The sequence below is a fragment of the Solanum dulcamara genome, chromosome 8 (genome assembly GCF_947179165.1).
Source record: "Solanum dulcamara chromosome 8, daSolDulc1.2, whole genome shotgun sequence".
In the NCBI taxonomy this organism is placed as follows: domain Eukaryota; kingdom Viridiplantae; phylum Streptophyta; class Magnoliopsida; order Solanales; family Solanaceae; genus Solanum; species Solanum dulcamara.
In genome coordinates, this window is record NC_077244.1 from 2,059,086 (window position 1) to 2,130,782 (window position 71,697).

The window sequence follows — 71,697 nt, forward strand, 5'->3', positions numbered from 1 at the left end:
TAGCATTTAGAGGGTATTTAATAGGAATTAGACAATTTTCTAATTTTTTTTTGTGTGAGTTAGTCAATCAATTTTTTGGTGATACGATTTTCGGGTAATTTTTTTCCAAAACTTTTACAAGGTCCTCAGTAATGACCTATAGTCTCACCATGATCCACACCATTATTTAGCAGTTAGGGGCCGCTCAATAGGAATTAGGCAATTTTCTCAGTTTTTTGTATTTGTAAGTCAATGAATATTTTTGTGATACGATTTTCAGACACTTTTTTCCAAAATCTTTTAAGGACCCTCTATGACAATATTGGGAAATAGTACATATGGTCTCTCCATGATCCCCACTATTTTTTAGTATTTAGGGATCACTCAATAGAAATTATGTGATTCTTTCAATTTTTCTTATATGTTAGTCAATGAATTTTTTGGTGAAACCGTTTTCTAACACTTTTTTTTTTCAAAATCTTTACAAGACTCTCCATAATGACTTGGGGGAACAATACTTATAGCCTTTTCATGATCTATGCCATTTTTTAGCATTAAGAGGTACTCAATAGGAATAAATTAATTTTCTCAATTTTTCGTGTGTGTTTGTCAATGAATTTTTGGTGACATGATTTTTGGGCACTTTTTTGCCAAACCCTTTACAGGACTCTTTGTAATGACCTAAGGGAACAATACATATAGTCTCGCCATGATACACGCCATTTTGTTTAGCATTATGGGTCACTTAACAGAAATTAGGTGATTTTCTCAATTTTTGTGTGTGTTAGTCAATGAATATTTTGGTGATACGATTTTCGGACACTTTTTTTTCAAAACTTTTACAGGACCCTCTGTAATGACTTGGGGGAAAAATAAGTATACACTCGCCATGATTCACGTCATTTATTTAGCAGCACTTGTGACATATAAAAAGTTAATTACACAAAATGTCTCTAATTATATACAACATAGGTTTTATTACTTGTTGATGCTAATGTGTATAATTGATAAGGTGATGTTTTAAGTGAGTAACTTATTTACAAGATGACGTTTGAGAACATGTGATAAGTTTTTTCAAATATTTTATTATATGCTCATGTGCTTAATTAAAACAAGTTATAGTTTGAATGCAAATAAAATTTATTGATAGAATGCTGGCTCTTATGAAAACAAAAGATGCACCAGGAAACATGTCATAAAGCAAGAAATATTACATGCAGCCCTCCCGTCTTCCAAAATTTAAAAGCCTTTCTTTATTTCATAAACTTCATGTCTAATTAAACCAGTAATGTTTGAGTTTGAATACATGTAACTCCATTGTCATTGAGTTTGAATACATGTAACTCCATTGTCATTGTTATCCAATTGAACATTTTCTTATTCTCCTTGCTAGTAATTGGGAGTTTTACAATAACTCCTTCCTTATTTTAAATTGTGTAATTACATGAAATTACTAAGGACATAATTTTATGTATGAAGGTACAAACGAAGGTTGAAAATTAGAATAGAAATTAACATATTTATTTATGAAGGTTGAAAATTAGAATAGAAAATTAACATGTAGTCGAGTGTTGTTGCACTTAAGGTAGGAAAGGGAGCTAGTCTCCTCTCCTCTCCTCCTTATTAGTAATAGCATTTAGTAGTCATGTAGAATTTCTTATTCTCCAATGTATATTATTATTTGTTATTTTATTTGCTATATCTTGCATCGGTAATTCAATAATTTCTCTTACGAGCCAAGAATTTATAAAAAAAAGGCTTTCTAAGCCACCCCAACCCCACCACCACAATCTCCAAAACAACCCTAGCCGTCACCTATCTTCTCTCTCAGCAGAGATGATCCCACAAAATAGCCACTGGCCGGAATGGCCGAACCAACCGGGGGACGACCTCCTCCGGTAACCCATAACACAACCAACAATTTAAACACACAACCCACAATACTACTTACAACCTCAAAGACTAATATTCAGAATCAAACATATGCCAATCTCTTCAAACCCACAAGTTTGGATACAGATACTGTCAAAATCCCAGCAAAACAAATCTCATACAGCAATGGGGAGCCTTTTATTGCCTGGAAATCAAATGAGATACAACAAATGATTGAAAAGGAGAAACTACAATATGCAGTGGTAGGTAAGTTTTCATATGACAACATTGATATTAAAGAACTAAGGAGAGTAATTCCAATACAGTGTGGAATTAAAGGAGTACCAATCATAGGAGTACTTGATGAAAGACATATTCTGATTCGTCTAAACTTTCTAGAAGACTATGTTAAAATGATGTCTACCCCTGTCTACTATCTAAAAGTACATGATAGATATTGCCAAATGAGATCTTTCACATGGAATCCATGGTTCAATCCAAAGGAAGAGACCTCATGTGGATAAGCTTTCCTGAACTGTCTTCAAATTTCTTTGTTAAAGAGGCTGTTTTTTCCATTGCAACAGCAGTTGGAAAACCGCTAACAGTAGATCTGGACACAGCAAACAAGACAAGGCCAAGCTGCGTAAAAATCAAAGTGGAGGTCGATTTATTATCAACTTTACCAAAAAGGATAAACATTGCCGAAGAGGATGAATCGGGGATAATAAACTCAAAATGGGTAAGGATAAATTATGATTACTTACCAAGATATTGCAAACACTGTAGACTTCAAGGTCATGAGGAAAAGGAATGTCGAATTCTCCATCCTGAATTGGCTAAACATTTTAGAGAAGATTTCCGAAAAGAATATACAGAAGATATTGCCACAGAAACCCAAAATAAAGAAGCCAACCAAGGGAGAAGGGGATGGTACAATACTGGTAAACAAGAATGGATGCAAAGAAGGAGCAAATATAAAAAGGATAAATCAGGGATTATAATTGGAGAAGTGACCCCAGTACCAAAGAACAAGGAGGGAGTCATGGCAAATACCAATACTTTTGCAGTACTAGAAGAGATCTCAGAAAATCATGATAAAACGAATAAAGAACCTATGCCACAAGAAGATACTAGAACATGGATTGAGAAGAGCTTCTATACTAATAAAAAGAAAACAGAAGACACAGACAATAACACAACTGGTACAGCACAACCACAAGGAGACAGCAGCATAGCCGAAGATGAGAACCACAACAACAATATAAGAACTAGAATGGAAGGCATCTTACCTGAGGAACCTCACATACACACACCATGCAGTAAGCTCCAATCAAAATCCGTAACATCAAATCTTCAAGAACAGGAGGATATCCAGAAGAACAAGAGCACAAACCATTCCAGCATAAACAGCAGCAAGACAACATCCACAAGCAGAGGGGGACAAACAGAATCTGAAGCACAAGATAACATAGTGAAATTTCAGACTCCAGATTTAAATCAAATAGGGCAAGGAAGGGAAAATAATAGCCATAGCAAAGACTTGATTTCACAAGAAAATCAAACCTGGTGGGAAGTAGAGAGACAGATAGAATATCAGCAAGAAGGAAATATTAATACAAACAACATGGAAAATGAGGAGAGAAATCAAGAAAATAAAGAAAGAACAGAACAGGAGAAGGAAAATCAAGAGCTCAATATGGTGCAACAGGAATATGGCATATCAATAATATCGAAATTGAATATGGAAAGGAGAAACATAGACCTTGATGAACACACCTTAGAGCATAATTTTGAAGCAGCCATTAGAGCAAGAGACATCTCTCCAAAGCATCTACAAAAAAGAGGAGGAAAAGAAAAAAGAAAGATATCAAGAGATACAAGTGTTCCACCTGGGAGTGGAGTCCATACTAGAAGGCAGATTAATAAACTCAATAAACCATGATGAATGCTCTTATATGGAATATTAGGTCAGTCAATACCAAGGAAGCTTTTATAAGGTTGATAAAAATGAATCAAAGACACCAGTTTGAATTTATAGGTTTAATGGAGCCTTTTCAAGATTCAAACAAGATAGAGGAATATAAGAGAAGACTGGGTATGGAACATGCCATGGCTAACATATCTGGTAAGATTTGGATTTTTGTGGAAGATATTTTTGATTATCATATAATAATGGATCATCAACAACATTTAACCATAAATTTAAAGATTAGAGGAAGTCAAGAGGAGATGCTAGTAACAATAGTTTGTGCAAAGTGTACTCAAAATGAAAGATTGGATTTATGGGACTCATTGGAGGATTTATCTACCTCAGTTAATATTCCATGGATGATTGGGGGTGACTTTAATGCAATAACTTCAGAAGAGGAGAAATATGGAGGCCTTCCAGTAACCATCAATGAAATTATGAATTTCAGGGTCTGCATTCAAAACTGTGAAATATCAGATTTGGGGTTTAGAGGCAGCAAATTTACTTGGTGGATTGGCCAAAATGGTGAGGATTGCATTTTCAAAAGATTGGATAGATGTTTGGGTAATCAACTGTTACAAACAAAATACTCTAGTGTTGATATCAAACATCTGATCAGGAGTGGTTCAGATCATGCTCCTATGTTAATCTCTTACACAGGAGACAATAGAAGCATCAAAAAACCTTTTAAGTTCTTGAATTTTTGGGTAAAACAGGAAGGTTTTATGGAGATAATTAGACAAAATTGAACAACTGAATTTATGGCAAATCCTTTCATACTTTTTCATCATAAACTGAAAAAAGTGAAAGCAGCTTTGGTACAATGGAGTAAAGCAACTTTTGGCAACATTTTTCATGAAATTGAAACTCTTGAAGAGATTATAAAAACAAAGGAAAATCAGTTTCAAAATTTTCCAACTTCGACTAATAGACAGGAATTGCATAAAGTGCAGGCTGATTTAAATAAATATTTACATCTAGAGGAAGAATTCTGGAAACAGAAAGCTGGGATGCAGTGATTTCAGGATGGGGATAGAAATACAAAATTCTTCCATGCTCATGTACATGGGAGAAGGAAAAGAATGCAAATAAGAAGAATTCAAGGGGAAGATGGGAACTGGATAGAAGAAGAAGGGGGAATAATTGCTGAAGCTATCAAATTTTACACGGATCAGTTTACAAAGGAAGAAGATCCAAAAAATTATGAAATTCTAAATCATTTACCCATAATGATCTCTGAAGAAGACAACTTGAGTTTTGAAGCAGAACCTACTAAAGAAGAGGTGAAGAGAGTGGTTTTCCAACTAAATAGTGAAAGTACAGGAGGACCTGATGGTTTTACAGGTGTGTTTTATCAAGCTTGCTGGGAAATCATTAGAGATGATGTTATCAATATGATGAAGGCTTTCTTTTGCGGTGCAGAACTGCCCAGATTTGTCACTCATACTAATTTGGTCTTAATACCAAAGAAAGAAAGGGTTAACACCTTCTCTGATATGAGACCAATTAGTTTGAGCAATTTCGTAAACAAAATCTTTTCTAGACTGATACATGAGAGATTGATTTCTAAACTATCTAATATAATATCTCTCAATCAAGCTGGTTTTGTCAAAAATAGAAGTATTGTGGAGAATATACTATTGACTCAAGAAATTGTTTCAGATATAAGATTGAGAACAAAAGATGCAAATGTGATATTAAAGCTGGATATGGAAAAAGCCTATGACAGGGTATCTTGGGTGTTGTTAACTAAGGTACTTAGACAGATGGGATTTTCAGAAAAGATTATAGACATGGTCTATAGGATTGTTAGTAATAACTGGTACTCTGTTTTGGTTAATGGGCAACAACAAGGATTTTTCCAATCTACCAGAGGAGTAAAGCAAGGGGACCCTCTTTCCCCTACCTTATTCATAATGGCAGCGGAAGTCCTAACAAGGAGTTTAAATGCACTTCATCAAAATATTCAGTTTAAAGGTTTTGGTATGCCTAAGTGGAGTCCAAAAATAAATCATCTTGCATATGCTGATGACATGATCATCTTTACTTCAGCAGATGTGGTGTCTTTGCAAAAAATAATGAGGATCTTGAGAAATTATGAGCAGACTTCTGGTCAGAAGATTAATATGGACAAAAGTGTTGTTTATATGCATAAGAAAGTTTCAGGAGACATCAGTATCACAGTTGAGATTGTAACTGGCATTAAGAGAAAAGATTTTCCTTTCATGTACTTGGGCTGTCCTATCTATCATTGTAGGAGAAAGAAGGAATTCTTTTATACTTTGACTCTTAAAATCATGAATAGATTACAAGGATGGAAGGGTAAAATGTTATCTTTTGGAGGAAGGGCAATTCTTATTAAACATGTACTTCAAAGCATGCCAATACACATGTTATCAGCGGTTAACCCCCTATTGGAATCATCAGACATATACATAAGATGTTTGCCCAGTTTTTTTGGAGCAATACTATTGGGCGAAAGAGTAGACACTGGGTGGCTTGGAAGAAGGTGTGTGTTCCTACTACAGAAGGAGGTCTAGGTTTTAGATCATTACATGATGTGGCATTAGCACTCTTTTGCAAACTCTGGTGGAACTTCAGGACAAAACCTACCTTGTGGAGTGAATATATGACCAACAAGTATTGTAGAAAAGAAAATGCTATAGTGGTGCAATGGAAACAAGGGTCACAAACTTGGAAAAGAATGCTAGAAGCCAGGGACTTAATAGAACATCAACTTTGGTGGCAAGTTAGGAAAGGGGACTCACTTTTCTGGTTTGATAATTGGACTGGATTGGGAGCTTTATACTATGTAAATCCAGGAAATACTTATGATGCAATAATTCACAATGTCAAAGAAATGGTAGTACAGGGGAGGTGGAATAAGAAAAAATTGATGGAAGTACTTTCTAAAGACATTGTTGACCATATAACACAGAATGTAACCATACCCAAGAAAGAAAGAGACTTTGATAGACCATGGTGGATACTAGACACAAGTGGAGAATTTACTATTAAATCAACTTGGGATTTTGTTAGGTTAAGGGGACCACAACTGGACATTTATAAGTTCATGTGGATAAAAGGGTTGCCTTTTAAAATTTCCTTCTTTCTGTGGAGATGTTGGAAATGCAAAATTCCTACTGATGATGTTTTAAAGAAGATGAACTTTAATTTAGGATCAAAGTGTTGGTGTTGTATAAATCCTAGAGAGGAGACTATACATCATCTTTTCCTAACATCAGATACGGCTAAAAGAACTTGGTCCTCTTTTTGCAAGGCTGCAGGAATAAGCATGGAGGGGGTACAACTACAACAGTTAATTGTGAAATGGTGGAAGGCACCAGTAACAAATAGATTGAAACAAGTATATGCTGCAGTGCCATCAATTATAATGTGGGAACTTTGGAAGAGAAGAAATGGTATTAAGCATGGGCATAGAAAGATTAATAGTCCAGTTATTTATCTAGTCTTAATCTCTATTCAATGACTAGTACTATATAGAAATCCATCAATTAAAACTATCCCTGCTGAATGGAAAAATCTGATACAAATGCTAGAGGAAGGCAAGGCAAGAGTGAAGGTAACACAAGTTAGATGGAATTTACCCCCAATTGGTTGGTATACTTGCAACACAGATGGTGCTTCTAGAGGTAACCCAGGGAGGAGTGCCTATGATTTTTGTCTGAGAAATGCAGAAGGGAATCTAATATATGCTAAGGCTGAGGAAATTGGGTATGCCACCAATATAGAAGCAGAAATCGTGGCTCTGTTGGAAGCCTTGAAATACTGTAAGCAACAGGAATTAAATAACATTATTTTTCAGACAGATTCCCAAACTATTCAAAAAAATTTGATTGGAGAATGGAAACCTCCATGGAATATTGCAGTTTGGGTAGCAGAGGTGGAGGAATATAAAAAGGATTTGGATGTTATTTCAAACATACACTAAGGGAAGCTAATAAATTAGCTGATGCACTAGCAAATTATGCCTTAGATGAAGGTCCCCTACAATGTCACATGTTCGAGGAGCTGAAAGTGAAAATGAGAAGAATTCTAAATAGTGACAAGATTCAAATTCCTTATCTAAGAATTAAGAAATGCTAAAGGAGAGGGACGAAAAAGAAAAAAGGGACACTAGAAGAAAAACAAATCGAGGAGGAGGAGAATGAGTGGTGTCTTCACTAACTGTTTGTTTATTTTGCAGGTACACACAAAAGTCCAAACAACACAGAAAAAGGGAAACAAAACACATGAACAACAACAAATCAGTTACTGGTACAAAAAAAACAACAATGACGGAGAACAAATGGAGATAGGGTGGGTCTACTTTGTGGTATTAGTATCAAGGGTACTCAATCAAAGGGATACACACTATACCTATTTGTATCAATGTCAAAGAAGGCATTTTTGAATCAGAAATCACCAGGTCTCTTCATCATTCAACAGGATGAGGAGAAGAGCACAAACACAGAAAGGGAAAAAAAAGGAGAAGAGGAACGTTGCATCTCAACAATAAAATTCAAGACAACAAACACACATGCAGATCAAAGATTCATAAAATTTCAGTTTGATCAGGTCTGAATCAAAATGAAACCACCAAATCACATGGTCTCTTCATCATTTTCAACAAAAAGAGGAGAAAAATACAAAGACAGAAAAGGAAAGAAGACGAAGGGTCATCTTCTAACTAAAATTTCAGGACACACATGCAAAGCAAAGAAGCACAAAATCAGTTAGAAAAGGGGAGAATCAGAAAGAGACCATCATTTTATGGCCTCTTCATCATCTTCACAAGGACGAAGAAGACATAGAAGAAGACACAGAACAAGGAGGGTTTCAATTAGTAAAGTAGTGGGTAGGTGAACTACTTTATTTTTTATCCTTTTATTTTACCTACTTGTACCTCTGTTATACAGAATAATAAAAAGCCTATGAGCACAATTAACCAAAAAAAAAAAAAAAAAAAAACCACCACCACAGAAGGTATAAGCTTGGGTGGATGGCTTGTAGAAGAAAAACATGCATACATTATATCATCTCGAGACTTATTACAAAAACAAATTCACTCTCCCAATATTAGTTTGGGAAAATTCGTAACATGAAAGTAACAAATTTAAACATCTACTAGTTTAGGATATAACTTGTATAGCACGACTAGTGAATTGTGAGACTGATGTGGGACCCCGGAAAAAAAATTGAAATCAAATTATGTTGTTTGATATAGTGGTAATATTAATATTAATATATACCCAGATTCCCAACACAAATTGATGAAATGTATAAATAAATAAACAAATATAAACACCCATATGCACCCTTCACAGTAGCTCGGTGATTTAGACTTGAGACTTCCATGTTGGAGAAATCTTATAAAAGCTAGTGTTTCAATTAATTTTGAAACAAATTCATCCGATAAAAGTTTTGAAAAGATACAAAATACATGAATGTGAATTATAACAACCATCTTTGTTTTAATTTTACGTTATAAATTTTTTGAAAGATACATGTTTTCGTTTTTCAATTCATGAACCTTATTTACTATAATAAATAAAAGAAAATATATATTAACAACCATGTGCTGAACTGCCGCTTCAAATTTTGTCGAGGCAGATACTTCCCCCCTTGCATTAACATGCAAAAATGGAAAATGGGGCCCTATCAATAAATTGGACTTCTTCAGACATTATAGTGTGCTCAAATCATCACTATCTTTGATTCAAAATTTAAAATTTATGTAGACTGCTTTTATAAAAGTTATCACTAGTAATTAATAAAGTGTCTGAGAGTTTTAAGATTTTAGATATTATTTTTAATAGAACAAAAATGTTAAGTAATATTTTTAATAGAACAAAAATGTTAAGTAATTTCTTTCCTTTCTTATAAATTTTGATGAACAGAACTATTCTATAACTATTCTATATCACTATCAGATGCCCGTTAAATTAGACTATGTGGTTAGTGAGAGATACCAAAAAATGAAATAATGTGCATGTAACACCATAACTATAAATATATGATCTAGGAAAACAAAATATGAATTAATTTATAGCCAACTGAATTTTACCAAAAAGAATTTAAATAAAAAAATAAATATCACTCGTGCACTCTGTCAAATAATTTTTTTGTCAGGTGCATGTATATACACACACTTAGATATAACCTTTTTTTTTTCTTCTTCAATTTTCACCCGACATTTGTTATTTAATTTGAGATCTTAATTTGAATCGGTAGTTAGAAATTTCACTTTTGTAAAATGCTCATTATTATAAGTGATTTCATTTTCAAGTTCAAAACCTGAAATCTTAAATTAAAATGGGACAAATATTTACCACCTCAATCATAATCTTTGATAGTAACCCTATTTGTAAAGTCTCTATTCTTGTAGATGACCCCATATCTAATTTGTCTTTTTTTGCGTAACAAAAATAAAGAATTATGTGAGTGATATGGCCAAATTCAATTTATAGAAGGAAAAAAAAATTAATGTGAAGGTACATTTTGTAAAATATATTCAGTGTAATTTTAGAAAATAAAGTCTAAAGTTATGTAAATCTCATTCCTATCTCAGAGATAGAAAAATTAATTTTTTGATAGACTCTTGATTCAAGAAAAAAAAAATCAAACCATCCAGAAAAAGAAATAATTAGCAGAAATATAAAAAACAACAAACAATAACAAAAACTACAACAAAACAATATGATAATTGTAATATAAAAAACAATATATAGTAATAAAAATCGAAAAATAAAAAACTACAAGAGTAATACCACGACTACTAACATTAACAAACACCAACACAACACATTGGTATCTACAATTTTTTTTTATCCTTTTCTATGTCCTCCACGCCCTTGTATTCTTATATTAGAGATAATGATATTAAGCACATGTCTAATCATTAGCTTTATTTTTTAAGATTGAACTAATTAACTTAGATTTTCTTTTTAAAATAATAAGAATAGGTACGAAGATATTCTAATGATGTCCTAATTGGCACTTGTTATACTGTATTGTCCCAATCATTAGTAACATAAAATACTTAATATGGAAATCACACATTTATCCAAATATGGGGTTATTATTATTTAAATACTATTGAATTATTCAGATATATGGATAGATAGATACCAATATTCTTGTCTCCTTAAGGCCCTACAAAAAGAATTTCAAACAAAATTTTGTAAATGATAAAGCAAATGATTAGGCACTGAGATCTGGATATGCACCTTATCATGTATACATAAAACAGTTCTGACCTAACTATAAATGGCATAAAAAAGTCATATGTAAAATCAAAGACTTTTACAGTTTAATAATAAGGAAAATTGCGAAATAGACTAAATATATGTCATGTATTTATTAAAATAATAAAAAAATTTAAAAAATTATAATACATAACAAGAATTTGAATTTTATTTGTTTTGTTCTATATCTGTTCGTTTAGAACTATATCAATTTATTTTGTATTAATTCGTTATTTGTTTTGCTCTGATACAAGAAGAATTTATACAGAACGAACAGATACAAAGCAAACTAATACTTCGAACTATTATTACGTTAGATAATTAGTTAAATTATCACTGTGAATAGTAATTAGGATTCAAAGTACTGTTATTTTTAAAAAAAAATGCCTCGAAATAATACTAGTAATATTAGATTCCTTAGTGTTTGAAATTGAAACATTTTAGTTTCATTTTTTTGCTTAATAACCTGTCTAATATTTAGATTTTATTGATACGACTAATTTGTTAAATTTATAATCTCACCCAAAAAACGCTCCTTAATAAAAACAATCATTTTTAAGATTTGGACATCGAAAGTCTATTTCTTAGTTCAAGATCCCTCTTACTCTGATTAATGTAGTGTGATGTTTGGTCAATTTGCACGTATTTCAACTAATTTTATGAAATTTTGTCATTTTCGTCAGCAAAAGGTACCAAATAATCAGTCCACCAAGACTAACTAGAATAGATGGGAAACTGATATCAACTAGTGACTTTATCTCTGGTGAAATTTACAACTGACTTCTCATGATTTTCAATCCATTTTATTGACTACTAAATCATACCCTTAAAAAATCATATATATGAATATCTAAATCAATATTCTTCATATATCTATCAAACCATTATCTCCTATACATTTAATGATATAAATATAAAACATATGATATTTTAGCGATTTGCTAGCTCAAATTTCTTAAATATATGTGCACCCCTACTATAATACAAGGTAACATTCGTTTAATTAATTAAACAATTATTTTTTTCCCTCGATTACATATCTCATACTACCTTATAAACTAAAAGTTTCATAACCCAATTACTAAAATATGCATTCTGATATTCAATTCCCAACTTCTAATATATATATATATATATATATAGCAAATTAAATATTAATTTTTTTTAAAAGGTCTAAATTGTCAAATTTAAATTTTATATTTGTCTCTTCATAAGGATATGTATTTATTATTAGGAGTAGGTCTGTACAGGGCAAACCGACAAACCGAACCAAACCGGAAAAAAAACTCTACTAGTGGTTTGGTTTGACTTGGTTTGGTGTTTGGAAAAAAAAACCCCGACCATTATAGAGTTGGTTTGATTTTAACTAAAAAAAATCAAACCGAACCCAAACCGACCCGATTATAGATATACTACTTTTAAATTATGTTATATATATAAAAATATTTATTAAAATATAATTTATAACTATTTTTTCATATTTTTTGTTTTCTTTCTTACATTTAGATTTTGACCTGAGAAGCTTATCTAAATAATATATAAAAAAAGTTCATTTTATAAAGTTATATTATAAAGTTAAAACTTCAAATGGTGTTTTGCCTCCATCTTGTATGTTGATATTTTGTACTAGAACTCTTTTTAAAAAGCAATGCACTGTGCTTTTTATTAGATACTATGAAAAACTTGAGAAATTCGAAAAAATCGGAAAAACTCGAGAAAAATTAATATCGAAAAACCCGACTTTTATTGGTTTGATTTGGTTTATAGATTTAATAACCCGACACAAATAATTTGATTTAATTTGTAAAAAATCTGAATCAACTCGATCCATGTACACTCCTAATTAGGAGATATATGTTGACGTTTAGTTGGAGGGAAGGGACGGGTAAAGAAATCTGTTGCTGTCACAGGAAAAGACGTGTAGCATCAAAAATCAAATTCGTCTTTATATTACTGTCGCCTAAAAATGACGTTTACTACAAAATTAATAAATATGATTATACAATTTACACATTATGTTTATAATAAATATTATCTCTAAGAATTTAAATACTATTATAAAATAGAGTATAAAAATATAGTATTGATTATTATCTTAAATTCTTAAAGTGATATTTATTTTGAGACAAGCAATTTTTTAAAAATAATATTTATTTAAGGAGAGAAAAAAGAGACCTTATCGTTCTTGCCAGCAAAAAGACATTAAACACTCTCCATTTTTATCGATACTTTAAAATATAATATTTTATTATGCTGATATAAAAGAATTGCAACTTAGATTTGTTTATAGCTTTTAAATATCTAAAAAAATTAACTTTAAAAGAATAATATGTATTAAGTGAAGCTAAAACGAATTTAATAATTTTTATTTTGACGCTATATTTTTTATTAAAAAAATTAATTAAATATATAGAAATATTAATTACAAAGCTAGTAATTAAAATTAGCTACAAATCTAATAATAAGTTCAAAATTCACAAAATTTTAAAATTCTATTTCCGCCTCTAACTACCTACTAAATCCAAGTAAATTTTTTACTGTATTTATAAGAACTCATAATTTATTCACGGGATCTACCGTTATAAATGAAGTTTCTGGAACTCTCGTTTGAGCTAACCGCCACATGAAATCCATAATGCCTGATGATATTGTAGTGTTTAAATTAATTTTTGCGTATCTCAATTAATTTTATGAGATATTTATCTATTCATTAAAATTAAGATAGATGAAAAACAAAATACATATTATAATTATCTCCACTAAAATGTGAACCTGAAACGTATGATTTTTCATCACTTCATTAACCACAAAAACCATATCACGATGTTTAACTAATAATATTTCACCAACCTATTCTTATTAAATTTTTATAATAATATAATATTTGGAGCAAGCTAAGTCGGTAGCAAGTCAAAATTATAACACAAGATGTTATAGCTAAGTCAAAAAAACTCTCACAGAACAACTCTGAACGAGGAACAATAAATATCAACTGAATTTCTGAGAATTTATGCCTCATAAGATGAATTACTGCGTTGTTCCTGATTTCAAAATGGATGATGATTATCCTAATATTCCTTCTACAATTTTCAACACATCAAAGAAATCCACCATGTAAGTTTTACACCTAATATTTGTTATTTAATCTGTAGAATTGAGTTGATTTTCTTCGTTCATTTTCAATACTATACTGATCGTGAAACATCATGGCAATTAGTAAGTCCACAGTGTAAGTTTTACCCCTAATTTTCTTCGTTCATTTTTAATATTGATCACGAAGCACCATGAGCAACAGGATGTTAAGATCATAGTGTAAGTTTTACACCAAATTTTTGTTGTTTAATTTGTATATGTGAGTTGATTTTTCTTCATTTATTTTCAATACTGATCATGAAACATCACGCAGCAACAAGAAGTAAAGCACATAGGGTAAGTTTTACACTTAATTTTTGTTGCTTAATCTGTATATGTGAGTTGATTTTTTCAGTATTGATCGTGAAATACCACGAGCAGCAGGATGTTGAAGTTCCGAAGTAAATTTTTTGATTTGTCTTCTTAGTATTTTTTGGGGGGGATTATTGCAGAGCAGATGAAGAAATCATGGAGCTAATATGGCAAAATGGTCAAGTAACTATGCAAAGCCAAAATCAAAGATCTGTAAGGAAATCTCACCTTTTTTCCGAGCAATCCGCCGTAGAAGAAACGGCAGCAGCTTCATCTCCACTGTTTATACAAGAGGATGAAATGGCCTCTTGGCTTCAATCTCCACTTGAAGATTCCTCCATCGACGATTTTCTATATACTACGCTGAGCTGCGCCGCAGCACCGCCGAGAGAAATTGGTACTTCAACGGTGGAGATCCGTCAGCCTCCGGTTCCGCCTTCTGGAAGAACGATTGCATCGTCTCCACGGCCGATTATACCTCAATTGAGATGTACTGAGGGTGAATTACCAGATCGATTGCAGAATTTGGGGCATTTTTCACGGTTGCCTAATGAAGCAAGTTTACGAAATGGTACTACATCAACTTCAAGTCACTCGGTTAGGGCATCGAAGATTATAGATTCAAACGAGACTCCGGTCGCAGCAATACCTGAATATATGGTTGCACGCGTATCAGATAATGTAACACCAGATTCCGCCGTGAATGCCAGAGGTGTGGAAATGACGGCGACGGCGACGGCGACGGCGACGGCGACAAGCAGCGGCTGTAGGGGAGTGACAACGGCAAGCGAGTTGACGTTGACAACATCTACAAGTGGCTCAGGAGATAGTGTAAGCGCCAGTGCAGAACCGCCACATCCGTCGCATAAGGAGGCGGCGCATGCGGCGGCGGACGATCGGAAACGGAAAGGTAGAGAATCGGATGACAATGAAGGTCTAAGCGAGGTGAGTAAGCAGTTAGCTTCCGTTTACTACTACGTAAACAAGGATTAATAATATATTTTTGTTTCAATTTATTTGTCGAGTATAAATAAGATTTTTAAATTAAAAGTATATTAAATAATGTTATGTGAAAAATTATAATTATATACTCGTTAAAAAAATTACTAATAATTTTTTTTTAAAACAATAAAAATGAAAGTAAGATAAGTAAATTGAAACAACGTTGTAATTGTTACCTCTAATTTTTTCCTTAAGTGAATGACTAGGGTGTGTTGAGAAAAACATTTTTAATTTTTTCTAAGTTGGTTAAAAAAAATTGAAAACATTTTTTTTAGAACATTAAAAAAGATTTAATTTAAAAAAGACATGTCCATGCATTTAGCATTTTAGAATTAGGTAAAGTCAATAATATACTCAATGTTATACAATGTAATATTATTATAAGTAGAATATGGAAGAGGAAATTTCACAAATAGATACTATAAGTATCTTAATTATGTTTTTTAGCTATTATGCATAATTATGCTCTATATCTCTATAGTTTCATTTGTTATGACATTTTCGTTTGTATATTTCGCTTGTCAATATATAAATAGGGAAAGTATATATAAATTTTGTATTTAGAAATTTAGAAATTTTTCAAAATTCTGTTTATATATTTCACTTGTCAATATACAAACAAAGTAAGTATATACAAATTCTGTATTTATCATTTAAGAACTTTTCAGAACTTATACAAATTAAATATATCAACAAAATCATATACAAACAGAATAATTATATACAACATTTAGAATTTTTCATAACTTATATAAATCAAATGTACCAACAAATCGTATATAAATAACTAACGTAAGCTTATACAATTTTTGAATTTATATAATTAGAAATTAAATTAAATAGCTACATTTAATAATTAATTAAAATTATAACTTAAGTAAATAATAATCATTAAATATTTATCATTTTGCTGTAATTTTTTCAATATGATAATAATAGAATGTACAATAATTTTACTTTATTATTAGCAAAAAAGTTAATTTCAATAGAAACGTCGGATTAAAAATAAATATTTTTACAAAGATATTGAAAGCCACCTCACCGTCATAATAATGCCAAATTGGGTCGTTATGACACATGTCTTTCTACACCACAAAAATTTCTTGCACGTATGCTCATGATGATAATAGGGAGGTCGAGTAAGGTGGTTGTTGTCACAATCACAAAATACAAATTCTACTGGTCATCCTAATTCATTGGCATTTGTTTCTCTTCCAAATAGTAGTATATTTTATATCGTATTTACGATATAAAATCTAAGAAGGAAAGAAAAAAATTTAAATTTTATGACTTAAAATAAATCATAAATATTTGTATAATTAAAAATTATTTTATTAAAAGTAAAATAAGTATTTTAAAATTAAATTGCTACTAAATATAAAAATGTGTCATATTTTTTGGAATGACTAAAGAGAAAAGTGAGTCATATAAAGTAAAACAAATGGAGTAGTAAATTACAAAAATAATGTACTGAGTCTAATTTGAATAGGATAAAATGATTTTTGATATACTTTTAGCTTAAAAGGAATTGGTATAGTAAACTACTTCAGCTAATTTACTTTATAAATATGTGTTCTAATTTGATTAAATACAAAGTTTTTTTTAAAAAAATAATTATGATTTGATATTAAATAATTGTATGATATATGAATGCCTTTTTAAATCTTGTGAGAGAGTGTCAAACAAAATTAAAGAGAGAGAGAGAGTAACAAAATAACTTAGGTTCTTTCGTTATCAAATTTGCCTTTTACTAAGTAGTATTTTATATAAATTAGTTCTTTTGTTTATATGCCACAAAGTTTCATCTTCTTTTTTTTCTTTTTTTGATAGATAGTTAAGTTCTAGTCATGCTAGTAAGTTCTTTCGTTATCAATGTTTGCTATGAATCTTTTAGTCTTGTTAGAGACTTACATGCCATTAGAAAATGTAGAGAATATATAGTGTTAGTGAAGCTAATTCTTATTTTTATATTGGATTGAGACTAGTTTAAATGGCGCGACATAGATTGAGGTTCATATAGCCGACCTTAATTTGCTTGGGATTGAGGCTAGGGCTGTTCAAAACTGAACTGAAACCGATAAACCAAACCGAAAAAAAGTTATTGATTTAGCGGTTTCCGTAATTATCGGATTATCAGTTCTTAATTGTTTAAGGTTTTTTTTAACGGATTAACCGATAACCCGATAGTAACTTAATAATTTATATTTATTATTATTCGGTATATAAAGTCCTTCACTTAAGATTTAGTTTTCATGCTTTTATTTCTAGTTGTCTCAATTTTTTGGTTATTATATAATGTTTTACATTTGCTTTTAAGCAAGACGCAATTTATCAACTCATGTGCATGGTTCATTTAATTTGTCACCTTGTTTCTAAGTGATTTTCATTTTTTTTCTTTTTCGAATCAAATCTTAACCGTTAAACCGATAACCGAACCAATAATGATCAATAACCGACAAATCGATAATCGATAAACCAATATCTTAATGGTTCTATAACGATTTGGCATGTCTATAAACCGATAACCGATAAACTTCAAAACCGACCCGAATCGATCGCTATGCAGCTTAATTGAGGCATACTAGTAGTAGTAGTTATTGTTGTTGTAAGTGCTTATTCAGATATTTTCATTTATTATGTTGTTAAATTTTGCATCCCTAATATCCTAGGATGTTGAGTTTGAGTTTGCTGATGCAAGGAAGCAAGTTAGAAGTTCTACATCCGCAAAGAAATCTCGCGCAGCAGAGGTCCATAATCTTTCTGAAAGGGTATAATACTATTCTCAGTCTGAAGGTTTTGATGGCTTTAAGTCTTCTAATTTTATGTCTGTTTACTCAATATTTGAGTGTTTTCAATAATGCAGAAACGCCGAGATAGAATAAATGAGAAGATGAAGGCTCTACAAGAACTCATACCACGTTGCAACAAGGTTTTGACATCATCTTTGAATTCACCATACATTTTGTTCTGTTCATCATAGAAAGTCTGTTCTTAACTTTACATGTATATAAGTTTCTCTTTTATTAACTTTCAGTCAGACAAAGCTTCAATGCTGGATGAAGCAATTGAGTACCTTAAATCATTGCAATTGCAAGTACAGGTATATTTGTTTAGCATTCTTTTTTGTTCTCTTGGCACCTTGCAAATCAAGTTCTCTCTTCTTGTAACAGAAGTCCTCTTAGTTGCTTCCTCCCAAGTCCTAACACCCATCAGTCCATTTGTTCAGTCTCTTAATCTATGTTGCTCGGACTCTTCAAAAATGTCATCGAGTGCGTGTCGGATCCTTCAAAAGCAGTGCAATTTTGGAGTATCTGACACAGGTGCGGCAACAATTTTGAAGAGTCCGAACAACTTAGCTCTTAATTACTAAAAACATAAATTGTTTTTTTGCTGCAAAGGAAACTTTTTGTTGTCTGCTAAAATATTGAATACTTCAACATCAGAATGTTGGATAGCTTATACACATCGAGGAGCTCACTTCATTGTTTCATGTGTCTTAGATGTCAAAACTAGTGAAAATTCAAAACACTTGATTTCCTATTCAAGACTGTTTTTCTGAGAATAAATTCAACTATTTTCTGCTTCTACAAGTTATTAATCTACTTAGGGGTCGTTTGGTAGGGTGTATAAGAATAGTGCTGAATATGCTGTATTAGTAATGCTGGCATTAGTTATGCCGAGATTATTTCTTATTCTAGTTTGGTTGGGTATTAAAAATAACATAGAATGCATAATTTCTAAAAAAATTATTTGTTTACAAAAGTACTCTCCACAAATACGATGAAAAGGATGTGGAAAAGGTTTTGAGGGGCAATTGTGTTTTTAACCATGCTAATGCGTGCATTAAAACCCCTTGCATTGCTAATACCATGGTTTCCCATGTATTAGTTATACATAGGATAATACCAAATAAAGGATACGTGGGTTGAAAAAGTGTACCAAACAAAGTATTAGTAGTACACAAAGCTAATGCATGTATTATTTGTCCTAATGCATCTTACCAAACAACCCCTTAGAGTATGTAACATCTTTTCCTTAATCTGGTAATCTGATTATTAAGCCTCATATTACAGATTTATTGTTTTTTTGCTTATTTTGCTATTTTTACAAAATAAGAAATTTCTATAGACGTAGATTTTCCGAAGCATAGTACAAAAAAGTAAAAAAGACAGCTATCCTAGATGTAGGTACACGACAACAACCGTGTATCAATCCTCAGCTAGTTGGGTTTGGCTATATGAATCTTGTATATACATTTTTCTTTATTGAGACCATTTTACGGATGTGGATAGTTCTAGTTCAGTATCTGGATATTTGATATTCTCTGAATTATAAGGAATGTAAATGACTCAGACATACTGCAGCTTTTTTCCCTATTCTAATTCTACTTCCCCAAAGAAAAAATATATATTTGCTTGTCGTCAACACTAGATATTGTACAATGAAGATATAAGACATGCCTTTCCTATACATCAAAGACATCTATTCATATATGCTTCCAGCATATCCTGAGAAGGCATGATGTTAGTTTTTCTATTGAAATCTATTGAGATTAAGTAGCATTTGCCACATGGGGTTTTGAATTCAAACTCAAAAAGTTTCAAATTCAATTTGAGATAAGAGTTATCTTCCATCCACTGCTACCCAATGCATTGACACTTCATTCGATTCTCTTTTGAACAATATTGTTTTGGTACAAAATATGAAATGGTATATTGAGTTTCGGTAATCTGTTAGTACGTGTTTTCATTGAGATGAGTTCTTTACTTATTGCTGTGTTTCCTTTCATTTCTTCTTCTCATTTGATGGTTCACCTCCTGAAAATATTTCCATTGTATAAGTTAAATAGTCCATTGCTGAGGAGAGTACTCCCGGCAATGTTCTTTGGTGCTAAAAAGGTTTTCATTTTATCAGAACTGGAGAGTTCTAAAATTCTAGTATCTTTGAGGTCATAAGAAGTTGGTCAGTTGCGGAACTTACTTCTCCAATCACATTTCACTAAAAGGGCATTAAGAAGAGGATTATTAAGTAAGATAATAGCTGGACCTGAGTTAATAGTTAAGGATTAATATTGGAACCTTCAAACTCTTCCGAAGTTTAAGCTGCAATTTTTCCTGGTTAACTCTCTTTCAGCTAGTTTTTGGTTCAAGCTGGGTATGATATGTCCAACACTGAAGAAATTTGATCAAGTACCTCCTCTGTTATGATGCTCATTCCTTTATAGTCTCTTTGAAGAAGAATTGGCACTTTTCTATATGTGGAAAATTTTAACTTTAAGCTTTCTAGTTTACCTTTTAATTAATGGACATGTTCTTACAGACAGAGAAATGTCATGGTATGTGTAAGACAACAAGTTTTAAGGATATTCTTTGTGTCAAAAATATTTCTTTCTTAAACAACATGCTCAGTCAAACACCTCTATACAAAATGAAATACATGGAGTATCCTTTATTTCAGATTTATCACTTATTCTTTATCCCGCCTTGTGACGTAGTAAACTAGTAATAATTTCCTGATGATAATTTGACATGTGCTGCATCTTCAATTAAGTTCTTTGAAAAACATTAAGTGATCAGTTTAGGCTACAATTTGATCATACCTGCTTTACTGCAGATGATGTCCACGGGATGCAGCATGGTCCCTATGATGTATCCTGGCATCCCGCAATACATGCCAACAATGGGAATGAATATGGGTATGGGGACGAATATGGAAATGGGCATGCACCGGCCAATGGTGCCATATACGCCACTAATGCCAGGTCAAGCAATACGGAATGCAGCTGCAGCAGCACAAATGGCTCCTCAATATCCTCTTCCGGCATATCATTTGCCACCATTTCCTGCACCTGATCCATCCAGAATCCCAGTTGAGAACCAGCCAGATCCTCCGAGGCTAAACTCACATGCTGAACATAATATTAATCAGCCAAGACTTCCGAATTTAATTGATCCATATCATCAATATTTTGGTCTACAGCAGGCACAACTGATGCTAACCCAGGCAAGTCCTTGTTTTTCTCACTCTTTATGTTTATATCCTCTCTTTTTTCTCACTTTAGGTATCCGGTATTCATAGGAAACCAACTATTCTTCACTTCCTCTGTTTGCTTTTATGTAGCTAATTGCTTAGGTAAAAAAGTTCATTCCTGCTAGACTTTTTTCTTGTCCTATCCATCAAGGGGAATGCAACTAACACTAAATGCAAGGAGAGGTGTCAACTAGCACTATCTTCTCTGTTTGAAACTTGTATAGTTTCATGAGTCTTAAATGATTTTGGAATTCAGTGGCAGCTCCTGCACCCATTGATATTGCACCTTTTGAACACATCTCAAGCTCGGTATTGTAACCTCAGTACTGTTCACATCCACCTAATCGTGAGACACTGATGAAACCCGACTAATTTGAAGTGACACATATTTATTTTATTGTCATGATAACTATGTTCGTGTTGAAATTTTCACCTAGAGTTTCGTCTTGCAACATAAACTAAACTTTAAACTGTGGTCAATCGCCTTAATTTATTGCGTACTCTTCGAAGAAATCTTTTGACAATAGACATTATTGAAATGCAGAATCAGGGAGTGGAACAGCCGAGCAGCAGTAAACCAAACAGCTGCATAGAAGGAAGTGCAGAGAATCATCAATCTGGTAAAGCATACAATTCAGATGGTCACATTTTACATATTACATTATTATGGTTGTTCTTGTACCAATGCTGAAGGAGGAGGAATGATTTCTCAATATTGTTGGAGGCTTAAGTAGATCTAGGATTTCTAGAACATGCATACAACACTTTAAAAAAAGGAGAAAAATGAAGTTTTAAGTTGGAATTCAATCCGTATTCTTCTAGGTAAATAATTCAGTATCCAACCAAGTGCATCATTCAACTTTTTTGGAACATATGGTCAGCAGATAATATTAAACCAATTTTAGGAAATACATACGCAAACCTTACTTCTACCTTGTAAAGGTAGAGAGGTTGTCTACGATAGACCCTCGAGTCACCAATTTAAGGAAATTTGTACACAAAATACCTAGTTTGACAGAGAGAATGGGTTCACATGCACCAAATTTGGGCAGTAAATCCGTCCCATGTTAGAGGATGGCAAAATCAATGCTTCTTGCACTGTCTACTTGTTATGTTCCAATTATATATTTCAGAGACAAAAGAAGACAAGCAGCATGAAACTTTTAGCTTATTTTTCTTAAATCTCTTGCACAAGTTCCACAGGAAGATGCTAAGAGATACTTTCTCTTCTAGTTGGACTAGAAATTTATGATTATTAGTGCCAAATATCAGATTGACCGGCATAAACTTGAGATTTTATTCAATTTATGTGTGTTTTCAGGTTGATTACAAGGCGGAGGATCGACCACGAGAGCTTCTCCCGACCAAGTTTTGTAGTGTAAGAGAAACAAGAGTGCAGTCTACACTGGCTGACTACTACAGTATAACATCACTAATTTGTAATTATAATGACATGATAGAACTAGTATTGTGCTTTCTATATTATAGATCTTTAAAATCCTTTTCTAAGAGAACTAATATTTATTGAAGTGTGTCACCATTTCATCTTCAGAGAAAAATATTTAATGAAAGAAATGATATTTGTTGAAGTGTGTATTTCTCTCATCCAAAAATTGTTAAAGTTATGAGAGTAAACACATTTTTATTTACTTAATTATATTCTCAACAGTATTCAGTGTGAAGCAGGTTTCTATGCATTTCCGACTTACGATCCCTTTCTGCCCGTGCTCCGGTGGCGTCAAGTATCCATAACTGGAAAGGAATTGTGGACCTTGCACAAACCACCTGTCACAAATTCCCGGTAGAAAAAGATTTTGCTAACGAAAAAGCCTTTAATTCTACCCAATACCCCTTCCTTTTCCAAATATTTTTACGAATACGCTTTTTTGATGGGAGCTGGCTATAATAACTGCAAGTTTTACCATACCAACAAGAGGAGGTACTAGTCTAAGCTTCCAATATCCTTCACCCTTGGACTACAGGACGATATTCGTCTAAGACTTCCAACTGTTTATTGAAAGTAAAAACTACTTTCCAATCAATTATGACTCCTCACTCAAATATTGATAGTGTCAGTGAAGTTCTCGGAGGAAAAGCCGGCTATCGGAGTCAAACCGATGACCAAAAAAACAAAGCTATATCGACACACTTTGTTCACGGTACAAATACAAATAATTGGAAGCAAGGGGGAGGAGGAGGGCAGAAGAGCAGAGCATGCTGAATTAGAACAGCCTGCAGTTGTATCACTAATATCTTCAAGCAAAATGTAAGATTCAAGCAAAATCTTCTTGGTAGATACCCAATAACAAGATCTTCCTTCGTTACAGCACTGCTTGTTGCATCCTGTGTTGAACGTCTTTATTGACTAATTATGGACAAAATCTGCAGTCACATTGATGTTAGTCAGGCAGTACCAAAGAGAAGGTTGAATTATCAGATGTATTATGGTTTAAAAAAAAGGATATTAGATGCTTATACTGAGCAGAGAAAGAAGGAATTTAACGTATACCTTTTCACTGAGTATGCGGAATTCTTCCTTTTCCATTGCCTTGTCAAGTTCCTGAGAGACAATAATAGAAAATTGAAGCAGCGTTAACATACCTTTTGCTCTAGCAAAACACGCATCAGTTTGAGCAAGAGATGATAGATATTTTGTTCCACCACGAAAAAATTACTATTTGTTTCTTTCAAAAGATTTTCAAAATACACCTGTTATAATCATGCATAGGATTAAATGATTACTAACGATGAATTCTCTCTTTCACTATCTGCATTTGGTATTGTTATCACTTGGAGATAAAAAGAACAATGAATGAGAAAGAAATAAGGTTTTGGTTGTGTATCTACGTATAATCTTCAGTAGAAAGAAGGCTCTATCAGAACAAGTATTTATTTCAGTTATTTTTCGTAAGCATTTTGACGAAATTAGATATATTATCCTTTGACTTGACTTCCTACCTCCACAAGGTAGTGGTAAGGTATGCGTATACTCTACCTTTCCCAGACCCCGCTTTGTGGGATTTCACTGGGTATGTTATTGCACGTAATCAGATATTAAGTGGGACTATGGTGTACTTACATTCTCTGCATCCAATGAAGAATCCAGGTTGTTTATGAGTTTTTGAAGCTCTTTGTTCCTCGTAGCCTCAACAATTTCAGTGGAAGAAGCTGCAGTGAAGCTAGAAAACATCATGGGGGAAAGAACAATTCAAGAAACAGATATTAGTTTAGCACATAATTAAGAAATTCCTTCAATGCTACCAAAAGTGCAATTTCTAGTATATAACAAATCCGTAGTTCTCTAGGATGGACATAAAAGTGCCAATTAATGGACTGTAAATCTGATAAAACTTTTTTTTTATAACAGTAGTGTCTGAGCCAGCTTGCGCGCACCTTGACTAATTCTACGGATACCTGCTACCTCCTGAACGAGGAGCCGTATGAGGTGAAAATTTCATGTACGGTTCTGTAGAGTGGCAGTAAGGGTGACTTATCAGTCAACTTTTCTACTATCACCCCAAAAAAACCAAACTCTGCCTTACGTAAAGTTGCCAGAGTTGGCTCGCCTTTGACTCTAGCCTCTCATTTAACTCGCTACTTCGTCAACTTCTCAGTCTCTCGTGAGTGTGGCATGCACCTCTACATCTTTTCCTATCTATAGTTAGGGGACTTCTTTTCATCGTTTGTGAGTTGGTTGGGCCAAAGCGAGAGAGAGCTTCTTGGTAGAGGTAGTCAAGCTAAGAGCTAGAAAGTTGCAATTTGGTTAAAAGCCAGTAGCACGATAGTTGTTCCTCGGTCTCAGTCCATTCAGTCAAGGCAGAAGGCAAACCCCAAGGCTTGGACAGATGAAAGGAATCACCTAGTTTTGCTTTGCCTCGGTTGGGAATTACGTCATGGTTCTCAATCCATTTCATTGACCACTAGGCCACATCCTTGAGTTACAGAATGATAAGCTGACCAAGCTCTGACAATAATTGTTATTGTGCCTTATCCTTCTATGATAAAATCACAGCTAGTCTCACCAAGGTGCCAACACGATCATGAAAAGTCAAGACTCAGATAATTACGCTAATCCCCTCTCTAAGACGGAGACATAGATTATGGATGTGTCATGAGTAAAAACTCGCTATTAAAGTGGAAGTATGTGCATTCTCAAAACTAGTATACATAATAGGTTACATTAGAAAGCAAAATCAGTCTCTTATTAAGGTGAGGTTCTTAGCAAGTCATGCCTTCTATCTTAAGTGAAAACAATGTGTCAAACATAGATGCTGCTTCATCCGGGCCTTCCGTACATCCTGATTTCGCCTCTGGTCTAAATCTTCAAGACATAGACTTGCTTCATTGCAGGAAATAATATAACTTCAAAATGATTTAATGCAATGAAGCAAGCTTGACTTTTACATAAAATCATATCATAATCACAGTGGAAGCGAAATGAAGCCTGAGACATTCATGTTCTCAAACTACAACATTGTTATTTGTTGAAACATTTTTTCCAGACTTATGTATAACTCTTCAAGGGAGGTAACAACATAATTCTTGTTCTCACTACACAAACAATTTGCAACATACCTATAGACTCTAGTTGTGACTGATTCAGCGCTTCGCTTGGCTCATCAACATAGATTGGCTTCTCCACATGCAATGCTGGAGCAGGAGCTGATAGAGATAGAGTGAGGCATGTTACATTCTCAATATTAGCATATTATGCATATTAAATGAACAACGAAAAATAGTGCCAAAATTCTACCAGCTGAAGTCATCACTGTTCAACGCACACAAGTTGGAATCGAAGTGTAAATTGTTTACACAAGTCAGTTTCTAATAGAAAGCAATTCGCAAGAGAAGGCGTGTCAGGTATCAAAGTTATCACCACAAATGCACATGGCTATTGAACATAATGCACCATCACCCGCAAAAAGGATAGCTAAATGACAAACAAATGATACTAACAAAGACAATAAACTTAAAACTACAGTTAAAGAGAAAAAATATATGCATATCATTCACATTCTTATTATGGTTATGCAAAGATATAAGAAGGAAAACAAGTTCAATTTTTTCTTCTTCTAAGCCATCCTTACCAAGTTTTTCCTCAGAAGCTGGTTCTGCATATGGTTCCGGTTTTGGTTTTCCACATGGAATTTCTGCATAACCCACAAATAAGCTCATGAAAAGACCATCTTTTATTACTATAAAATACAAAAACCACAAGTATTACCCATAAGAATAATTAGATTTCCAAAATATGTTTCCAAAGAACGTACCTTTATGCTTCCTGAAACAGACCAAAGAACAACTGCAAGATCAAAACAACCATAAAAGAAAAAATTATGGGTTTATCAATATTCAAATCCCTAGTAACAAAACCCATAAATTACAACCCAAAAAAAGAAAAATACTTACCTCTATTACATCTCAATCCAAACTAATTGAGTTCACTCTATTCAGAGGCGAATCCAGAATCCAGAATCTAAGTTTTATTAAGTTCAACCTTTAGGGGTCATTTGAGGTAACTTATTCATACATTAATTTCTGCCTAAGTTATTCAATGTTTGGTAGCTAGTTCAGAATATAAGTTATTCACGTATAAAATTAATAGAATATTTGGTTTGCAAATTTAAAAATCTACATAATTAATACATATATAAACTTTTAAAAAAAAAGACTCAAAACCCAGAATTAAATTAGAAGAGTGGAAACTAAATTGCATATATATGTGCATAATTCAACTAAATAAGCAGAGAAAGAGATGGAATTTTTTACTAGGGTATGAAGCAGCTGGGACACTTGTATTTCGACTTTGCTTCATCACATACTTCACATTTTTTGGATCCCATTTTTGTTCTTCTTTGTGATTTTTGTTCTTGTTATCTCTAATCCCTTTGAACAAATAATCAAGAAGCTGATTAGATGATGTTTGTAAAAGAAAAAGGCATAAAGGAACTGTTCCCTGTACAAAGCAGAGAAGATGAAAGGTTTTTGGGGTTTTGGAATATATATATATATGGAGGTTAAATTGCAAGACTGGTCCCCTTATTTTGTGTTTAAATTCAATTAGGTCCTAAGAAGCCGGTTCGACTTATCAGTTATCGTTTTGTAGACATGCTAAACCGTTATGAAATTATTAAGATATCATCTTATCGATTCTTGATTTATTGATTATTGATTGTATCGATTCGATTATCGATTTACCTTATCTCAATATCTAAATAAATAAAGGGTGGGTGTTGAAAAGAAACCAACTTTGTCTCTTCAAGAAAGCTTTGCTTGGTAGGCAATGCCTGCTCACTTGGGCAATGCTCTGAATACAAAAGTGTGTAGTTTTTCGCCCCTTCTCCCATGTCAAGTCATATATAGCAAAGATTTTACACACAAAAATATCATTGAGAATCACTTATTCGGAATAAGGTGACAAATTAAATTAATCATGCACATGAGTTGACAGATTGCATCTTGCTCAAATGTAAACATTGACACCTTATAGGATAATCGAGAGTTTGAGACAATTAGAATTGTATGTATGAAACTATATCCTAAATGAAGAACTTTATATGCCGAATGATATAAATATAATTTATGAATTTACTATCGGATTAATGTTTAACAGGTTAGAAAAATCTCAAATAGTTAAAAATCGATAACCTTATATAATTAAAAAGAAACTTTTATCGAAACCTCTAAATCAATAATCCATTACCGATGAATTAATAACTTTTTTTTGAAATTAAGTTATTGATTTCGATTCGATTGTGAACAGCCCTAACTAATTGGGACTTTGGAATTTTTCGAACAAATGATAGAAATGGTCCCTTATGTATGTTTGGGGATAGGTGGGAGTAACCCCTTAAATATATGTTCTGAACAGTATGATCCTTTATTAAAACTGAATACTTTCATTTTTGTTAAATACTCCCTCCGTCCTATTTTAGTTGTCATGATTTTCTTTTTGAGAGTCAAATTATATGAACTTTGACTAACATTTTAAGATATATTTTTTTATCATATTGATATGAAAAAAATTGTAACTTATAGTACTTTTAGTATAGTTTTTGCATCTCTAATTTTTTACTTTTTAATATTAAGTTAAAGTAATATAATTTAACTTTAAAAATTAATCAAATTGCCTTTCGAAAAATACAACATAACAACTAAAATGAGATGGAGAGAATGTTTAACATAAGTTATTGATTATGGATTTAGATATCGGGAGGAAAAAGAAGAAAAGAGGAGGATTGCATATGATTAATTAGTCAAGGATTAAATGGGGAGGGCCTAAGTGAGGTCAAAGATGGGGAGATTGGGAAGAAGTAATAGGCTAGGATAGCAGACTGAATTAGGGAAGCAACTAGAAAGGTGTTAGGGGTCTCGAAGGATAATTCAGGTGAGCAAAAGAAGATTGGTGGTGGAATGGGGACATCCAAGAAAAAGTTCAAGCTAAGAAAGTGATTTATTCGGCATGAGTGGAAAGCGTGGAGCGGAGAAAAAAGAAGAAGAATATGGAGAGGTATAAGAAGGATAAGAAGGAAACAAAGCTACCATTCACGATGGCTAAAAAGACAACATTTGAGTACTTGTACCAGGAGATCGAGTGCAAAGGCAAGGATAGGAATTTATGTAGGCGAGAGAGAAAAGCATATGACCTAGACCAAGTGAAGTGCATCAAGAATAAGAATGGTGAAGTGCTGGTAAAAGAGGCTCATATTAAATGAAAATGACAAACGTATTTCCACAAACTCTTGAATGAAAAAGGGAACAAGAATATTGTGTTGGAAGAGTTACAGCATTCTTAAAGTCATATATGAGAAGGGAAAGAGAATCGAACCAGACGAGATTCCAATAAGTTTTTAAGAGAATGCAGAGGAGACAGAAATGAAGTGGTTGATTGAATTATTAATGTCTTATTTAGGACGAATGCCAAAAAAATGAAAATGAAGTATTATGATTCCATTCTACGATCCATCCATTTGCCACCTTAATTTTAGCCATTAAATATCATGGGTAGATCTTTCCAAATTAATTAAGCATTGCATCTTCTTGCAAGAATTATGAAAATCCCAAAGTGCAAAAAGTTAATAATACTTATATGGCCATTTCAACTCTTTTAAAAAAATAAATATAATGTTGAAAGGTAATTACAACTTCCTGGTGTATTGTTAGATAAAAGTAAAATATTTATGATTTGCTTGTTGCCATGCTAATTAATATCGATGGTTAGCATTGTTTCAGATCGCAACCAACAATTGATTTGCAAAAAATAACGCTTGGACAAAAACTATACAAATATATAAGTCTAGCATGAGACCAAAAATAATTATAATATCTCATGAACTGAATTAATTTTATACAAAATAATTCTTCTTTTACTTATGCCTTCGAGATTTTATTTGTATGAGATCAAATCTATAAGCCAGAACGACTATCAATGAGAGGTGAACATGTGCAAAAATAATTCACTCCTCATTTTTAATAATCCATTTTGCTAATCACATTTATGTGTGACAATAGATATTGTGGACTCGTTTATTGGTGTTTTGTGTTTTAGTTTAGAAAAAAAATGACAAATTTCAATTAAATCGATCAATATTAAATTAATACCACATGATAGTGTAACACCACATTCAACATTAGGAAAACATGTCAATTAATACATTGAAAGCTCACAGAAACTCAAACAAAAATTACAAAAAAAAACAATAAAATGACATTCTTAATGAACTTTAATACCCAAACTTGCGTGAAAAATATTACTTAACTATAAAGATGAACTTCACGGATTTCAGATATCAAATGAGACATCAAAAAAAAATGAACTCATAAATTATTCTTCTCATGATCTCATGGCTTTGGAAGACTTGCACCACTACAAGGTCCACAACCACCACCCAACCCCCCTCCACCACCAAGTCCACCAACACCACCACCCAACCCACCCAATCCACCAAGTCCACCAGCACCACCCCCCAACCCACCCAATCCACCAAGTCCACCAGCACCACCACCCAACCCACCTAATCCACCATCACCACCCCCTACCCCACCAAGTCCTCCTACCCCACCAAGCCCTCCTACCCCACCAAGTCCACCAGCACCACCTACCCCACCCCCAACACCACCAATAGGCAATCCATTACTTCCAACACCACTAAATCCTCCAACACCACCAAACCCCACAAAATTCTTTTGATCAACAAGTCCTTTCTCACTAGGCACTTCTCTAGCTCTTGTGGTACAAACATTATTAATTGCTAATAAGCCAAGAAAAATAAAAACCATAGACAACTTATTAGCCATATCTTTTATGTATCTTTTTTCCTAACAAACAAAAACTCTCTTCTTCTTTTTTGTCACCCTTAATTTCTTTTGCCTTTTCCTATTTGGATACCTAAGTGTGTTTCCTTGAGTATCCTTTTATAGGTAAAAATGTATTGGTATCTTGGTGGAAAAGGGATGCAAACATTAAATGGGATTAATTGCAATATATAATATCATGCATGGGTCTTTTGACAATGATCATTCTTTGAACAAAGAGGTACTTTTTTTCTGTTCACTTTTATTTGCTTACTTTGAATTTTGCATTCATTTTAAGAAAGAATGATATGATATTATCTTCTTAAAGTCATAACACTAGCTCTAACCAACGCTTACACAATTAGATCAAAATAAAAAAAAATCACCACGAACTAATAAAAAATTGTGTTATAAAATATGATTTTTTTCATCGAACTAGCTCATTGAGAAAATGCAATGTGAAAAACATATTTTCACTTCGGAAAGCTTCCTAATTTTTTATGTGAAAACAATACTATTTTTTTTCTTATTAATAAATTAAAATATATGTGAGAATAGCCATTGAATATTTTTCAATGAGAAAACAATGATTTTTAGCACTGTTAGACATTATTACCAATCTGTAATATTGACATAATCCAACAAAATCTTAATATTATCTCATTTATTAATACTATTATCAATAAAAAAGACACTCTGGTGCAAGAAGTATCCCACATTCACTAAGAGTTCGAAAAAGAATCACACCACGAAGTTAATTTATTAGGTAGTCGACCTTGATACTACATCAAGTATCAGTGACTGATTCCATTACTCGATCAAAAAGAGGGTGACTGATTCCATTACTCGATCGAAAGGGAGGTATAGAGATTAATTCCTCATTGCTCCATAACTCTTCTTCCTAATACTATTATCAATCTTTAAAAAACAAAATTAGAAAATATTTTTCACTTTTCAACCAAATACCAAAATAATCATTTTATAAAAACATTTTTAAAAAATTGAGCCATTCATAATAATCTGTTCGAAAAATAACTTTATTTGTATCAATCACAACCAAAATATTTAGTGCCACTATTTTTATTTTTTATTTTAGGAAATCTCTGCTAGCTTTTAATTCATTTACTAACAAGCATAGCTGGGAAGTATGGGCCAAAACAATGAATTTAATTTACGCAGGTGATCAACTGCTAATAAATTAAATGACTATATGGAAAAATTAAATAATAATTTTGGTGTAATTTATATAAATTTCATAGTGTTAAGAGTTAATTATATTATTTTCTTACTCTTTTTCAAATTATAACAATCCCTTAAAATTTATGGATTTCGTATGCATCACTGGACTTCTGGATATATCAGCAACATCTGTATACATAAGGGAGAGATGTATCTGAGAGGGAATAAAAATATATCAGAGAGGGGATAGGACATCCAGATATGCGAGGGATGTATTAGAGGTGGGGATAGGGATGTATCAGCAAGAGGAGATTTTTGAAATTTTTTTAAATGACAGAAAATTTTAAAGATTATGATAAAATAATATGTGTATTTAGATAATTTTTTTAATTTTTGCTTTGTTTCACACTATAATATTTCGATTCAGGAAATTCAATTGAACCCCATTATTCATTTAGCTCCGCCCTGTCTACAGTGCATGAAGAATTAAAAAAAATTGGCCACTTATAAATAAATAGAAAAAAAATAGTCTTTTCAGATTTTTTATATATCCAAATAAAGATTTTTTTTTAATAGAAAATATAGTTTTGGTTCATGATTTTTGGTCATCAAATGGATCTGACTGAGGGAGCCATGTGAAACCCCATTTGATAATATATCACTTTTGCTGGTGGTTGTGAAGTTAGCATTCATTTCTTTCCTTCTGAATATTGATAATGTGAAGAAAAAAATAGTGCAATTTAATTTATTATAATATGTAATAATTATTTTATTTTTTAAGCTATTATATCAAATTAATGTTTAAGCCCCTTTGAGGAATATTGAAGGTGATTTGAACTTGTTAATTTCGAGTTAAAAATTAGTAATTAAATTGAGTTGAAATGTTTCTTTATGACATATGTATCTCATATACAAATATAAGAAAAATATACATTGGATACATAGGGAATACACCAAGATACATAGTGGCAATATGTGTCTTACGTGACAGTTTACGTCCTTCATATATTATGTCACGTAGGACGTGTGTTTACTTGTTCAACTTTATATAAGTTTAAGCGTTTATTTGTGCACACCCAAAATTAAAGGGCGATATTAGTTGAAGTCAAATTAAAAGAGCACATTTATATATATTATGCAATATCATTGCTATGTTTTGAAAGCTCAATAATATCACTATAACACGTTATTAAGGGCATAGCTATTTATGAAAATTCTTCTTTTTCTCGAAAAATGAATAGGCCCCAACAAAGCCCAAAATACAGAATCTCTATTCAAGATTTTGAAAGTAGCCCTTCCATAAAATTGGGCCTACAGCCCATCCATGATGGGCTTTTAGCCCAAAAAATAGACTCCTCCGACCCGACCCGACCCGGGGAAAAAACCATGTCGCCCTTTCCATCTCTTTCAATCTTATTGTAATTCAAGTTCAAGAATCAATTTTTGTAGCCTCACAAAGAATGTTAGTACTATATATCTGATTTCTGTTCATAATTTATTATTAAAAATAAAATTTTGAGCAAAAAATAAATAAATTATATATATGGCTTCCACAATCGCCTTTCTTTCATTGCAATCCCCAAAATGTTACAAAATAAATCAAACATTTCTTTGTTCAAATTCCCTTTTAAAGTTGAAAAAGCAAACATCTTTGTCCGCTAGACAATTCAAGAATCTCAGGAGCCACAAGTTTCAAGCAAAACCCTTAATTTTTGCAGTTCAATCCAATTTCTTGAAAGGTGCAATCTTTATCTAGTCATAATATTGCTCATGTAGTTTTTTGTCCTGGGATTTCTGTTATTAGTATATGTTGAACTGAGGGTTATCGGAAATAGTATCTCTGTGGCTATCACAGTCTATTTGATGTTATCTAGGAAGTTGTATATTCAAAATTTTAGGAAACATAGAGCCTAAATGTTTCCAAGAAATATTGAAGAGAATTCATTGACATAGTATTGATTGATGAGATGCGCGGTGGAGTTAGGACAACTAGAAAGTTTGGAGACAGGCCCTAGAGTCTAAAAGTTTTAGGCTTAGCAAGACTAAAACAAAGTGCAAATAACGCATGAGGCACTAGTCATACCCAAGAGAGGAAGCTTCAAGTATATTGGGTACATAATCCAGGGAGACGGGGAGATTTGACGATGATGTCACATTGTATTGGATTAGGGTGGGTGAAATGGAGGCTCACCTCTGGGGTACTGCGCGATAAGAATGTGGCTTGTTTATGCTTTTTCCAAAACCTGGATAGACATGTCTTACAGGACATACATGATATATTAGAATGTTCCAATGGGGCGTGAAATGTTAGTATTTGGACTTTTTAACAATTTGACTGCATTCGAAGCAGTTTGACCAGAATGCTTTTTCCTTGCATTGAGACAAGTACTTATGCTTCAGGTTCAGTGGTGAAGAATTTTTTTAACATATTTCTTCGAAACTCAAAACTTATCCTTTGGAAGTGCCAATGCATAGAGTCTTTGTGGGCAATTGTTCTGGAAGTTAGTACTCCACAAAAGAAGGCTTTTTTTCCCGCACATTTGTACTCAAAGAACAAGATACTATTATTAGCATTCTTTATGTCCTGTTTTGGGAGAATAATATATAAAGTCTTAGTTAGGAAAAAAAACATATTTCAGTTAGCTATGTATAGAACAGTACGTTTTTCTTTGCTTTATTTGACATGTAGTCTAATCAGGGGTGGAACTATCCTTGCCCGAGGGGTGTCAAGCGCGACACCCCTCCGCCGGAAAATTACAATGTATATATAGGTCAAATTTTGGCTTAATAAATATATATACAGGTGCTGACACCTCTAGACACAAGCTGAAAGTTTAGTGCTTTGGCTAAGGGGTTGCAGAATAGTACTTTTTGACTGCAGCCATTTTTTTCTTTTTTAAACAACTTAAACAATACGCACTTTACACATTATTATGTATCTCGTTTGATTATAATATAACTACCTTCTGCTTTCGTTAGTAAAATTTATTTTGTTAGCTTTCTCGTGTGTTTACTTCCTTATATTTTGTGACCCCTTAATAAAAAATTTGGCTCTGCTGCTGAAATCTTAATAGTTCTTCAAACTGCATGGAGAGTTGGAAAAGATGGAGTTGAAGCTGGAACCAACATGGTACCTGTAAGTTGTGATGGTGATACAAGAACATGTTTATTAATTTACGGAATTGCATATTCTTCTTTTCTTCTTATTTTGATGTTGGATGTCATCCACAACTTGTTTGGTACTGAGGTGGAGTTATTGTTGTGGTTGTTGATGTTAGGATGCCATCCCAAGACCAATAGCCAGGATTTGTGTGACTGTAGTTGGAGCGGCCTTTGCTCTCTTTGCACTCAAATCATTCCTGTCGACAGTTTTCTTCGCGTTGGTACGTTTCCAGCCCTTCATTTCTGCATGGATTGGAAAACTTAGCTACTACTTTGGAATCACAAGTCACTTCTTTGGTGAAAGTTGTCATTGTTGCAACCATGGGCGGAGCTAGGGTATCATAAGGGGATTCATCTGAATCCTATTCGTCGAAAAATTACACTATATATATAGTAAATGTTTTACCTCCTTGACTTCTTCGTATGTTTACTCTTTTATTTTTTGAATCCCCTTAGTGAAAATCTTGGCTCTACTATTGGTTGCAACAATAAAAACTTCTTGTATTAGAAGAGTTGGGGAGGGGTAACTATCCACTGAGTTTCAAATCTGCATTACTGGCCCTCGGGGATCAACAAAGATAAAAAAAGAAATACAACTTCTGATACTACTTAGTGCGGTTGCCTGATAAAAACAATACAGCCAAAAACCTCAATTTGATCCTTCTCTAATGCGGTTGGAACATTCAGAAGTTAGTCAATGCTCCATGCCTGCTTTTCGACATTGTTCATTGTTTCCTTTCTTAGCTATTCAAAAGAGATCTTCAAACTAACTTCTATTCATTGATAACAATAACATACACGGAGTAATCCCACAAGTGAGGTCTGAGGAGGGTAGGGTGTACACAGAATCGCAGACCTTACCCCTATCTTTGTGAGCTAGAGAGGCTGTTTCCGATAGACCTTCTTCTCAAAAGGCCATACATTCAGTTAGGAAAAGGTTTAAGCAGATAGAATTTGATAAAAACTTTTGTTCATTGACGACTAAAAATATTCCTCGTTAATGCACAGGCGATGATGGGAGTCATTTACTTTGGATTCATAGCCTTGAACAAGGACGATGGTCCAAAAGGCGGTGGAGACACCGCTTCTGTTGATGATAGTTTAGAAGAAGCAAGGAGAATAATGGAGAAGTACAAGTAATAATGCAGAAAGGGAACTTGTCGCGGTAATTTTCAACATCTCCGGCTCTTTCAAAATAGGCAGTAGGCCTTCAAATCAAGTCATAAAGGAATCCTCTATCTTCTTGAATATATTGGTTTGTAAGGTAATGTTTTACAGTTGATTGTAAATTTTCTGAGTCTCTTGTATATCTCACATATTTGATCTAAAAGGTTGCATTATTTCAGTTTAATGGCTCTTATGGTGATAAAGAAACAGTTGCTCTTTACCATAGTTAATGACAATCCTGGGACAATGATACTTAATATACAAGTTGGTAGTTGATTTTTAAGCAAAAGAAAGGTATATCAATATACCTGCATCGAATCGAATGTTTATACCAAATCAATTCAACTTGTCATCATTAAGTGATTTAATGAAGTAAAAAATATGAATTAGTTAATCATGGTTAAGTGAGGACTGCATGTTCAGTTGTGGGCTCAAAAAGTTTCAAACTTCACTCCTTTGGGTCCTCAAAAGGCGCAGTCAGATGGGTGTGATTTACGAGAATAACTTTGAAAATGTGGTCTTCAATTTTTAATCTTGTTTGTCAAACTTTTGACGTTAAAGGTCAATCGAATTCGAATGTAAAAGAGATTTATATTTTTCGTTAGAAAAAGTAACGGATGGTAAATGTGTTGTTCCTTTCTACAATAAAAATAAAATTTTAAATAAAGTAAGAATATCAAGACAAACAACTAACACCTTTGTCTTCAATTCAAGCAAAAAATAAAAAAAGAAACCCCCAAATTAATCAACAAATTAACCATCTCAAGATACTTGTATTTGGTGCATCCCGATATATATATATCTTGAATACATGAGAGTAAATTAGGTGTAATTTATTTTTGATACACTGTATCTAAGTGTGATACCCTCCCTGACTCTGGGATACACAGATTCTCGCATACCCTTCCTAATCTGATATGAAATTATTAATTAGTGAAAAAATATGTAATTATTTCAAACTACAGTGAGAATTAGTAAATATGGTAAGAATGTTTGTGAAACTAGATAGTTTTTCCTTTAATAATTTAACTTGATTTGATAAATGAGCAAATAACAGAATCAAATCGAACTACGTGCATCCCTTAGCTACTTTTACTGTGTTCTGCTCTTGACCATATCCTCATTGATTGTGAGAGATTTTAGGTCCGCTTTTTGCCTTACATCACTCATTTCACATTATGTCAAACTTGGCTTCTTTTTTTTTTAAAAAAATATCTTTTCCAATAAGCACACATCCGTATTTCAACAACATTTATCTTGTGATAACACATTCATGCTTCATATATTGGATGAACTAATGGACAACACAGCACAAGAGGTGCCATAGTGCTCAAATATAAGATCAAAAACACAAACCTAAGTTTCTGCAGAATAGTTGAGAATCGAAGGATGAATAGATCATGTCCATACAAGGACGATGGAAACATGACAGCAACAACAACTACGCCAGGGACCAGCTTTATGAATTCCCATTTCTTCATTTAAGCTCATCACATCATCATCTTATCATAAAAAACATGAATGAGGATAAATTCCAGGAAAATTTGGAATGGTCATTACAAACCCAGATTCTTCTTAGATGATATACAGTTGGTAGCATTTTGGGGGAAGGAATGCGTTTACAAGTGAACTCAAGGAAGAGTGATGATTACAACAATTACGTCTCAATCTCAAGCAAGTTGGGGTCGTCATGGAACGGGTCATTATTTCTTACTGGCATAAGAGCACCGGTAAAATGTATAAATAATACATAATTACAACAATGGGATACAATAGTTACTAGAAAAAAATACACAAAAACAAGGGCACATAGGACATCTTTTACCACTCAGGTCTAGGAACACCCAAAGCAGCTTCTTATTGAAAAGGCACTTGTTGGTTTAGGCAATAGCTCAGGCTCAGTTTTATTGCGTGGTAGCTGCTTAAAGAAGGCTTTTACTGCTCCAGTGACCCCATCTTCGTTCTCCATAGCTTTGGCTAGCTCAATCGCCTGCTCCTTTACCTGTGCACCATCTCATTAGTTGATAACAAAAACATTTCAAGCTTGGTCATGATTTAAACATCCGAAATAGTTCATGAATGAAGAGGATAAGTTTTCGGCAGAGATAGTACATGATAACCTAGCCAAAAGTCAGTTTTTGAGCTTTTGCTCATTGATTTAAACATCCGAAATAGTCCACGAATGAAATAGGAGGATTATGTTTTCAGAGCCGAGATGACACATGATAATCTCACATAAAGTCAAAGTAGCTTCTTCTGTGTTGAAATGTGTGACCATATCATCTAATAGCTTAAGTCGTTAAAGAAAGTACACCACTAGCTTCTTACATGCAGACTTTATTCTTTTCAATGATCCAAGCACATGGAAAACATTTTTAATACTAGGTGATGGTGAGACTAGAACCCAAGATCTCTGCCTGCTCTATTATCATGTTGAAGTGTGACCATCTCATAAAAAATCTGAAGCTATTAGGAAAGTACACTTTCATTTACTTAATTATGTCTCCGACAACCGTAGACTATTGTAAGGACTTGAGCAAGCATTTAGCACATAACTTCATCAGATTACACTACAAGATATTGCGCTAAAGATTTCAGTAAAATACCTGTGGATTAAGCATGAATCTGATTGCATGGACCAGCTTGTCAAGTGTAAACTGATCAGCTGGTATGGGTAGAGGGCCTACACCTCTGGCATTCACCCTTTCCCCCCAAAATGGCTGGTCACCAAAGAAAGGGACAATAGTTGTTGGACACTGTAACCGAATAAAGGTGATAGGTTACAAGTGGAACCAAAAGATATTAGCAGGGAAATGAACATACAAAGTTTGAAACACTACCGCAGCTTTAAGACCAGCAGCAGTTGTTCCAGCACCCCCGTGGTGCACCTGAAAAGAAAATTATCAGGGTAATTAACGGTTTTCTAAATAACTACAAGTTCCTGACTCTCACACTTATCTCTATAACATTGACAAACAAATCTCTAACTGGACCAAAAACTGCTGTTTTAACAATAACTAAACCTTAACCTTAACTAGTTGGTATCATGTATACAGATCCTTACTTTCATCATGTTATGTTGTTCTAAGCAAAATCAATATCTATGTTAACAAGCAAAATACACAAAAAAGGAGGTGGACAAATCTTTCAATTGAAGCACAGTAATTCATTGAAATAAACATAATGAATTATTATGAAGTGACAGAGATTTGAAATATCCCATCGTTCCAACCCCTCACTCCAAGGCAGTTTATAACTTAATAGCACGATAAAATATCAAGTCCCCAACTAATCAAAGTACCAAACTCATAGTGCTATTACTTGCAACAACATTACTTATCTGTCCCATAGAATTGAAAAAAGAAAAGAGGTGGCAGAAAGGTTTTTTTTTTTTTGAGCAGGTAACATAGCACAAAGATTATGATGAGAGTCCAATGCTTTATCACATCCTTCAAGAGAGAGAACTGGTAATCTAACTGTTTTTCCTAGCACAGAAAAGGCTCACAGAATATGCATAAGAGCAACTACTCATTCCAAACAATTGCTCTATCACTTTAACATTACATATCTGAGTTGACCGGTGTTCCAGACAAATATGCTCTAGTTGATGGATACATCAATAACAGTCTAGAAGTCTTCAAACTTAGAAGCTTTAGTGTTGGAAAAGCAATATGGGTCATGCACACAGACCCTCTTTCTAATAATTCAGAATCCAATATTAAAGAGAGCATGGATGCACTGCCAAAGAAAGAGAAGTACAATCGTAGTAAGAAATACTATGGGAAATATTTTATTGATCTTAAATTGATAAAAGAGAGCTCCCGATCTTGTGAATAAGATTCTCAACTCTCTCAAATATTCCACTCATTTCATTTCCAAACAGTCTAGCATATACACAAGAACAGACTTATGATCCAGCCTCTAATGACTCTAGCCCAGGCAACTTGCTAAGTCCCGATTCAAATCGGTTGTCAGTCTCCAGCTTGTCTCTTCCTATGTTTCCTTAAGCCACCTTTTATTTTATTATGAATAGCTTAAAGAAGAAAGAAAACAGTAATGGAAATAATAAAGAAACAAAAAATCAAGGTAGTAAAGTCTCACCACTGCGGCACACTGTAAGAAAAGCCAATCATGGGGACAGTTGTCGAGCAAATACACAAAATCTTTTGGTTCCGCCACTGAGACACAAAGAAAAGCAGGTAAATAAGCTGAGAATATCCTCTCACAGAGATGATCTACAAATATTCAAATACACAAGTGCTATAGAAAAACGAACAGGTTATTGTCATAAGCAGAATAAAGTAAATGCAGGAGAGAACTTACAGTTTCCAAGGCCACCCCATCCTTTATTAATGATTCCCCTTTGATTAGTGATTTCGAGTGCTTTAACAATTGTCTCAGTCATTCTCTGTGGATCTTGAACAGGCTGAGATTTGAAGAAATAAGTTAAAAGTAGAAGATGGATCTGAAGACAGGATATCATACAGAAATTTGATTTGTAGGACGAATTAGTATGAAGGATATTTAAAATTATTTGAATTGTATCTTAAAAACGCTTAGAAGGTAGTTGGTGTAGCAGACCCTTTCCTGGTGAGCCTGCATACATTTTTGAGTTTTGATATGCACTTAATGTGGAGAAAAATGTCTGAAGTGAAGGAATAGATTGTCGAACACAGTTCAAATTACACACATATGTCTAACCACCGGAGTCCAACTGCAAGGGTACAACAAGAAGAAGTCACCATTTCAAAATCTTCCTCAGCATAACCAAAGAAGCGGCTGATGGTTACATGAGGAGAGAATTTGCGTTCTGTGTTTTTCCTTTTTATTTTTGTTGGATCGAGGGAAGGGGAGAAGAGGATAGATAGAGAAAATATTATAAAGAAAACAAGGCTCCAGGAAACTCACAAGACTACCAAACCCAATGTATATGGGCTTTGGACCAGCTTCAAGCCAATTAACAAGTGATTCTGGAGGTTCATAACCCGTCGCAAGATCAAGGAAGCAAAATCCCACCACATCAATCTTAGGTCCCCAATCTGCAAAAGTCAGACAGTATAAAGCTAGAGTTATAACTTAATTAAGAAATCATGGCAGTTCATAGGAGTAACTGAATATAAAAAGGGATTTACCATATAGTATTTAAACTATGAACTATTAGACCTTCAGAACTAAGTTAAGGTTGAGAATCAAAAGGACGTGTATATCAGATTAACAGAAAATCTGAAGAATGAATACCTTTTGGTTTAGGAACAAGATGAGGACTCCAAATATATGCATGTGGTATATCCAACTCAGAGCCTTGTGAACCACTTAAGTATGTGACTGGTCGTAGTTTCAGTTTTTTCTTTCTAAGATCATTTATCATGTCACGTATTCCTAGCCATATCAAGGAGTCAACAATCTGATATGATAGCTGCACAGTTCATAAAAGAGCAAACGTGAACAGAAACCAACCATTTTCTTTAAAGTGGGAAAGATGGGAATGGGAGTTAGAAAAAGAGTACAGCACTGCATTGCAACATCACAGAAACAGTAAACACGAGACACAAAAGGCAGATGCCAAAACCCAACTTACCCTATATCCAGCTGGTTGCTTAACACGGGACAGAGGATGAGGAAATTCAGAAGTTGGCCTGTAAAAAAGATAAAATGATGCTTAGTGATAAGTAAAGACCAAGATCTAACTTGTCAGCAAGATATCTTAATTGAAGTGAATAAAATGAAAAACTAAATAGCTTCTCAAGCCTCTATTACCCAAGCAGACTTACGTCCATGGCATTGTGAAAAATATATGAATTGGGATTTGCAATGCTTCTGCAACATGTACATGCCCTGAGATGGAATTCAATGTTAGTAGGATTTACTACTCTTTCATCACATGAACATCTATATACATCTGAAATGTTTGATCAGCAAAACAGCTTTGCAATGGAACCCCCAACAGGTTGAGATGATCTTCTATGAACAAAATAAAACTAGCATACATAACACTAGAACATGTTATATTGTTGCCTCATATGCCAAACCCTATGGCCACAAACATGAATATCAACTAAAGATTCAATTGTATTAGCTGTAACCCGCACACAACCACTCTTCAGATCTGACTACATGCCTTTAACCGCAAGAACTAAAACTTGTAGGTCAATCATGTGTATTTACCACTCCACAATAATGCTTCTAACCCAATGAACAAAATTAACGACTATTCGTCATAACTCCAGATCAAGATGATATTTCAAAGATCTAAAGTAATGGTGGATATACACATAAGACGCATCTTCCAAGTTTAAAGTGAAATACACAAATTGACTACACACTTGTCAGTTATCAACATTATTAATTGAACACATTTGCTGGACTAATATGTGATTACTACTTTTATACATTTAAAAGTTGAGTTCATGAGCACCAATTCAACATAAGAATTTAAACAAAATCTCCAGTATAGCAGTCATTTGTTTTCATTAAATGCGAATAACTGTACGAATTAATAAAATTCTCAGAGACAGTTTCTTTTCTGTGATTACAGTCTCTCTGATTGCCAAATGTCGTACGAGTGAATCTGTTCTCCACCAAATTGACGGAGCAAAGATTGAGATATATTATAAACCTCTTTACCGTATGCTGCAAAGAAAAGGATACACCACAGGCTTGACATACAGATGGAGAGTTTTCCCTACTATATGGGGTAATATAATTTATACTGTCCAAGCATTGTTCACTTTAGTTGCCCATTCCAATAAGATAAAAAGCTTACTATGTGCTTTTGAGTCAGTATCTGAAATATTTATTCAACCTTTTGGAGTAACATCTTTCCATTCTTTCTTATCACTTATAATACTATTGATTCAACCTCTTAAAACAACTTGATAAGAATATCAGCACATACAAAAGGTTGACTATGACGAAAATAGGAAAGAAAGGGGCAAGCCAGTATATAAACAAGGAAAAGAATAGTATCGAAGATGTAGATAAACTACTAATCTTACCATATGCTGGGGGATTAGCAATAATTGCATCTGCTTTGAAGGGAACTCCTGTATCCATATCAGGTTCTTTGCAGGCTGGAAGTAGAGAGTATATAATCTCCTTCATCTGATTTCTCTGAACAGGGATTTCTGAAGGTCCGGAAGGTAAGAATCCTTTGTTTTTTACCATGTCTGTAAATGCAAGAAGAAGAAAATTGACATCATCTGATAGAAACTATACATTTAATGACTGTAAGCATAAGGGATGACTACACCAGATATACATTGCCAGATAGACCAGCACAAATGCAAGTATGGAATTCATCTCCCAAATAATACGAGAGAAAAAATACTATTCATCAAATTTATGTCCAAGTGAAATCACAAAAAGTAAATCTGCAGGCAAAGCAAAGCTAGGGGCAAATGATGCAGTCGTTTAGTTCAGTGTGTATAAAGTGGCAACTTCCACAGAACATATCTGTAATGAGTTAAAGAAAAAGATGAAGTGCATTTACGCAATGCAATAAGATGCTTATCTGAATTAGAAAGATAATAAGACGTTGAAGTGCATGCTTATCATTAAGTTATCCTTCGTGATTATTTAATGTCAAGGTTATCCATTAGCATGTAAAACAAGAGAAAGCTGGTTCTCCTCCATTTATTTCACACTGAACACAGTGGAAAAAAGATTATGATGAGCAAGTTAATCAATCTGACAACATAGTTCAATTTTTTAATAAAAATAGGAAATATCCATTGACAAATGAACAGCAATCACACAAAGGTCAAGCAAGACAGGAGATCCGAAATAGATTGCCAGATCAGTTACAGCACAAACAGGAACTTAGGAACATACATCCAGCCAAAATTTTTGGATCACCCCCAAGGGGATAGAATTCCAATCCAGCAGTCAAGACAAACTCTTTGAAATTTGCATGGGTCGCCAACCTCACTCGATGGCCGAAATCCTGCATCAACAGTTCTGTCAAGAAACTAACAGACCACATCATACTCTTTCCAATATGACACAGATTGACAAATCACTACAAGTTTTTTTTCAGGAGAAGTTATCAAATCAAATCCAATTTCTACAACAAAGTTCGGGTCAGACAACCAGCAGCAATGAAACAAGACTTGGACAGGGTTGATAGGGTGCAGGATGTTGAGTATCAAGATCTAGCATTCAGAAGGCTGGATCATTATAAATTATTGGCATTGCAGCAAAAATGAAAGGATGGAAACCACAAAAAGAAAATGTGGCATGGCCATGTTTCCATTGCAGAACTCAATATATAGAGAAACACACATATCTATCAGAAAGATCTCCTAATTTGTTATCACCAAATTGACATGCAAAGAGCACCTATATACATATCGACAACCTAGGGACACCCTTAGCTTGTACATATACAATCTGATTGCCAAATGATATCGAAGTACCTGCAGACGCTTGCCAATTGCAGTAAAGGGCTGCACGTCACCACGTGTTCCTACAATAAGTATTACAATCTGCATAGGTGGAAAATATTGAAGTTCTGTCGCATCAAGAGGTTCATCCTCAACTGCAGTATGTACACTTTCAGATCCAGTTCCAACCACTTCGGTGGTTTCAACATCACCCGGGATTTCAAATTCCACAGTACCATCATCTTTGACAGTAGCTATTCTCTTCAACAATTTGAGCTGCAGCACTTTAAGTGGTTAACACACATCACACAGATAACTGAATTTTTTGTCCATCCTTTTGATAAGATTAACAAAAAAGGTATTACAAAATCAAGTAAATTTATTGCAAACAACAGAGGATAGACAAACCAAATAATATAATGAGGCCATAAACATAAAAGATCGATAAAATGACGATATTGCATTTTGGCTCTAAGATACAATTATATGTCTGCGAAGAACTATCATGTCAATGAGATTAAAAAAGAAAACATTTACCCTAACTGCCATACTTTAATGAACATGGAGCAATAGACGTTGACTGCATACCTTTATCCACTCAGCAATAACCCCTATGTATTTAATTTTTTATCAATCATGATTTAGCCTGGCTGACCATAAAACGTGATATTATGGAAAGTTATCTTTGGTATAGAATTGCTTGATTCTTTATTAGGTGTACACACTAACTTTTTTATTGGTAAGTGCGCACACTTCAAATTATCACATACAGGTGGCGAGTTTGACCTTGAATAGAAGTGAAGAGATTGAAAAAGGGTAATAGAGCTCCTATTAACTACAGGTTGTTTCCTGTTCGTTTAGGAGCTCCACTAACAGGACTTATTACTTGAGAAAACCCAAACAATAAACTCATAATAGAAAGCTATGACAATATACAAATATTAGCAAATGACTGTGTCTACTTCTTGCAACATAGTTTTTGATATGTCTTGAAATCTAAGTAGCCAATGTTCTCCTGTAGTCTAAGGAATATCAGGGACGATTCGACACCTCTTTTTCTATTTAGGCCTCTACGTGACCTCTTCAGGAAACATGCTTTTGAGTCAAATTGTGCTGTTATATATAGATTAATATAAGAATCAATACAATACTCCATTCCTATATTTCTTTAGGGTACGATTACTCCTCTTTCTTTAGGCCTCTAAGGCCCCAATGGTTTGCACGAAATAGAGGTCTTCATCTTTAATTATTTAGATCTCAATCATCAAGTCTATTTGTTTCTTAATCTCAAATCTTTTTTTTAAAACTGGTAATGTTTTAAAAAAAAAAAAAAAACATGCTAGGCACCCAAAAAGAGAACTACAAAAAACAAAGGAAAGTATTACAAAGAGCCTAAAGATCTACTCTTGGTTCAACTTCACCTATACATTCCTCTTTACACCAAAAAAGAAAGGATACAATACAATTCCATTTAACTTTCTAAATGGAATTAAACTTATCCTCAAAACATCTCCCATTCCTCTCTCTCTCTCCACATTGTCCACCATATGCCGTCAAGAAATGCCTGCTTTGTAGCAAGCAGCCAAATAGGATGGACATGCACATATTTCCTGCCAATATTTTAGGAGTAATCATAATGCTACAGTGAATGTGTTTGCACAAAAGCAACATCCCAGATTCTGGATAACAGATGAAGAGTCTTGCCAATCAGATCGTTTAGATGGAAAGTTACAATAATAGGCTTAAAGAAAGAAAGCAAGGGAAAATGGAAAAGAAAGGCAAGTTATGTTCGACAGAAGGGACTGCAGAGAAGAGAAATAGAGAATAATAAGAGTGCAAAAAAATAATGACATGGTATGCTTATCATAAAAGAAAAAAAAAATAAGCTTGATGTGACATGATGAAATCAACAACAACAACCACATACCCAGTGAAATCCAACAAGTGGGATCTGGGGAGGGTAGAATGTACGCAGATCTTACCACTACATCATGGAGATAGAGAGGTTGTTTCCAAAAGACCCTCGCCTCAAAAGTGTCGGCCCAAAATAAGAGAGAAAAAACAATATATATATCACAATGACAAAAACAAACCATTATGCATTATACCTTCTGTTGTTCAGAAATTTTATTATCAAAAATTTTTGCTGCCTCTTGAACAAATCCGCTACCATGTGTCGGTGTCTCAGTTTTTGATCTTCCCAACTTAACATGATCTGAAGGTGCTTGTGGCTTCTCAGAACTCAAAATCTCTAGAGGCAATGTATTTACTCTTGTAAGTCCCATCCCAGGGGTCCCTAGCACATTAAATTGAAAGCTTGCAGTCAGCTTCAGATGGTCCATTTCAAAAAGCTTCAGAGGTCACAGTAATCAACAGCATTTCCAGTTGCACAACTTATGAACAGTCACTTTCTAATGGTTATGCATAATACAGAACAAGAATTTGGCAATTGGCATTGCAATAGCTGGTGAGACCTATCTGAAGAAATTCCTACCCATTTTTCATATCAACATGTTTTTTCTTTTTTTTCTCAAATATAAAAGGAAAAAAAAGGCGTCGTTGCAAATTAAAAAATCATCTCTTCTCATTGACTGTCAGACATTGAACGAACAAGATTAGGCAAGAAAACGCTTACCCCTATAAGTGTTCATCTACTTTGCCTACAAGAAGGGAGAAATAAGAAGAACTTTTGACAAGTGACACAAACCTTTGAATTGAGCCACAAGAAAAAAGACGAAAATGACTTGAGAGATAAGCATTAAAAATGACATGGAAGCTCCTACATGATTATAAGGATAAAGATCAAAGTAAGTATCCACCATCCCTTTTTATGTGATACTCTTTCCTTTTTAGTTTGTCCAAAATATGTTTGGAATTTTATCTTGATATCACCATTTTGCTCTTTACTGACATGACTTGTTTGAACACAACTCAATATAAAAGCTGATTTTTTTATTAGAGGTGAATGATAAAGGAGCATGCAGAACTCTTACCATCCCTCATTAAATTGTTGTCTTGCTAGTATGGTCAATTTTGGTACTTCACCTACATTAGCTTATGTATCAAAAGACTTCCCTTTATTTCTTTTCTAGAATTCTTCTCTAGTAAAAAAACACTCATATCAAATAAGATGCAGAGAGTAACATGTATTACAGTTCAGATAGATGGATGGGCATTTCGACACACTAACATCCACTACTAATTCTCAATCACGGAGAGAAAAATTTAAACTTGCAAAGATTCCGCTAGCCAGTAGAAATAGATAAATTCTACAACAAATAATCAGTGTAATCCCACAAGTGGGGTTTGTAGAGGACAGAATGTACATAATATAGATAACTTCCAGTGTTTTTTAGATCTATTTTACATAATTTTACAAAATATCAGACTGGAATAAGCTTAAACGTAGCAACATGGACAGTACGGATCCATTCATATAGCCAACCCTAACTTTTTTGAAATTGAGGCATAATTTTCTGTCTTCTTGTTTAAAGATTTGGCTACTAAAATGCTATAAAATAGCTCCACAATGACAGTCGTAAAATATACTAGTAGTATTACTATCAAATCAAGACAAGCTTAATGGAGCAACATGGACAGTATGGATCCATTCAATATAGCCGAAGCTAACTTGCTCGAAATTGAGGCAAAGTTTTTGTTTGTTTGCTTGCCTATTTATGGATCCGGCTACTAAAATGCTACACAATGACTGTAGTAAAATATACTACTCCCTCTGTTTCAAAATGTTTGTCTCATAGTTTAAGAAAGTAAAGAATGCTTTTGAATCTTGTGGTTTTAAATTGAGGAAAAATAGAATTAAAGAATTGTCAGAAAAGGAAATATGCAATTCATAAAGCGGATCCCAACTTGCTTGAAATTGAGGCATTGTTGTTGTTTGTTTGCTTGTTAACTAAAATGCTACAAAATCGCTTCCACAATGACAATCCTAATATATAGTTGTAGTAGTATCAGACTGGGATAAGCTTAAATAGAGCAACATGAACAGTACAGATCCAATTCATATACCCAATCGCAACTTGCTCGAAATTGAGGCACTGTTATTGTTTGTTTGCTTGCTTGTTTATCGATTCCGCTACTAAATTGCTACAAAATTAAACAAACCTGAAGAATCAGTACCGCCATTGGAAACTGAAGCAGCAACTGCCTCACTACTGTCCACGTCAGCAGCCGTACCACCACCAGCACCGGCAGTATTACTGTCATTTTCCTTCTCAACGCTCACGGATACTTCACCGGAGCTAGAAGATAAGCTCGGCCGGTCGGATTTCGTCGACGGTTCAGCCATCGGCACCTCCGGCGAAGTTTGCTTCTGATGATCCAGATTCTCAAACTTATCAGAGCTCTAAAGATATTTTTTCCAAACTAAAAAAAACGAAACATAAAGAAAGGGGAAAATAACACTTACTCTTTTGAATGTTTGAAAAGTAGGTGAAAAAAATCTTCTCAATCACGATATTTAAATGTTAAAAGATATATATAAAAAAACTTGATTTGACTTTCAAAATTTTATTGGTGCAAGTAAATTGAGATAAAAGAAGTAACACATATTATTTTAAAATAAGGTTAAAAAAATATTATAAATTATAATAATTAATAATTTGAAGTTCTTCAAAAATATATAAAAATTTGGCTGATTCTTGAACTTCTATCTGTGCCACGTAAATTGAAACATAAAAAATAATATATGTTATTTAAAAATTATTATAAATCACAATAATTAATAATTTTAAATATTTAAAAAATATATATTTTTTAAAATAATTATCTAAATTTTATTTACATCACATAAATTAAAACTAAAAAATAACATATATTATATCTATCCTGACACGAATTCTCATGTCTAGTTAGAAAACATACAACAATTATGGATTGTTGTCAGCGCTCAAGATATGAACTTCAGAGAGACGCGAATGGTCTCAATGTAAATTGCTGGAATTAACCCCCCGCCCCCCTCCCCTCCCCCCCCAAAAAAAAACATAAGTATTTGCGCGTTTTGTTTTAAAGAAAAATTATAGTTATACACATTATATTCCTATATTTTTAATTATTTTCTGTCATTTAAAAAAAATTCAAAGATTCCTCTTTTGATAGATAGAAATAATTTTGATATATCGCGATTTAATACATAAGTCATTTTCATGATACATCGCTAGTTGATACAAACCAAACACAGAATATATTAGTAAAACATAAGTTTTACTACTATTTTTGTTGTGTTTATGATATATTAGGTGTTATAAACTGATTCATAAGTTTTATTGATATTACGATATTTGGTTTGTATCAACTAGCGATGTATCATAAAAAGAACTTATGTATCAAATCGCGATGTATTAGCATCATTCGTATGTATCAGAAATATAAAAAAAATCGAATAATTAACAAAAAAATCGGGATAAATTATAATTGGGCTTTTTCACTATGAGATTTAAGTAAAATACCCTTGTTTAAATGGTCCAAAAAATACAATTTTTGTTCACTTTTATTTATTCACAATTTTAAATTTTGCAGGTTTTTTAAAAGATAATAATAAAATGAGTATTTGAAAACAATATTCAAATTAATTAATATATAATCTTCGATATTGAAAAATAATTTGGTATTAAGTAATTAATAACAAGGATAAAACATGAAAACATTAATTATCTTTTTCTTTATATATTAAAAGTGGCAAATAAAATTGAAAATTTATTTTTAGAACACTGGACATGTAAACGTGAACGAAGGGAAAAAGGGAAAAAACTCAAATATGTCATCGAACTTTGAGAAAAGATTCATTTATGTCATTCGTTAAAAGTTTGGCTCATCTATGTCATTGTCGTTTGAGAAAAGGTTCATCTATGCCATTATTTTTTAATTCTGATTTTGCAAAACCACCAAAATAACTTTTAACACTTTTTTATTGGAGTTTTGAATCAAATATAATTTTTTTTGCTTCTCTTTCTTCAAAAACACATGAAAAGCATCAAGAACTCCAAATTTTCAATTCCTTCGATTTTTCTTAGACTTTTGAAACACAAGTTTGCAATATTCTTGTGGTCTCTTTTCCTTTTAATTCTAGTTGTCATTATTCTTGATCTCACTATCTCCATTTTAACAAAGCAAAAGTAGTTTTTATTTTATTTTTAAAAATAGTAACTTTAGTTTGTTTTTTTAAAAAAAAAAGTAACTTTTTGTGTTCATGGTCCATGCAAAATTTTATTTTAGTTTCTCTTAATTTTCATATTTGCAAAATTAACATTCGATTTATCAAATAGTAAGTACAATTTAAATCAAGCTATAATGTATTAAAGTTTACAAATTTAGTCATTTCAAAATCAATTTTAGATATACATAATTGATATTGAAAATATCCGTGTATGAAGTTTGGCAACAACAAACTTTCGATATTTTGCCTAAAACTTAGTTTGTCAATGCCTAACTTTCATTATTTTTATCTGAAATTATAATTATACATAAATATTGTCTTTATATTATAGAGGCAAAAAATCTACTTTTCGAAAAATCCTCCACTCAAATGATAGAAATCAAAAAAATTGAAGTAATTTTAAAATAATTAACTTAAAGGATGCTCAAGTCAAACAAATAATTAAATATATAATATTTTTAATTTTTCATCGCTGAGATTCCTGGATTTGCAAGTTTTCCAGTTGGAGAATCTTTATATACATGTGTTTATTTTTTATTTTTCGTTGTCATGAGCTGGAATATTTTGTTAGGAGTATAAAATATTGTGAGAAATATCTCAAGGGATTTGAATGTTTAAATTATACTTCATTAACTTCTAATTATTATTATTATTATTTATTTCCCACATGATGTTTAGTAAATTTTTGTAGGCGTTGATATAATTTTTTAATTTGAGATAAGATTTACGTACATTTTTTAATCAGATCTCATATGTGGATTTACATTAGATATGTTGTTTTTGATATTATCAAAGAACATATGAATTAGCGACAGATAAATTTTATAATTAAGTAGTAAAATTTATTGTTAATCCTATTTAGCAATGAACTATCGATAAATTATCAAATATTTTATAATTACGAACAATTTAGCAACAAAGTTTATAGATAAATTTAATTAATTTATTTTTTTAATTGTGCGATTAGTTTAAAATTGCGCGTGAAAAATTCACTTTGCGGCAAAGCGATAATTACTGCATAATAATCAATTTATTATTTATTACAGTGTAATAATCCGTTCATTATTAAATATCATTCACTACATAAACAATTTTTACCTCATAATTCCTGCATAACTTACTTTATTTTTTATGTATAAGAGTTTGTGTTTTTTATATTGCTTGATATGCGTTATTTGAGTCAAAGATTTTTTGGAAGTAATTTTTCTGTCTACATGAGGTACAGATAATGTTGCGTAAACTATATCCTCTCTAAACTTCGTAAAATTACGTTGAATATATTATTATTGTGTAAACATTTGTGGGATAAACATCTAAAGATAATGTCACAATAAAGTGTAACTTTAACTTTAATTCAATATTTTTTGTTATTTCTACGTTTAATTTATTCCTTATAGTTCATGCATGTATTACTGTTCTTGAACCCATCCAAGGATTGTAGCTATAAACCTTGTCTAGATGATTATAACGTTTTATTTCATAATGTATTGTATTTGATTCAAGGGTCTAATGGAATCAATGTCTAACACCCGCAAAGATATATAGGCCGCAAGGGTAAGGTATGTTGTTGTATTGTATTGTATTATTGTTTTGATGGATACAACGTTTGGATAAATTGTATTGTGTTGTTACATAATGTCATGTATAAGTAATTTGAAGGATAAATCTACGAGAAAAGTAGAGTATGAGGTGGAGTTATTATAAAAATTAAAAAGATAGGTAAAGGATAAAATAAGACTATTAGATGATTAAAAAACCCAGACAAAACGAGGTGAGAAAAGGTAACGATACGATTACACCAAACCGATCATTACATAAAATGAGATTTTTCGTCATTATATAATGATGAATTTAACATTATAAAATAAAAATAAAAATCAAAACAATTAAATTATTTAAACTAACGATGTAATACATGATTTAGAATTAGATGCTATATATTGATTTGCGCTGTATGTATGTGTACTTTGTTGGACATGACTTAAAATTAGATGCTACTATAAAATATTGCTTCTTGTCTGCTAATATAAAATAGTATTTGTTTTTGAATTCTACCTTTACTAATTTATAATTTTTGGCCAAGACAATATTTTGATTGTAATATGTTGGAAAAATTACTTTATGTTTTTATGTTTTCTCCTTAATCATACAATATGTTGAAGAGTTGTCTGTGGACAAACGATATCTGGTTAGGTTTATGTCTGGATCTTTAAGATTTATGGGCCGGCCGACCCTGACTATTTACATGAGTATAGAAAATCTATATTTGAGCGTTTCATTAGGTCCCTGATAGGATAGGGGAGGAATTACTAGAGCTGTCAAAATGGGTTGGCCCAACCCAATTCAATCCAACCCTAAAAGGCTAGCGAGTTAAATGGATTAGGACAGGCTAACCCTTTTAACTAAAGAGCGTATAAAATAGCAGCTCAACCCAACCCTAAGCGGGCTACGGGTTGGACGGATTGACCCTTCAGTCAAAAGATGAACAATGTTGACCTCTTAGAAAGACTATCGAACATTGATGTTACAACACCAATACGTAAAAAATTCGCATGTCCATGAATTTCACACACTTTAGTGGAATACTTACATAATAATAGAAAATGCAAGATACAACAATCAACAATCATAAGATTCATCAAAACAACATACATTACATGATCATTTTTTCATAAACTAGATAAAAAAGAAGAAATGAGAAATTAGGCATAAACGCAAAAGTAAAAGAGATCAAAGATTCATAGTTATAATAACTTCCTAATTGCTGAAGATTTGGCAAAATAAAATACTACTTAAAATATATATAATAAATATTTTTAAAATTCATGATCCACGGGTTGGCCTCTGAGGCTCGCGGGTTGAGCCCATGAAGCTGGTGGGCCAAATGAAACTGGGTTAAAAGGCCTCGTTCCTAAATGGACTGAAATTTTTTAGCCCAACCCCACTTAATTCAAGGGTTGGGTTGGGCCAGCCTCACACACCAAGCCCATTTTGATAGCTCTAGGAATTATTCTAGACCTTCATTGTTTGGGCTACAACTTCACCGAGCAGACTAGCATCTCTTCCCACTGTACATTTTTTGAACATATGTGGCAGGTTGTGTAAAGAAAAATAGAGTGTATGGGTTTGGAGTATAACGTTCCTCGTGTTGTCCATCACCATTGTTGTCTGGTGCTTCTTCTTTACAAAATGAGGAAGAAATAGATGTGATGCGAAAAAAGATCATTAGCACTAATGGTACGTATGTAAATGTAATTAACTCGTTATTGAAACAACTATTCAGAGTTTCTAAAGTTCCTCATAAGGCTTGTTGGTAAACTTAAGCTGACCCAATGATGAAAAATAATTATGAAGAAGTATAATATGATTGAATATGATGAGGAGGAAGATACTGAATCTGATGTAGAGTAGTTTGTTGTGGTTGTTGTTTATTGTGGAGAATGGAGATCGTGTTTATAATTTATTGTGTTTGACTTGGTTGTGGTAGTCATTTAGACTATTTTGAATGATAGTTGAATATTTAGACTTGATTTGAATCGTGTTTGAGTTTTTAGACTGTTACATCCCATATTTTTGGATTAGAAAATTTAATCGTTCAACATGGGCAAATTTACTCGAGTCTGAAAACTTTGATTGTATTCAAGCATGAAAATTAAGAACTTAATGTATACGAGGAATGAAGTATCGAAATAATTTAAGATGGAAGAGTGTGACGACGATGATTGCAAATAATATTTTATGTATGGCAAACGAGGCTATGGACTAATGTTCTATTACATGGTCATGGTAATGGGTATATGAAGTATATCAAAAATGATTACTATTTAAGTGGATTGAGATTAAAAAAATTAATTATGTGTACAATCCATTAAGTGAAAAAGTTGCAATGGAGATTAAGAAATTAATTGAGATTAATGGATAATTGTTAGTGTGGGCAGATTTCATACATGTTATGAACAAATAATGGGCAACAAGGTATAATAGAATAAATTATACAAGGTTGATGTAGTTACACATGGGTATAGGGTTATATATGTGTCTAATGGTGACACCTTTAAGACAAAAGTCATTATTTCAAGGAAATGATCAAAAAGGGGGTGGACCCCACTGTCCAGAATTTATTTATGAGGGTGTATATAATGAATATTATATCATGAAGTGGGCAGCACAGGACTTTTCATATAATTTTGAAAAAAAATCGTGCAACTTAGCTACCTTTTTTTGGAAATTAAATGTTATTTATACGTCGAACTATTCGAAAGCGAGTTGAGTCAAGTTAAAGATAGAATTATTTTCGGACATGAAGTAGAAACCTTTAAATTTCAAGTTTAAATTAGAGCATGAATTATTTATAAATTTTATTTGGTGTGGAAATATTATTGGAGATTATGAACTAATTAATTATGATTAAAATATTAAGTAGGGGTTAGGGAGTAATTAATTAATTAATTTTGATGAGTCACAAAGGAGGGGCACGTGTATATCAATGGACAATCATATATACATAGTGGCCTCAAGGATAAAAATTTACAATTCATATTCATTTTTGCACAAAACTAGTTCAAGGAAAAGAAAGGCAAGAACCTTGCCATGATTGCCAACTTTCGGACAGCCATGGCTGTTTGAAAAAAAAAAAAATTGTTCCTTGTATTGATTAATATTCAAGTGTAGTACAAATTCAAGGAGGTGATGGCAATATCAGATTTTAAGTTGGAGAAGAAAAAAAATTGCGAAATTAGAGCGATGAGGAGTAGAAATTCCTCCGAGAAAAATCAAAGTAAGTTTTTCTTATTTATGATGAAATTGTGTTAATAGTATTGTAATAAAATTATTAGAATTTGGATGGGACAAAAAATGGAATTAAAAAAATGCATGAAATCGATGTTATAGAAACTTTGTGGGTTGAAATGGATTAAGAGAAGTTGTTGGGTTGTTAGAATTGTTATGGGCTGAATTGTGAGAATTTTATGTGTATATTGTTGATGGTATTGGTATTGTTGTTGGATTGGTTGTTGACATTGTGGTCAAGTTGAAATCTCGGGGTTGTTGTATATATAGGGGAGATGCTGCCAAAATTTTTGTAGACAAGTATTGGTTAAGATTGGAGTCTTAAAGTCTTATGAATAGTAATTGATAAATATGACCAATTGTAGATTTTGGAGAAAACGGGAATTGAATTTAGACAAGTGTGAAAAGCCAATAAGGTATGTAAAGCTAACATTTCTCTCTTTTGGCATGATTTATATGAGACAAACGGACGAAGGTATAAATTCCAAAGAAGCTCCTATTCTTAGAGACACTAGGATGGCTAATGTTCGTAAATTCCTAAAAATTATATCATTATATTTTGATACATGAGTTTGATTCCAGCCATCCTATTTTGGTATAATTCATGCTTTAGTATAATTCATAATGACAATCGAAGGTTACTTGAAATAACTATTATCTTGATTTTTAAATGATAGTTATTTCAATTATTCAATTGATCCCCATATTATGTTTCGAAATATGGAAAATGATTTTTGAAAGACTGTTTTGACATAGACCATCGTGACATCGGAAAGAAGTACACTATGATTATAGCTCAGCTTCTTTTATATGACTTGTCATCAGGATTAAGCTATTGAGTCTCTATAAATGTTTTTATATTTTAAATTGCATTTAGTTTCTCACTACTCTACTCGTGCATACTCTAACCATTCTCTCACTGAGCCTGGGCCAGGATATGTTATCAAGCGTACTTCTCTGCATTTTTTTTGCCATGCCCCGACGTGAGGGGGCAGGTATGACATGTACATGGGTTGTGGTGTATGTTATGCCACGGAGTTATGTTGTGCCATGTACATATATAATATGATATGATTTGATTTGATATGATTTGATATGGCCATCTGATATGATATGATTTGTTTACCGAGTCCCATGAAATGGGGCCGAATACAGCATATGTATTTGCATATATGATTTGGGATTATGATAAGTATTTTGAAATTCTGAACATTTATTTCATTTTCTACACATACTATTCAGATTATGATTTTATTTATTACAATTTATGCTTTACATATTCGGTACATTTTTCGTACTGACCCCTTTTCTTCGGGGGCTGCGTTACATGCCTGCAGGTACCGAAGTTCGATTTGCTGATCCATTTGTTTAGGATATTTGTTGCGTCGTTGACAGTGCTCCCTTGTTCGGAGCTTGTATTTTGGTACTGACTTTATCTCTGTATATTTGGATATGTTGGTCAGGGGTACGACGGGGCCCTGTCCCATCATATGACTATGCTATCATCTGTAAAGGTCTGTAGACAGATTTATGTTGTGGGTTTTGTATATATGGTTTGGATTTTGTGTATTTTGTGACGTCTTATCAGCCCTCGTGCCTACATTTATTTTTTTGATCTATTTAGCAATCTTTTCTAATCACTACCTTTGTTTATTCGGTTAAAAGACTAATTTGGGATAAGGGTACGTTTGGGTGCTCAATTCGGGCACCAGTCACGGCCTACGGGGTTGGGTCGTGACATAGACTTGATTGAATGAGATTTAAATGTTTAGATGGTGCACAAGGGTATGTATAGTTGTTTAGTTATTGGCTGAACTCATCGGTGACCCCTTAAAGTTGGCACCAACTTTTACTTAGACACCTCAACTAAGCTATTTTCATTTTAGACACCTCATGTCAGGTTTTGTTGTGCCATTTTGACACTTTTTTACAATCAGCAAAAATATATAAGGAGTGTGTTACACACGCGAATGACGTGTAAAGTGACAAATCAAATGACGACATTTGTCATTTATGTATAAAATAATTCTTAAATAATTAATTTTGAGAAAAACAAAAAGTAGCCAATGAATCGATGACACATGGCATCTTTGCCCACATAAAAAAAATTAACCAATTAAAAAAACTACTTATTTTGCTGCCTTCTGTTGTCTTCTTCTCCGCTCACCTCCAAGAACTTATTTCGTTCGCCTACAAAACCACCTTTCTAGTCGAGCGAAAATACCTATTTTGCAAAAACGCAACCTCCCCCTTCCCCCCTTCAGCTTCTCAATCATATACCAAATCCAGTTCACAAGACATAAAATTTCAACTTGAACATATAACATCATCTGATATTTATAATACCTGTAAAAATATCAAATCTTGAAATTAAAGCTCTTGCATAAAATTTTAATTTGAATCAATTCAACTAGAAGCAACCCATCAAATCATTCCTCACAAAATAATAAATTTCAGAGAAGAACAAAGCTAAACCATGGATTCGAATTCTTTCAAACCAATAACAAAGCAGCAAAATTGAATTGAAATCATCAAAATTAACTGGAAAAAAACACTTATAGTGAAGCAAAATGTGAAAGCCAATAAAGGAAATGAATGAAAAAGGAGAGAGAAAGGAGTCTTAGGAAAGTTGAAGGAATCAAAAATCAAATCTATTCTCATATGCAAACATTACATTCCTTCGAGAAAGAATCTAATGATTATTTTTATATTTAAATTTTGAAATAGGTCTCTTCCTACATTTTTAAAACATTCACCACGGATGGAATTAGGTTTGGAAAAATGGTAGTTGGAAAATGAGGAATAAGATGAAAAAAATAATTTAAAATTGACTAAATAAACTTTTCACGCACGCATAACGAGTGTATTACACTCTCTATGCCATGTAAGCAAAAGGTGTTAAAATGACATAGCAAAACCTTATATGAGGTATCTAAAATGAACAAAGTCTAGTTAAGATGTCTAAATAAAATTTGATGTCAACTTTAAGGGGCGACCGATGAGTTCAGCCTTAGATATTTAAACAAACCGTCAATTGAAAATAACCTATTTATCTCCATTCTCCAACGTAAAAATACTCAAATACTAAAACATGGCGGACGACTTAAGTCACCAATAAGATTCCATTGCGGAATTATATGGTAAGAAGTCTTCATAGATATAGTCATATCCAAATTAAATGATTGTCCACTTGGGAGGTCCATAATTGTTTTACACCAAGCACTTCTATTTACACGATTAAATTGCTCGTAAGATATACTAATTAAATGCGGATTGAAGATTTAAAGTTAATGGCTTTCAAAGTTTATTGTATGTATACAATATATATTAAGTAAAACTATACGAAAAATGCAAGAAAAATAATATATTGTCAATATATATAACTTAAATTCAGTGAGTTTGTGTTAACCCTCAATTTAATCATAGGTTATAAATTACATGACTTTGCTTTTCATTCTAAAATATGAGGGTTAATTTGCATAGCTAGACTTTTTGGGTATCAAATCGGAAAATATATGAAACTTTAAGGGCCTATGTGTCTCCATCTTGTGAAATTGAGGGTGGATCGAAAATCAATCATCATTTTGTGCAAGGTCAAATTAATTCTCTCCTAAAAAGTGTCCAGGTTCATTAGATCATTTTATTTATTATTATTATTATTATTATTATTATTATTATTATTATTATTATTATAATAGCTTATATCCACTGTCATTTAAATGAATTTTTAAACCGTAATTGTGCAATTACTTAACCTACAGCAAGAGATTATCTTGTTCGTTTTTCAAGTTATTAATTCCTCAAATTACATATAACTAATTTTTAAATATTTTAAAAATACTCTAATAATATATTTGTAAGTATACAAACGAACTCATTTAAAAAAAGAACTTACATAAATCCACTAGTTTGAGAGCTAATTATTTAGATACACTCTAGTTTGTAATATTACGTATCTTACCAGATTTTGGTGCGTCCAGATATGTTCAGATATATGTATATCTCAGGATACATGAGTCAAAATTAGGTGTAATTTATTTAGATACATCGTATCAAAGCAGATTCGCATGTATCTGGGATACTTAACAAATCTCGCTTGCCTCACTCGCCACTCCTATGTATCTATACATGCGAATCACACTAGCTACATATAGATACATGTATCTAATGTGATTCACATCTATCTGGAATACAAACGAATCTCGCTCGCCTTTCTCCTTATTTTAGTATATTTAGTTGTAAAAATACATATTTCTAAGTGTATCTTCCTCAATATATGATAGAAAACTCTTAATTATTGGCAAGAAACATAATATTTTGAAAGTATATGTAATAATGATATACACGGTAGCGAAGTATGTCTAATTATATAGTTTTTCCTTAAAAAAATATATCTCTGAGCTCTGGCGATTTTAGAGTTGTCGAAAAAACCTACTAGCTAACTAATAGAGACGGATAGTCGTCTAGGTTCAATATTGGAGACCCCCAATGATGAATTATTAGTGCAAATTGGGAAGTACATATATATGTTTGGACAACTTAATTTGTCTTTCTCTATATTTATTGAATCCCCCACTAGTTTCATGGATCTTATCAATTTAGCTTTTTACATATAAGTATAAATCAAGTATTTTATAGAACTATATATTATATACACACTCTCATTTCTCGTAATAGAAAATAAAAAAACCAGACCATATATTATATAAAAAAAAGATGGAAATAAAGAAGGATAAGAAAGAGGAAGAACAATTTCATGTCTTTCATAAGGTTCCTTCAGGTGATGGCCCTTATGTTAGAGCCAAACATGCTCAGGTAATATTATTTATTTTTGCAAAGTGTAATTTTTTACGATATAATTTTTTTTACACTATCAGATCAAATACGTTTACAGATTTGATATATAACATGCTCAAGATTACTGATAGTATTAAAATCCTTTATACTGATAACATGTTGGGCTCTTATGTTCGATCGAGCCTAAATGATTTTAACTTTTACTTTTATTAATTTATTGTAATTACCTTTTTTTTCAATCAACTTATGATTAATAATTTTTCATTAAAAAAATACTTAATTATTTACAAATGATCTAATTGTGTAACTTATTTTTTCACACTATTTATGCATATATAAAATTTCATACGTAAAATTTAAACTCACTTGTTTTTGCCCCACTTTTTCAAATTTATTTTGAAAAGCAATTTTTTTTAAGTATATGGTCTTTCAGTAAAAACTTTTCTATTCTACAAAAATAGATTACGATCTGTATACACTCCATTTTTTTCAGTTTCCACTAGTGGAATCATATTGAATATATTATTTTTGTTGAAGTGATAGTCATATATAGCCATACATAGCACATTAAGGGGTCGTTTGTTAAGATTTGAGATAAAATTTAGGATTAACTTTATTCCATATTTGGTTTGAGATATTAGCTAATTCCGAGATTATTTTAATATCCCACCATTTTAGTATAACTGGTGGAATAACTTATCACATATAAAAGTGAGATATTCTTATTTATTCCATCCTATATACCAAATTACCCCTAACTACATTGCGATCATATTCATCGATCCATTATTATATTATAACTTTTATACACTGACAATATAAAACGATTTTAATTATATTATTACATTATTTCAGCTAATTATGAAGGATACAGAAGGATCAATAATATGGTTTTGGAAAGCCATAAATGAAGGGGACAGAGTAGACAGTGCATTAAAAGACATGGCAGTTGTGATGAAGCAATTGGATAGAAGTGAAGAAGCCATTGAAGCTATCAAATCTTTTAGATACCTTTGCTCTAAACAAGCTCAACAATCTCTAGACAATGTCCTCCTTGATCTCTTCAAGGTATAACAATGTTGTTTATCCTGATATCTTTTTAGCTAATTTTAATGAAATACTGTTAATACGATGGAACATATAATATAACATTGCATAAAAATATTTAATTTCAAGAAATAATGGTTGTTTTAATAAAATATTGTTATAGAGAAGTCTGACTAAATATATAGTGGTGATCACTGTTGAAGTAAAGATTTTCTCCAAGTAATATATAACTATTGAAGTTGTATATGATAACGAGTCGATGGGTATGATCGCAAAGTAGTTAGGGATAGTTTGGTACGGAGAATGGGATAAGTAACGATATCCTATAAGATTATGTTATCTCTAATATTTTATTATTTTTTTTGGTTAATGCAGAAATGTGGAAAAGTGGAGGAACAAATAGTGTTATTAAAGCAAAAGTTGAGACAAATATATGAAGGGAAGTTGTTCAATGGGAGGCCTATTAAAATTGCTAGATCTCATGGGAAGAAAATTCAAGTTACTATCACCCAAGAGACTGCAAGAGTTCTGGTAAATATCATACTTTACACCTTCTTTAATTTGTTGGTGGTATTCATGATGCAACGTCTCCGTTAGTCAAAGATAAATTCAAGATTTAAATTGTTATAGGTTAACGTTAAGACAATTTTTGTCTGAAATTCAAATAAAAATGATTGAATTTCAGTCATTTCTGCCTAAAGTTCATGCACATATGACTGAAGTGAAGTTCAAGAAAAAAAAAAGTGAGAGTCAATAAAAAATGATTGAATTTTCAAGCAAAAGTAGATGAAGTGAGGCAAAAATAATTGAACTTCAATCATATATAACTAAAATTCAGACAAAATGACTAAATTTCTACTTATGTACTTGAACTTCAATTATAAGAAGCATCATACACAACATATGAAGTTAAACTTTATTAAGACTAACTTTAAGCGCATGGTGTTTGAAGTTATCGAAGATGTATACACTTACAAAAATATTTAAGAAGCGTAGACAAATTAAACGATGACATCAAAATCGGATATTTGGGCGCGCTCACCGTAAAACCTTAAATAAATTATGCTTTTGCAGGGTAATTTGGGTTGGGCTTATATGCAAAAAGGAAATTTTATGGCAGCAGAAGTGGTGTACAAGAAAGCCCAAATGATTTATGCAGACAGCAACAAGGCCTGCAACCTGGCCCAATGCTTGATCAAGCAAGCCCGATATGACGAGGCTCGTTATATTCTCGAAGATGTTTGGAAAGGTAAATATTTAGGTTTTGACGATCCAAAAACAAAGGATCGAGTTGAAGAATTATTGTTGGAATTGGACTCGAAGCAACCCCCACCCTTCTTGCAAAACATACCGGGCCTCAATTTGGATGACGATTTTGTAAATGGGCTTGAACAGTTGATTAATGAATGGGCCAGGCCCAAATCAAGAAGGTTGCCAATATTTGAGGAAATCTCTACATTTAGAGATCAATTGGCTTGTTGATGGATTTCTCTTTTTGGACTTTGGGGTTTATGGTTAGTAAGGTTTAGATGTTAATTATATGAAATTAGATGTATAAAGTAAGAGACATGTGATATGTAAAAATTGTAATGTAAATTATAGCTTGGGGCAAAGTTTGGGAAATGTTAAGTCTGTTTGATCAAGTTTTTGAAAAGACAAAAGTGCTTATTTTAAAAAAGTTATGGTGTTTGACCAAATTTTTTCCAAAAAAAATAAGTGTTTTGAATAGTAACACATAAGCTATTTTTCATAAACTAAAAAAAATCGTTTTCCCCCAAAAGCATTTTTTAAATATTGACCAAATACACTGTACTGCTCTATATTCCGGACCTTGATTTGGGTGATGATTTTGTTAATGGGCTTTGAACAATTGATTCATGAATGGGCCCGGCCCAAATTTTGAATGGGCCGTGTATATAGTTGGGGTTAAGTATCGAACAAGTCATCAGGGGCGGAGTTAGGGGTGGCAAAATTAAATTCAACCCATCCATTCCAATCCAACTCATTTAAGTTTGGATTGGTTATTGACTCCTCCATTCATTAGCTCAATCCATTTTAACCCATTAAATATTAGATTGATATGTAATTCGAATTGACTCATGAGAAATTTTTTAAAATATTTTTAAAAAACTTTTTTTTTAATTTGATATGTTATATATAGTCATAATAATAATAAAGAAAAAAAATAATTTTATTAGGTACTAAAATAGTTTAAAAGAACAAATAAAATAATTAAACTTAGTAAGAGCCCGTTTGGATGGGCTTTAAGTTGGTCAAAACCAACTTAAAGCCCTCTTTTAGCCTTTGAACGTGTTTGCCTAATGCTAACTTTAAGCCATAAAGTTCTTAAAGTCAATGAAAAGTTAGGATTCCTAACCTTTTTTTTTCAAGTGCTTAAAGTCATTTTCTTTGACTATAGAAATTGCTTTTATATCCCTTATATTTTAACTAAATTCCCAAACTACTATTTTTATTCTTTTAACCTTAAAATTCACATCATTTTCCTTATTTAAGCACTTTTATCCAAACACTCAACTGCTTATTTATAAAAATAACTTTCAGCACTTCAAAGTTCTAAAAACACTTCATACATAAAAGTTACTTTTTTAAGCCCATCCAAACGGGCTCTAAAAATTGAGTTGGGTTGGGTCTTGACCTATTATATAACCCATTTCCTAACCCATTTTGACCCACCTCGTTTTGATCCAAACTAATTTGGGTTGGGTTAAGGTCTTGACCCAATTGTTGTCTTAACCCATTATGACCCGTCCAAACTTGACCCGCCCCAATTGCCACCCCTAAGCGGAGTTAGCATGGAAAGTTCGAATTTGGAAGAACCAATAAGTTTGGTCCAAATTTTATATGTTTGTTGAGAAATCCATTCAATATGTTTATTTCTTCCTAGTTCCTATATTGACCATACATATAAAAATTAATCCGCGAACATTAATCTATACTCTCATTCAAAGGCGGATACAGAATTTTGAATCTATGGGTATCACGCTATTTTGAGCAGTAAGCTATGAAAAAAATTCCAGCGTAAAGCAAAATAATACTTAATATTAATTAGCAAATATACATACAAGATTTAGACTTGTTTTGTTAGTTTTGTTAAGATTTTGCTTACAAGAGGTCTAAGATTCTAATTTACTTATTCAATTCAAAAATAATAATAATAATAAATTCTCTACTGAAGTTTTGCATGATAAAAAAAAGTTTTAACAAAAATACACCCCACAGCAGGACTCAAACTTGCATCCCCACAATGATAAACTTGAACTTTAACCACTGGTTCCACAAGACTTACTATTTCTAATAGTGACATGTTTAATATTTATACTTTCCTTATAAATATATATATATATATATATATATATATATATATATATATATATATATATATATATATGTATATATAAATTTTCAACTGAGATCAGAGGGTGGCGTGGCACCCCTCCTATACACCTAGATCCGCCCTTGCTCTTACCGTTTATCTTTACTTGTTCACTATATTATTTTGGGATGTCCAACAATGCCTGTCCAGTTTATAAAACCAATGCATAAGTTATCATGATGTGTCTCTTTTACCTTTGCTATTAAATACTATTCATTTTTCAATGTTTAGATGACTTATATTTAATAAAGGTAATTTGGTAAAATTATCCCTATCATTTACTGCTTCATAATCTATGTGCCAAGTCAATAGTAAACAACTATTATTAGACAGAGGAAGTATATAATATCATATCTTAATCAGTAAATTAATTATCTCTTCTGAGTGATCACATTAATCAGTATTTAATTTCCTTTTTTTAAATCTCTTTGAGGAGTAATATATATAGCCTGTCCAGGGAAAAAAAGTAATTAGTTATTGGATATGTCTATTTTTTTCATGGTAAAATTTTTTTTAGTCAAATTAGATGTCTATATTAAATTTGTTACTAAAATTTGAAACTATAATTTCAAAGAAAAAATTATATGGTATAACTAATTTATAATATATTGTATTTATCATACATAAATATACTTCAAAAAAATTTATCATTCATAGCTACTATTTAAGTTTTATAGCGAAATCCCAATTCTTTTCCAAAGTGTACAGCTAAACACCTCTGGTTCTATATGTGTATCGCTATGTTTTTAGTGTATCACACTAAAATCTCATAAAATACAAGTGTATACTAAAATATAAGAATTAAGTGTCAAAAACACATCTGAACTATTCCTCTTTTTTGAGTTTCATACCTAAACTATTGTGAGTGTGAGTTTCATACCTAAACTATCACTAATTAGTTTGAGAAACACACTTCTCTCTTTTATTCCACTCTTTCTTTCATTTTAAAAAAATTATCACTTCACACTCCAAATGGACAAAATATTTCACATTAACAAAAATTAAATAAATTATTAGAATTAGTTAAAATTAAAGATTGAAGTATTACTATTTCCCGGCCAAAAAAAAATTATAAAATAAAATATAAAATATTTTTCTTACCCACTCCACCACTTTCTCTCACTATATCCCCCTCACCCCCACCCCATCCCACCCCAAATTTTTAGTTTTCTTTTTATTTATTAAATTTCCTTTATAAATTGTTTTATATAATTTCTTACTTCATCTCCCCTGCCCCCTCACCTTCAAATAACAATTTAGATATTTTTATTTATTTATTTATTTATTTATTTATTTTTTATCCTGCCCCACCTAACGCTCCGCTTTTAATTTTTTTTCTCGTTTTGTGTTAGATATATACATATGATTTAAGAAAATATATGTATATATCTAACACAAAACCAAAAAAATAAAAAAATAAATATAAATTAAGAGCGGAGGGTTCGATGAGGTGGATATAATTTTAGTTTTTTTAAAAATAAAATAATAACATTTTTTAGAAAGGAGTGAGGGAAGGGGTGAAGTATGAATTTTTTAAAAAATTTAAAAAAATAAAAGGGGGGGGGGAGGTGGTGGAGTGCGTGAACAAAATATTTTAGATTTTTTTTTTGGGTTAGAAATACTTTAGTCTTTAACTTTTAACTAATATTAATAGATTATTTAATTTTTGTTAAGGTGAAATATTTTATCCATGTGGCAATATTTTTTTCAAAAACTAGAGAGAGTAGAGAGAGTGTATTACACACATCTTTGAGGTGTGTTTCTCAAACTAATAAGTGATAGTTTAGATATGAAACTCACACTTCCAATAATACATACAATATGTTGAGATTGCTTGAGCATCTATGTCTAGACGTGGGTTATCTTCTTCTTCTTCATAATATTTCGTTGTATGAAAGGAATATAATATGTTGAATGAGCACATACAATATGTTGAGATTATATGCGTTGATATAATGAAATTAAGTTAACGCATACAACCTATACAAGCTGTAACAATTGAACAACAGTTACGGATGAATATAAGTTAAATTAGAGCGAATGAATATAAATGATACTAATTAATAATAATTCATACAATAGAAAGAATGAATACAAGTGAAATAGAGCAAACGAATACAAGCAGTGATACAAACCGGTAACGAGGTATGAAACTTCGTTTGTAGATTTGAATGTGTATTTTCCAGCGGTTTGGAACATTTGAATTCAATTTTGCATGTGTATATGCTTTGTTTTATTGTTCCATTGATGAAAATTGAATTGAAATCTTCTAATTATGGAAAAGTAAAGAGTTATATTCCATTTTTTAAGTTTGATATGTAATTCGAATTGGCTTATGAGAAATTTTGTTAAAATATTTTTTAATTTTTTTTTTCCAATTTGATATGTTATATATAACCATAATAAAGAAAAAAATAATTTTATTAGGTACTAAAATAGTTTAAAAGAACAAATAAAATAATTAAGCTTAGTAAAAATGGGATTGAGTTGGGTCTTGACCTGTTATATAACTCATTACCTAACCCATTTTGATTCAATCCGTTTTGACCCAAACTAATTTGGATTGGATTAAAGTCTTGACCCAATTATTGTCTTGATCCATTAGGACCCGCCCAAACTTGACCCGCCCCAATTGCCACCCGTAAGCGGAGCTAGCATGGAAAGTTAGAATTTGGAAGAGCCAATAAGTTTGGTCCAAATTTTATATGTTTGTTGAGAAATCCATTCAATATGTTTATCTCTTCCTAGTTCCAATATTGACCATACATGTAAAAATTTATCCCCGAACATTAATCTATACTCTCACTTGGAGGTGGATCCAGAATTTTGAATCTTTGGGTATCATGTTATTTAAACAGTAAGCTATAAAAAAAAATTCAGCATAGAACAAGATAATACTTAATATTAATTAACAAATATACATACAAAATTTAGACTTGTTTTGTTGGTTTTGTTAAGATTTTACTTACAAGAGGTCTAATGTTCTAATCTACTTATTCAATTCAAAAAAAAATTATAATAAATTTGCTACTGAAGTCTTGCATGATAAAAAATGTTTTAACAAAAATACACCCACAACAGGACTCAAACTTGCATCCCCACAATGATAAACTTGAACTTTAACCACTGGCTCCACAAGACTTACTATTTCTAATAGTGACATGTTTAATATTTATACTTTCCTTATAAATATATATATATATATATATATATATATATATATATATATATATATATATATATATATATATATATAAATATATGTATATATAAATTTTCAACCGAGATCTGAGGGTGGCGTGGCACCCCCTCCTATACACCTAGATCCGCCCTTGCTCTCACCGTTTTATCTTTACTTGTTCACTATATTATTTTGGGATGTTCAACAATATCTGTCCAGTTTATAAAACCAATGAATCAGTTATCATGATGTGTCTAAAATAAAATTATATAGTGACACCATATCCCCCTCACCCCCACCCCATCCCACCCCAAATTTTTAGTTTTCTTTTTATTTATTAAATTTCCTTTATAAATTGTTTTATATAATTTCTAACTTCATCTCCCCTGCCCCCTCACCTTCAAATAACAATTTAGATATTTTTATTTATTTATTTATTTATTTTTTATCCTGCCTCACCTAACGCTCCGCTTTTAAATTTTTTTCTCGTTTTGTGTTAGATATATACATATGATTTAAGAAAATATATGTATATATCTAACACAAAACCAAAAAAATAAAAAAAATAAATATAAATTAAGAGCGGAGGGTTCGATGAGGTGGATATAATTTTAGTTTTTTTTTAAAATAAAATAATAACACTTTTTAGAAAGGAGTGAGGGAAGGGGTGAAGTATGAATTTTTAAAAAAATTTAAAAAAATAAAAGGGGGGGGGGGAGGTGGTGGAGTGCGTGAACAAAATATTTTAAATTTTTTTTAAAAATAATTTCTTTTATAAAAAAATAATTTCTTTTTTGGGTTAGAAATACTTTAGTCTTTAACTTTTAACTAATATTAATAGATTATTTAATTTTTGTCAAGGTGAAATATTTTATCCATGTGGCAATATTTTTTTCAAAAACTAGAGAGAGTAGAGAGAGTGTATTACACACATCTTTGAGGTGTGTTTCTCAAACTAATAAGTGATAGTTTAGATATGAAACTCACACTTCCAATAATACATATAATATGTTGAGATTGCTTGAGTATCTATGTCTAGACGTGGGTTATCTTCTTCTTCTTCATAATATTTTGTTGTATGAAAGGAATATAATATGTTGAATGAGCACATACAATATGTTGAGATTATATGCGTTGATATAATGAAATTAAGTTAACGCATACAACCTATACAAGCTGTAACAATTGAACAACAGTTACGAATGAATATAAGTTAAATTAGAGCGAATGAATATAAATGATACTAATTGATAATAATTCATACAGTAGAAAGAATGAATACAAGTGAAATAGAGCGAACGAATACAAGCAGTGATACAAACCGGTAACGAGGTATGAAACTTCGTTTGTAGATTTGAATGTGTATTTTCCAGCGGTTTGGAACATTTGAATTCAATTTTGCATGTGTATATGCTTTGTTTTATTGTTCCATTGATGAAAATTGAATTGAAATCTTCTAATTATGGAAAAGTAAAGAGTTATATTCCATTTTTTAAGTTTGATATGTAATTCGAATTGGCTTATGAGAAATTTTGTTAAAATATTTTAATTTTTTTTTTTCCAATTTGATATGTTATATATAACCATAATAAAGAAAAAAATAATTTTATTAGGTACTAAAATAGTTTAAAAGAACAAATAAAATAATTAAGCTTAGTAAAAATGGGATTGAGTTGGGTCTTGACCTGTTATATAACTCATTACCTAACCCATTTTGATTCAATCCGTTTTGACCCAAACTAATTTGGATTGAATTAAAGTCTTGACCCAATTATTGTCTTGACCCATTAGGACCCGCCCAAACTTAACCCGCCCCAATTGCCACCCGTAAGCGGAGCTAGCATGGAAAGTTAGAATTTGGAAGAGCCAATAAGTTTGGTCCAAATTTTATATGTTTTTTGAGAAATCCATTCAATATGTTTATCTCTTCCTAGTTCCAATATTGACCATACATGTAAAAATTTATCCCCGAACATTAATCTATACTCTCACTTGGAGGTGGATCCAGAATTTTGAATCTTTGGGTATCATGTTATTTAAACAGTAAGCTATAAAAAAAAAATCAGCATAGAACAAGATAATACTTAATATTAATTAACAAATATACATACAAAATTTAGACTTGTTTTGTTGGTTTTGTTAAGATTTTACTTACAAGAGGTCTAATGTTCTAATCTACTTATTCAATTCAAAAAAAAATTATAATAAATTTGCTACTGAAGTCTTGCATGATAAAAAATGTTTTAACAAAAATACACCCACAACAGGACTCAAACTTGCATCCCCACAATGATAAACTTGAACTTTAATCACTGGCTACACAAGACTTACTATTTCTAATAGTGACATGTTTAATATTTATACTTTCCTTATAAATATATATATATATATAAATATATGTATATATAAATTTTCAACCGAGATCTGAGGGTGGCGTGGCACCCCCCTCCTATACAACCTAGATCCGCCCTTGCTCTCACCGTTTTATCTTTACTTGTCCACTATATTATTTTGGGATGTCTAACAATACCTGTCCAGTTTATAAAACCAATAAATAAGTTATCATGATGTGTCTATTTTACCCTTGCTATTAAATACTATTCATTTTTCAATGTTTAGATGACTTATATTTAATAAAGGTAATTTGGTAAAATTATCCCTATCATTTACTGCTTCATAATTTCTGTGCTAAGTCAATAGTAAACAACTATTATTGGACAGAGGAAGTATATAATATCATGTCTTAATCAGTAAATTAATTATCTCTTCTGAGTGATCACATTAATCAGTATTTAATTTCCTTTTTTTAAATCTCTTTGAGGAGTAATATATATAGCCTGTCCAAGGAAAAAAAGTAATTAGTTATTGGATATGTCTATTTTTTTCATTTAGAGGAAATAGGGGGGGAGGTCACCAACCATCTAGGGTGTATCGATCGGTTTGATCCGATTTTATATATTACTAGTTTAGTTTATTAGTTTTTAATTTGTTAAATTGATAATAACCAAACCACAAAGATATTCATTATTGAATAACCAGTTTTCGGTCCTTAATGATTCGATTTCGATTTAACCAATAACAAAATACTTTAATATTTTTTTTGCTTTCTCTTATTTTCGTTTGTTCATATATACACTACTTTCATGAATAAAAGTTTACACAAATTACAAGCAGAAGCAAATTTATTTGTGTTATTACTAAAACAAACTTGTTTTCTTTCTAGTTAAGTAGCAAACTTGAATGTAGTAGCAACAGAAGCGACCTCTCAAAAAGAAAAACAAGGTCGGTTCATAGTTTAAACTGATGGGTAGAACTCCAGCAAGCCAACGACTTTAGAAAAAAATAACATTCAAACAACTATAAAATGTTTTAAAAAAAACGATAGGGTATGCCTTTAAAATCTAAAACTGCTATTATACAACTACGGATAAAAATATATTTTTATATAATCTTATTGGATTATCGATTTAATCATTAATTAAAACCTTAAAATCGGAAATTGAATCGATAGCCAAATAAAAAATATATATACAAAATCGTTTAAAACCAGTTAACCCAATAACCCGATATCAATAAATCAATAACATTTTTT

The 71,697-nt window shown here is 32.2% G+C and overlaps 7 protein-coding genes and 1 long non-coding RNA gene across 11 annotated transcripts; 3 read left to right on the forward strand and 5 right to left on the reverse strand.

The window, feature by feature from the left end:
* Positions 1–2,030: 2,030 nt before the first annotated feature.
* Positions 2,031–5,297, reverse strand: LOC129901745 (uncharacterized). 2 transcript variants are annotated; one of them, XM_055977002.1, is made up of 4 exons: positions 4,161–5,297; positions 3,141–3,302; positions 2,616–2,678; positions 2,031–2,490 (listed from the first exon to the last, which is right to left on the reverse strand). In XM_055977002.1, the coding sequence occupies exons 1-4, from the start codon at positions 4,275–4,277 to the stop codon at positions 2,344–2,346; spliced, it is 489 nt and encodes a 162-aa protein (XP_055832977.1). In that variant the 5' UTR covers positions 4,278–5,297; the 3' UTR covers positions 2,031–2,343. The 2 variants fall into 2 exon arrangements, with proteins under 2 accessions (XP_055832977.1, XP_055832978.1); XM_055977003.1 differs by having other exon boundaries at positions 3,628–5,297.
* A 5,226-nt stretch (positions 5,298–10,523) lies between these two features.
* LOC129901073 (uncharacterized) lies at positions 10,524–14,829 on the reverse strand. Its single transcript, XR_008769751.1, has 2 exons — positions 14,740–14,829; positions 10,524–10,975 (listed from the first exon to the last, which is right to left on the reverse strand). It is a non-coding gene; the product is annotated as an uncharacterized LOC129901073 (long non-coding RNA).
* Positions 13,934–23,129, forward strand: LOC129901072 (transcription factor PIF1-like). 2 transcript variants are annotated; one of them, XM_055976191.1, is made up of 8 exons: positions 13,934–14,181; positions 14,652–15,456; positions 18,183–18,281; positions 18,377–18,442; positions 18,548–18,613; positions 21,127–21,516; positions 22,088–22,163; positions 22,865–23,129. In XM_055976191.1, the coding sequence occupies exons 1-8, from the start codon at positions 14,078–14,080 to the stop codon at positions 22,867–22,869; spliced, it is 1,611 nt and encodes a 536-aa protein (XP_055832166.1). In that variant the 5' UTR covers positions 13,934–14,077; the 3' UTR covers positions 22,870–23,129. The 2 variants fall into 2 exon arrangements, with proteins under 2 accessions (XP_055832166.1, XP_055832167.1); XM_055976192.1 differs by lacking the exon at positions 13,934–14,181 and adding an exon at positions 14,204–14,496.
* A 452-nt stretch (positions 23,130–23,581) lies between these two features.
* On the reverse strand, positions 23,582–27,511 carry LOC129901640 (uncharacterized). Its single transcript, XM_055976889.1, has 7 exons — positions 27,313–27,511; positions 26,814–26,845; positions 26,631–26,693; positions 26,119–26,205; positions 24,623–24,711; positions 24,053–24,103; positions 23,582–23,925 (listed from the first exon to the last, which is right to left on the reverse strand). The coding sequence occupies exons 1-7, from the start codon at positions 27,384–27,386 to the stop codon at positions 23,902–23,904; spliced, it is 420 nt and encodes a 139-aa protein (XP_055832864.1). The 5' UTR covers positions 27,387–27,511; the 3' UTR covers positions 23,582–23,901.
* Positions 27,512–30,384: 2,873 nt separating this feature from the next.
* On the reverse strand, positions 30,385–30,903 carry LOC129898858 (glycine-rich protein 5-like). The gene has a single exon (XM_055973570.1). It carries the CDS (start codon positions 30,838–30,840, stop codon positions 30,385–30,387), a length of 456 nt encoding a protein of 151 aa, XP_055829545.1. The 5' UTR covers positions 30,841–30,903.
* Positions 30,904–33,468: 2,565 nt separating this feature from the next.
* On the forward strand, positions 33,469–36,529 carry LOC129899339 (uncharacterized). Its single transcript, XM_055974277.1, has 4 exons — positions 33,469–33,755; positions 35,091–35,152; positions 35,295–35,399; positions 36,187–36,529. Exons 1-4 carry the CDS (start codon positions 33,560–33,562, stop codon positions 36,316–36,318), a joined length of 495 nt encoding a protein of 164 aa, XP_055830252.1. The 5' UTR covers positions 33,469–33,559; the 3' UTR covers positions 36,319–36,529.
* A 1,338-nt stretch (positions 36,530–37,867) lies between these two features.
* Positions 37,868–49,225, reverse strand: LOC129898584 (sterol 3-beta-glucosyltransferase UGT80A2-like). 2 transcript variants are annotated; one of them, XM_055973176.1, is made up of 15 exons: positions 49,153–49,225; positions 48,849–49,056; positions 46,835–47,022; positions 44,760–45,002; positions 44,176–44,287; positions 43,341–43,511; positions 42,117–42,180; positions 41,924–41,981; positions 41,584–41,761; positions 41,254–41,384; positions 40,669–40,771; positions 40,447–40,523; positions 39,186–39,233; positions 38,952–39,101; positions 37,868–38,347 (listed from the first exon to the last, which is right to left on the reverse strand). In XM_055973176.1, exons 2-15 carry the CDS (start codon positions 49,030–49,032, stop codon positions 38,180–38,182), a joined length of 1,875 nt encoding a protein of 624 aa, XP_055829151.1. In that variant the 5' UTR covers positions 49,033–49,056; positions 49,153–49,225; the 3' UTR covers positions 37,868–38,179. The 2 variants fall into 2 exon arrangements, with proteins under 2 accessions (XP_055829151.1, XP_055829149.1); XM_055973174.1 differs by lacking the exon at positions 49,153–49,225 and having other exon boundaries at positions 48,849–49,114.
* An 11,077-nt stretch (positions 49,226–60,302) lies between these two features.
* On the forward strand, positions 60,303–63,203 carry LOC129899735 (protein SULFUR DEFICIENCY-INDUCED 1-like). The gene is made up of 4 exons (XM_055974767.1): positions 60,303–60,501; positions 61,339–61,551; positions 61,906–62,061; positions 62,605–63,203. The coding sequence occupies exons 1-4, from the start codon at positions 60,403–60,405 to the stop codon at positions 63,010–63,012; spliced, it is 876 nt and encodes a 291-aa protein (XP_055830742.1). The 5' UTR covers positions 60,303–60,402; the 3' UTR covers positions 63,013–63,203.
* The last annotated feature ends 8,494 nt before the right edge of the window (positions 63,204–71,697 follow it).

Excerpts from the sequence above, each read along its gene's own strand:
- LOC129898584 (XM_055973176.1), bottom strand. The coding sequence starts at position 49,032 with ATGGCTGAACCGTCGACGAAATCCGACCGGCCGAGCTTATCTTCTAGC. Across the intron at positions 44,288-44,759 it reads CAATTGGCAAGCGTCTGCAG|GATTTCGGCCATCGAGTGAG; the intron begins GTACTTCGATAT and ends CTGTTGATGCAG. Across the intron at positions 40,772-41,253 it reads ACATTGGGTTTGGTAGTCTT|CCTGTTCAAGATCCACAGAG; the intron begins GTGAGTTTCCTG and ends TTCAAATCTCAG.
- LOC129901745 (XM_055977002.1), bottom strand. The coding sequence starts at position 4,277 with ATGCAGACCCTGAAATTCATAATTTCATTGATGGTTACTGGAAGGCCT. Across the intron at positions 2,679-3,140 it reads GTGTATGTGAGGTTCCTCAG|GATGGAGAATTCGACATTCC; the intron begins GTAAGATGCCTT and ends TAGCCAATTCAG. Across the intron at positions 2,491-2,615 it reads ACAGTGTTTGCAATATCTTG|CTTGGCCTTGTCTTGTTTGC; the intron begins GTAAGTAATCAT and ends ATTTTTACGCAG.
- LOC129898858 (XM_055973570.1), bottom strand. The coding sequence starts at position 30,840 with ATGGCTAATAAGTTGTCTATGGTTTTTATTTTTCTTGGCTTATTAGCA.
- LOC129901640 (XM_055976889.1), bottom strand. The coding sequence starts at position 27,386 with ATGGGATCCAAAAAATGTGAAGTATGTGATGAAGCAAAGTCGAAATAC. Across the intron at positions 24,104-24,622 it reads CTTCATTGGATGCAGAGAAT|GAACTTGACAAGGCAATGGA; the intron begins GTAAGTACACCA and ends ATTGTCTCTCAG. Across the intron at positions 23,926-24,052 it reads TCCGCATACTCAGTGAAAAG|ATTTTGTCCATAATTAGTCA; the intron begins GTATACGTTAAA and ends ATGTGACTGCAG.
- LOC129899735 (XM_055974767.1), top strand. The coding sequence starts at position 60,403 with ATGGAAATAAAGAAGGATAAGAAAGAGGAAGAACAATTTCATGTCTTT. Across the intron at positions 61,552-61,905 it reads TCCTCCTTGATCTCTTCAAG|AAATGTGGAAAAGTGGAGGA; the intron begins GTATAACAATGT and ends TGGTTAATGCAG. Across the intron at positions 62,062-62,604 it reads AAGAGACTGCAAGAGTTCTG|GGTAATTTGGGTTGGGCTTA; the intron begins GTAAATATCATA and ends ATGCTTTTGCAG.
- LOC129901072 (XM_055976191.1), top strand. The coding sequence starts at position 14,078 with ATGCCTCATAAGATGAATTACTGCGTTGTTCCTGATTTCAAAATGGAT. Across the intron at positions 18,443-18,547 it reads TCATACCACGTTGCAACAAG|TCAGACAAAGCTTCAATGCT; the intron begins GTTTTGACATCA and ends ATTAACTTTCAG. Across the intron at positions 21,517-22,087 it reads CACAACTGATGCTAACCCAG|AATCAGGGAGTGGAACAGCC; the intron begins GCAAGTCCTTGT and ends ATTGAAATGCAG.
- LOC129899339 (XM_055974277.1), top strand. The coding sequence starts at position 33,560 with ATGGCTTCCACAATCGCCTTTCTTTCATTGCAATCCCCAAAATGTTAC. Across the intron at positions 33,756-35,090 it reads TCAATCCAATTTCTTGAAAG|TTCTTCAAACTGCATGGAGA; the intron begins GTGCAATCTTTA and ends AAATCTTAATAG. Across the intron at positions 35,400-36,186 it reads CGACAGTTTTCTTCGCGTTG|GCGATGATGGGAGTCATTTA; the intron begins GTACGTTTCCAG and ends GTTAATGCACAG.